Source organism: Engystomops pustulosus, chromosome 4 (assembly GCF_040894005.1).
Source record: "Engystomops pustulosus chromosome 4, aEngPut4.maternal, whole genome shotgun sequence".
Taxonomy (NCBI): domain Eukaryota; kingdom Metazoa; phylum Chordata; class Amphibia; order Anura; family Leptodactylidae; genus Engystomops; species Engystomops pustulosus.
The window spans coordinates 193,779,866-193,841,464 of NC_092414.1; the positions used below are offsets into that span (position 1 = coordinate 193,779,866).

Sequence of the window (61,599 nt, forward strand, 5' to 3'; positions counted from 1 at the left end):
CATTTTAAAAGTTCATTTTGGAAATAAGGAGGCCATGGATAACAAATATGAGAAGATTATCACAGTCATGTTGCCTGGGTCTATGAGTAATGTCCCTGGTTTATCAGGATGTATTGTGATGGTAGATTTCCTTTCACCCCTTTGTGAACAAGGGTCCGGGGAATGTCCAGGTCAATTTTTGCAGTTCTGTTTTGCTCTTCTTTATATCTTTGGAGCTGCTTTACATCTCAGTTTGTTAAATTATCATTATTTTTCTCTTGTTATATTTCTAGAAATTTTTATAAAAATGAAAAAAAGGAATTTCCAACTTGTTTCATTTTTCACATTTAATTATCATGCATCATTCTACAACTTCTAGGCTGACAATATTATTGATATGAGATTGCATTAAATAACAACAAATAAAAAAGCACTTTCAAAGTGAATGCTCATTATTGAACACCATGGGGCTTACTTACTGTTCATGGTTTTTGGGATTTGCGCCACTGGGACAGGTATTTTGGCACAGCGGCGCCGGCTTTCATGCAACAGAAATCGGGGGGCAGGCTGATTCGGACTGAGCACGGGATTTGCAAAAAAATTGTTTCGCAACCAATGCACTTACATGGACCAGGAAGAAGAAGGTGAACTCCGGTGGACCTGCGCGGGGAAGTGACACATGCAGGATAGCGGGCACACGATCTTAGTGAATCGCGGCACAGTGCATTGTCGTCGGACAATGCACTTTCGGGGACTCCTCTGGATGGGTAGCTAAATGTGCGTTAGTGGCCCAGATATATTAAATTGAGTCTTCGATATAATAAAAAATAGAATATTATACGCTTTAAACAGTAGTTAACAGAGGTAAGTTACCCAATAAGAAATAAAGAATTGTGAATATAACAAAATATAATATTAGCCAGGATAGGAGAATTTACAAAAATTCTTTGTCTGTATAAACGCACTTGTTCCACATTTCTGGTGGTTTTGCGTCTAAAACGCTGTCTAATATGCCTTGCACCACAGTTATCAAGGCTTTTAGACAATTTTCCGGCAGCCTTCCGACTTGTTCGCATAAGGGGCGTAGCTTATGGGAAATCGTCCGATTCTCAAAATTCTGGCGCACAGTTTAGACCAACTAAAAGTTGTTTTTCCAAGCAGTTGATAAAATTGTCAGAAGGACAAAACATATGAGGACTTGAGGTGGTTAGGAAAAATATTGTTTAAAAAGACTTCTCAGTTATCTTTTTGACTCGCCCAAAAAATAACAAAAAGTGGATTGTTACAAAGATTTTCTCTATTTCCCTATATTGTACATTGAGAAAAGTGCATGATATACAGGTAAAGGGAACCTGTCAGCACATTTTCACATATACATCTAGTGACAGGTTCCTATAAAGCCCTATTAACTAACTGACAAGTTTCTTTTAGCAAAAAATTGTTTCCCTTACATCCCCATAAATCAACTTTATCTTATATTACCTGGCATAAGAGGGGGTGTGTTCTGCTTGGCTGGCTCCTCCCATCTACTAATCCCCATGCCTTATGCCTCCTAACTATTCAGCAGTTCATGTCATGTGACCAGGGTGATGTCATCTAAGGTTCCCCATGTATGTATCTGATCACATTAAAACACAGCAGCCTCCATGGAGGATGGGGCAGAGTAGTTAGAGGCATGCTGTAATTTAATGTGATCAGATACATACATTCTGTACATTTTGCAAATGTAAAGGGTATAGGACCTTAGAAGACTTTATATGTTTGTAGTTGAATATTGGCAGACGGTCCCTAAAGACAAGGAGGCAGGGCAGTGATTTGAAGAGACACATTGGGGGTCATTTACTAAGGGCCCGATTCGCGTTTTCCCGACGTGTTACCCGAATATTTCCGATTTGCGCCGATTGTACCTGAATTGCCCCGGGATTTTGGCGCACGCGATCGGATTGTGGCGCATCGGCGCCGGCATGCGCGCGACGGAAATCGGGGGGCGTGGCCGAACGAAAACCCGACGTATTCGGAAAAACCGAAAAAGTGTCGCTCAGGAAGCGCTTACCTTCACCTGGTCCGAGGTGGTGCATTCAGGCGCGTTGAGATGATTTTCAGCGTAGCAGCGCCACCTGGTGGACGGCGGAGGAACTACCTTAACAAATCCCGGCCGGACCCGAATCCTGTGCAGTGAATGCGCCGCTGGATCGCGAATGGGCCGGGTAAGTAAATGTGCCCCATTTTGTCTGTCAAATAAGGAAGGTTGTTCTCTGGCAGCCCGGGATAGAGAAGAGCCAAACTCAGGAGAAGAAGCCAAATTTGTACATCAGAAAAATGGCTGTAATTAAGGTACAGGGTCTCATTGGCAGCTAATTAAAGGGGATATAGGGAGGACTTGTAATCCTGTAATAGCAGGCATTGTTGGTTTGGGGGGTAAAATTCTGGTGACAGGTTTCGTATGAAGGGGTTCAGGAAGATCTGAAAAATCCCACAGGGGACAGAAGTTGACTAAAAAATGAAAAAGGCTCCGGCCTCTTAGTGGATTTGGGAGCAAACTCCACCAGTTCCGACCTGTAGATGAGTTTTCTACTATATTCTACACCGGTTTCCTGCCCGTCTCCCTGCCCGCTCTCTGCCCCAGCAAGCCCAGGAGAATGAATCTTCTCCTGTAAATCTAGTAAGTCCAGATATGGTACCCCAAAACAGAGAGGCCTACATGAGTCAGCCATGATCTTGGCTAATTTCTTGAAAAAAAGAATTTAAGATATATTTCTTCTACACATAATTTCTGTGATAAGATGGTTGATCTCCAGAAGAGACAAGGCTTCTGTATCTTAAGAACTGTGAATGTGTGGAATAGCCAAGCTCAGGAGCTGGTCACAGCAGGGACAGCAGAGAGCTTCAGATGCCTTCTTACATCAAAATAACATTTATGGTTATATAGTATAGAATTATGTTCTCTAACACTCCTTCCCTTTGCTTGACTTTCTTGGTTGAACTTGGAAGGACCTTTATGGACTTGATATGCCTTTTACTGTGGAACTACTGTCTAATATGAGACACATGCAGCAGAACAAGTCTTCTTGGGCTCATACAGAAGATTCAGCAGCAGCCTCTCTTGCAGGCATACTTCAGTGTCCTTGAGCAGGTTACATCATTCCATTCTCCATAGTAGGATTCAGCACACTCCTCAGTTGTTGGGTTGTTTGGTTCGTCTGGCATCCATTTGCTGGAGAGAAAAAACAATGTACTGTATGAGATGAGGGTTAATTTTGAAGAGCACTGTGTAGCTGGCAATATATGGGGAACCATGCCAGGGCTGACACTGTGTAAGCATGTCATGGTCAAGGGAAGTTGAATGACATGTATGAGTCAGTGTAACCACATATTTGGTCCATAGAGTTCCTGTGTATTTTGGGTATCTGTTACTATATCTTATATATACCACTATATGGTAGTAAGAGTATACTTTACAAGTGTTTATTACTTGATAACTGTATGGTGGTATGAATCTAAAACTGAACGGTGATAGTGGGCGCATCATTTACTTTAATGTATTATTATTATTTATAGAGCATTAATTCCATGGGGATGTACAACCAGTAAGGGGTTCACATACATTATATCAAGACAAGAACAAATGCAAGTACAAATACAAGACTACAGTGATGGGGAGACAAGTAGGAGGACCCTGCCCGTGAGTCCTCACAATCTATATGGGAGGGAACAAGGAGACACAAGGTGAGGGAATATCTCCCCTTGCACAGAATAGTAATTAAAGTAACTAGGAATGTCTTTTTTAGTTGGTGACAGGATCCAATAGCCTCCACTATGTTGATTTTAAAAATGCCTTTTTACAGTAGTTTATATATGTTTAATTCACATCAGGGGTGTCGCTAGGTTGAAAGATTCGGGGCTCATGCTCTGGATCTTCTGGCTGGAGCCCTGGATCTCCCCAGGTCAGCAGGACATCTGCCCCGCTGCCCGGGCATCCTCCCCTCTCTCATCACGATCCGTGTCCTCAGGACACAGATCATTATGAGAACGTGTGTACTCACTGCTTTCCCCAGCAGGAGCTGCAGCCTCTGGGATAATAATGCTCCCAAAGGCTGAAGGACCTGTGATGATGTCATGATCACATGACCTGCCTGGGAAAGCAGTACACAGCAGTGAGGTGAGGGGGGACACATGATAGGGAAGAGGGAGAACAGGGGGGCAGTGTGGGCACATTACTTACTGGGGGGCTGTGTGAGGCACATTACTTACTGGGGGGCTGTGTGAGGCACATTACCTACTGGGGGGGCTGTGTTGGCGTATTACTTACTGGGGGGCTGTGTGAGGCACATTACCTACTGGGGAGGCTGTGTCGGCACATTATTTACTGGGGGGCTGTGTGAGGCACATTACTTACTGGGGGGCTGTGTCGGCACATTACTTACTGGGGAGGCTGTGTCGGCACATTACTTACTGGGGGGGCTGTGTGGGCACATTACTTACTGGGGAGGCTGTGTCGGCACATTACTTACTGGGGGGGCTGTGTGGGCACTTAACTTACAGGTGGGGCTGTGTGGAGGACAATACTGGGGGGTTGTGTGGAGGACATTACTGGGATCAGTGCACATTACTGGGGGGGGTTGTGGGGGACATTACTTACTGGGGGCTGTATGGGGCATATTACTGGGGGTAACTGTGTGAGGCGCATGACTCGGGGGATGTGTGTGGGACATTACTGGGGGTTGTGTGGGGCACATTTCTTGGGGCTTGTTCACACTTGGCACTAGGACAGGCCTTGCTTGATCTCACATGTTTTCCAGTGAAACACATGTGATCAGTAACGAGTACCTGGTGTTGTTTAAATGGAAGACAAACGTGTGAGCGCAACCTTACTGTATTTGGGAGAGTTTTAGGGGCAGCAGCTGGATAACTCTGTCAGGGAACACAGATATAGGGACATTGAGGAAAAGATGTGGTGATGCTTAATGGAGAAGATAGAGGACGCGTCACCTGGAGTCACTGAATGGAACAAGTAGGGATTTCTCTTGTGGTTTCTGTAGCTGTATACACCGTCAGTAAAGTTATTATTGGCACAACCAATGTGAGGGGGTTATGTACAGGAGGAGGCATTACTGAAAGTCTGATACACATGCATTGGATCTTTTACCTCCCTAGCAACACCCCTGATTCACATTACCTGGTTCTCTGCCAGCACTGTGTGGTGAGTCCCAGGGGGAAGAGTGAGCTGCAAACTATTCCTCAGACTCCTCAGGCATTCTTCTTCTACTCCACACCACCCCCTCCATCCCCTGCCTGCTTAATTCACATGCCAGGAGGTAGGGAGGGAAGAAAGGACACTGAGACACTGGCACACACAGGCTACTCTAGCTGACCTCCCTCCAGGGACTCAACACACGCTGCTGGCAGGGAGCCAGGTCATATAAAATAAAAATGTATAGAGTACTGAAATGATTAAGAATGCTGAAAAAGGCATTTTTTAAATCAGCACAGCATAGGCTATTGGAACCTGTCACCAGCTAAAAATGACATTCCTGGTGACAGGTTTGCTTTAAGTAATACTTTACTAAAACAGGGTAGATTATAGACTAAACCTTCAGCTTTCTATTGTGTAAGTGAGGAGCATATTGATGTATCAAATACAAATATATGGTGAAAGCAATAGGTGAGGAAATGAAATAAGAACGTAACAATCCATGTGAGATTGTAAAGGGACGGAGTACTTAGTAAGGTTGGATTCACACGTCCGGTGCCCGCCGTCCCGTAGCACGGCGGGCACACGGCAGTGCACTGGGAGAGCAGTGGGAGAGCGCTGCTCACCCCCGCCCCTCCTCATAGGGATACATGGCGCAAGGCGCCATATGCCCTGAAAAAATAGGACATGTCCCTTGCGGTAGTGTGAATGCAGCCTAAGGCAGAAAAGACAAGTGGGATGCAGGGTTTAGAAAGGTCCGCATGTCTTGTCTGTACAGAGCAGTAACGCATCCACAAGGCCTGTGGGGACATTTTTATTTGTGACACTACCATAAAACACTATAGCAAAATCCCTGAAGAAAGGATTTAGTATTTACCTATAGGACATCATTTCTCCATCCAACCATTTCCATTTCTCAGGCTCTTTGTCCCGCCGCATTCCTATCCAATACCTGTCTGTCTTAATGAAGTCGTGCAAGGCAGCCTGGGGAAACATTAGGCAAAAAAATCTTATACAGGAGGTACCCTACTTAAGGACACGCGAGTTACATAACACCCCCAGTTACAGATGGACCTCTCTGTCCCCTGTGACCTCCGGTGAATCTCTTTGGATGTTACTATAGTCCCATAGTGCACTGATCAGCTGTAAGGTGTCTGTAAGCTTTATTGATAATCCTTGGCCCCATTACAGCGAAAAATTTAAAAACTCCAATTGTCACTGGGGCAAAAAAAAATTTGTCTGGATCTACAATGATAAAATATAGAGTTTCGACTTGCATGCAAATTCAACTTAAGAACAAACCTATGGAACATATCTTATATGTAACCCAGGAGTGCCTGTACATAAAATATTCCAATTTGATTATTGGATGCCCTGTTTATGGCCCGTTTAAGCACCACTGATGTCAATAAAAAATTACTGCCCAGCCCACAAAGACCGTCAGGAATAAGACTTGCCCTATCTTTTGTGGTACCGGAATTCCACACTACTTGCCATGTTCCAGTCATGTTTTAGACATTTAACACCTTACTAGACTGTGAAGTATTGTTATATGTTTAATGAAAATGTTTTTTATTTTATATGCTTGCTAAATGCTGAAAACTAAGAAGACACTCAAGTGCCAAGAAAGATTTCCCGAATCACTCTGGTCTAAATTACACCGGACAAATTTGATACAGAGATAATAACTCTTCTCTTTTCCAGTAGAGTACAACATCCATTACATCATATATTGCTATACTGCTTTACAGGACTTGCTCTCTTGTCAAGGACCTATGTCTTATATGGTAGCTCCTATAAACGTAAAGGCATTTTGTAACACAACATTTGCACTGGAGGTAATGCCCATCATCTTGATCTCCGATGATGACTTGAGTGCTAGTGGCCGTATTGTGAAACGGCATTGTCCAGTTGGCCCAATACACAATGAGGGGCATTTATTAATTTTGGCGCAGGGTGGCGCTAGAACCCTCCTATTTTTTTCAGTGGGATGTAAGTTTGTGGCACAAGGGAATAATGAATTGGCGCACAGACTACAAGATTTAGAACTCCATAGACCAGGCAAAGAACAAAGCAAAAGTGTCGGAAAACACCAATATTGTGGCGCCGACACTTCATAAATTAAGACGCAAGAGGGGTAGAAAGGCGAAAAAAACCACTGCCGCTTTTCCGCCATAATAAATGACCCCCAATGAGTTTTGTCGCAGTCCCGGTATTGGGTATAACATTTAACTTAGATGGCAAGTATCAGTCTCATTGTTTTTTCATGGAATCCATTTTACATGGAATTTTTGGGGGATCTGACCACATTTACTTACCCGGTCCTGTCGCAATCCCGCGGTGCATTGTCCGACAAGGATTTAGGTCCGGCGCGATTCACTAAGGTCGTGCATCCAATTTCCTGCAGGTGTCGCTTCCATCCAGAGGTCCGCCGGAGTTCACCTTCTTCTTCCTGGTGCATGTGAGTGCTGATCTTGCAACACATTTCGTTTTTTCAATTCTGCATTTTTTCAGAATCAGCCAGGTTGTCTGGCGGCCACGCCCTCGATTTCTGTTGTGTACAATCCGGCACCGATGCACCACATTCCAATCGCGTTTGCCAAAAACCCGGGGCAATTTGGCGCAAAACGGCGCAATAGGGAAATATTTGGGAAAACCCGACCGAATCGCGGTGCGTGGACCCTTAGTAAATGTGCCCCAATTTCTCTATATCCACTAGATGAGTGTATTTGTCATTTTCAAATGTCTTTCATTAAAATTGCTTGAAGGACACAACTATGTGAAGATACCCCAAGCTAGACTAGGTCTGCTGGAAGGAGAACATTCTTACCGTCTCTTCCTGAGTCTTAAGAGGCAGAAGAGTTGCCCCTTTTTTTATGCATTCATCTTTAGCAGCGTCCCAGGATGAGGTGTCCGTGGAGATGTAGTAGCAAAAAACACCTATTCGCTGCCATCCAGAGGGGCACTTTCCACAGATTGTCTCTGAATGGGAGAGAGGGTAAAGAACCACATATCATGTAGGTGAAGACAGGGAAGTAGACAAAGGCAAACATACTGGGGCAGATTTACTTACCCGTCCCGTTGCGTCCGCCGATCCGGAATGTCCGACGAGGATTCGGGTCTGCTGTGATTCACTAAGATCCTGCGTCCAATTTCCTACATCTGTCGCTTCCCCGCTCAGGTCCACCGGAGTTCACCATCTTCTTCACGGTGCATGTGAGTGCTGATCTTGCGACACAATTTTGAAAGTGAAATTCCGCGGTTTGTCCGAATCAGTCAGGTTATGCCGCATGAAAGCCAGTGCTGATGCACCACAATCCGCTTGCGTGTGATTCAATCCCCTGTGCGATTCAGGGCAAATCAGAAATATTCTGGAAACTCAACGGACCCTTAGTAAATGTGCCCCATTATCTTTTAAAAAAGAATTGTATTTTTAATAAATAATAATTAAGTTTAAGATTTATTTCAACCTACTCCATATCTAGATCTCATTGTTGAACTTCATCTCTTGCCCGAGGTATTCCCAAACAATTTCTGTTCATTTTGGCACCAAAAATTCTAAATAGGATCTCACCTGTTTATTTCATAGGGAGAAATTTATCAAAGTCTCTTACAACAGAACTGTTCTAGTTACCCATAGCAACCAATCAGAGCTCAGCTTTCATTTCCCCACAGCTGTTTATAAAAATAAAGCTGAGCTCTGATTGGTTTCCATGGGCAACTAGACCAGTTTTACCTCAGAAACTTCATGCTAAATCTCCCGCTATGTGTCTATTCCAGATCAGGACTGCCCAGCAGACAATAGTGAGCTCAAATAGTATATTGGGCGCCAGAATTAGCTCCAGTTTTCTGGCTGACTTTGCACTGAAAAGAAGGTGCAAACTGCTTGTACATGTATTTATAAAATGTCTGCGCTAGATCTGTGTCGCGACCGAACCCGAGCAGTGCAGGGCGCGCCAGATTCATGAAGATCATAAATCTACCGCCCCCTGCACACTCCACAGGCAACTGCGCTTAGTAAAGACTGCACTGGTCTTGTTAATTGTGAGCCAATGGGGCACATTTACTTACCCGTCCCGTCGCAATCCCCGCCGTGCGTTGTCCGACGAGGATTCGGGTCTGCCATGACTCACTAAGATCGTGCGTCCAATTTCCTGCATGTGTCGCTTCCCCGCTGAGGTCCGCTGGAGATCACCTTCTTCTTCCTGGTGCATGTGAGTGCTGATCTTGCGACACAATTTGCTTTTTAAATTTCGCGGTTTGTCCGAATCAGTCGGGTTGTCCGACGTCCATGCCCCCCGATTTGTGTTGCTCCAAAAACCCGGGGCAATTCAGGGCAAAACGGAAAAAAAATGCGAAACAAAACAAAAATGCGGCGTTCGGACACTTAGTAAATGTGCCCCAATGTTGTGGATCACTGGAGGCCAAAAAAAAGAAATCCCTAACCCTTCAAAATACAAAATTTTGTATCTTCTACCCACTATTATGTCTTGGAGAAGCTGTTGACCAACGCAGGAGGATTGTAATCAACCATAAGATTGTAATCAACCATAGGATTGTAATCTCATAAAGACTGTTGCCAATTCTGCTCTGTAGAGAATAACTCTTAATTAATTAGCTAATTCTTTAACTTGACACTGTTGCCCTTTTTACATTTTGCAGTTCAGTTTGTTGCTCCCCTCATTTCAAAGTCAAAACTGTTTTTTGTTTTTAGATTTACAGCGACAGCTTGTTTTTGGGTTAACAAATAGTTCTTCTTTGTGGCATCATTTAAAATTCTATGCAATGTACTGGGAAGCAGGAAAAAATTCCAATGCAGTGAAATTAACAGAAAATCTTTTTTTGCACCTTTATTCTTTTTTATTATTTATTTACTTTTTTAGGCCCCCTGGGATATCTGAACCATATGGGCCCTGATCGCTCTTAACTATATACTGCCATATCATTTGTATTATATGGTATTTTTACGGGAGCTCTGCACTGCCAGCAGATGACCTCAACTGAGCTGCGGTTCATAGAAACTTCAGCAAATATTTCAAAAAATTCTGTTTAGGTCCTAATCTATTATGTCCAAACCAATGTTCCTCCAATTGTCCTGGAAATTGGTACATAACCCCCTCTAGTTCCCCTAAAACACAGATTTTTTTAAATTTTCCTTCGCTCATCACCTCTACCTAAGCTCTGGGATAAATGACAGCAGTAGTTTGTTTTTATTAAAGGGCATCTACCACCAGGACGAGGCACTGTATGCAAATGAACCTGAGGGGCTCTAGGCTCCTTGGGTGTCAATGGAGCCTGGAGCCCCTCCGACTCATTTGCATACAGTCTTTCATCCTGGTGGTAGATGTCCTTTAAAGAGATTCATCGGAAGCGAAGCAGAAAATATTCAAATTCAATCTGGTGACTGAAAAAATAGAATTGCTCTTCTCTACCCAGAAGAAAATGGGGCACATTTACTAAGGTGCTTACGCCAGTTTTCTGTTGGACTTTGCACATTCTTTTCAGTACAAACTGCTTGCACAGGGTTTTAAGAAGTGTCCGCGCCACATTTGTGGTACACACACTACTATTCATCATACAACACAAATTTCTGCACTGAAGGGGGCGTTCCCGGGGCTCAGTCTGAAGTGTGTCGCACACATTATGTGAAAGGTGCACCCCAAAAAAAACTGTGCCCTTTGTTGGGGCACTGCAGGGAGGGCCAGAAATCCTGAATCTGCCCCCCCCCCCCTGCACACTACACAGGACACTGCACATAGTACACACTCCACTGTTCTTAGTTAATGTACCTAATACGTGTGATTATTTAAAATTAGTGCATGGAATATGCAAAAGCCTTACATGTATCCTACCACTTGTATCAACTCTCTGATATTTATCAATATGTTTTATCTATTAAATGACCCTTAAATTATGTATTTTTAATCTAGGGATCTACCAAAATTTGGCTATTAGAATTCCAACATCTAATATATAAGGCTGACTGTTTGTGTATGTATGTCCACTAAAGGAATCTGTACCATTGCATTTACAATTTACAATTTACAAAATTTTGTCTATGAGCAGAACTGCTCTAGTTGCCCATGGTAACCAATTAGAGTGCAAGTTTCATTTTTGCCCAGCTGTTTATTAAATTACAGCTGATCTCTGATGAGAACGTCAGAGACAGACAGTCGCTGGAATGAGAGTGTCAGGGACAGACAGTTGCTGGAATGAGAGTGTCAGAGACAGACGGTCGCTGGAATGAGAGTGTCAAAGACAGACAGTTTATGGAATGAGAGTGTCAGAGACGGACAGTCGCTGGAATGAGAGTGTCAAAGACAGACAGTTTATGGAATGAGAGTGTCAGAGACGGACAGTCACTGGAATGAGCGTGTCAGACAGACAGTCACTGGTATGAGAGTATCAGAGACAGACAGTCACACAATCCCCTGTTCTGTCCCCGAAAGCGTCGGAAAACCTGACGGAAATGCGGCCGCAGACCCTTTGTAAATAAGCTACAGTATGTAGATACATAGGATATGTTTCAAGAAGAGTTTATCTTCAGAAGAACCTTAGTTTTAGATCACTTACCAAAGGTCTTGTTAATAACTTTGATGTCATTTTGAAAATTCTGTTTTATATTTTCTGCAATAAAGTATAAAAATGTTTAGATTTGAGAGAAATATCGTTCAGCAAACATCTTTGACTTGGGATTTTGATTTATAGGATTTCTACCACCAGGATGAAAGATGGTATGCAAATGAGCCTGAGGGGCTTTTTTGCATACATTCCTTCATCCTGGTGGTAGATGCCCTTTAAGGCTTTTGACCCAAGACATCCCAGTATTGCATATCCCATTATTAGAGAAAACAATGAAATCAAAGACAGTTGGTGACATATGGACCATATGTTGGCCATAGTTCTCAGACCATTCCTGCCTTTCCTAGGATTAGAGTACAAAAAAAGATGTAACTCCTGGCATCATGGAAGGATAAGGAAAGGTCCCAGAAGTTGACAATTACACCTCATGATAAACTGCTGAGATGTTCTTAAAGGACGCACCTAAAGATTCAGCGTTTTCAAGGTTCATCCTTTCTTGGTTGTCGGCTGTAAATAAAATTAGAGATCCATCAATACAATTATATTACTAGTCCGAGGAGTAAATAAGTAAAATGATCCTTAGAAATAAACAGCGCAATAAATAAAGACAATTTATAGAACTAGAAGTCAGGCGACCCCAACTTAAAGCGGTTTTCCCACCAAGCAACTTGCTGATTGGTGGGGGTCGCAGTGGGGCGCTTGACAATCTCCGTCAGCTCCATAGAGATGAATGGAGCAGAACGGTCACGCCCGTCCGTCTCCTCCATTAATCTCGGGGAGCCACAAGGGGTTTTACGGAGGTACCTGGGACCCCATGTTCTCGTGATCTGTGGGGGTCTCATCACTGAGACCCCCACCGATCAGCAAGTTAGGCCCGATCCTGTGGATAGGGCCTAACTTGCTTGGTGGGAAAACCTCTTTAAGGACAACCAATTTACAGATGTCCCCTAGTTACAAACGGACCTCTCTGCTCCCTGTGACCCCTGGGTGCTGTTAATTCATGAACTTGAGCCCCAGGCTACAATGATCAACTATATAAATTATCAAAGGTGCCTGCAATTAAGTTTTCTTGGTAAACATTGTTACCATGACAGCCAAAACTGATAAAAATTCAACTTTCACATGGTCGATAAAAGTAGTTTGGAGTTACACTTACAAAATATACCAGCATACAAACTCAACTTAAAGGGGTGTTTCCATTTAGGCAATGTAATGTTATTGATTGTGTGATGAAAAGTTATTCAATTTTCCAATAAACTTTCTGTATCAATTCCTGGCAGATTTCTAGATCTCTGCTTGCTGTTCTGCTATAGAAAGTTTCTGTTTTCTTCCAGTGTGTAGAAATCTGACCATGGTCACACAGGTGCATGGCTCATGATGTCACACAGCTCTGATTACTCTCTATGATACTAATGAGCCATGCACCTGTGTGACCATGGTCAGATTTCTATCCACTGGTAGCAAACATAGAACCTTTCTATAAAATCACAACAAACTATTACCCTAGATAGAAGACAATCTTTTTCTCCCTAAGATGGCAGACTTAGAAGTATAGTCCATGCAGTAACTCTGGTAATCAGGGTCGGTTCCAGGTTTCAGTAGGCCCCTGGGCAATAGAGCCTCATTGGGCCCCTTTGCAGTTAACGCATGGGGCAGCATTCAAAATTTTGAAACTAAAAAAGTCTCCCGTTCCCTAAAATATTTTCTAGTTTATCATCCCATAGTTCAGGGGTCAGGAACCTTTTTGGCTGAGAGAGCCATGAACACCACATATTTTAAAATGTAATTCTGAGAGAGCCATACAATATGCACATGCCTCCCAGTAGATAGGTAGCTACGGCACATGTCTCCCAGTAGATAGGTAGCCACAGCACATGCACCCAAATAGACAGCTAGCCCCAGCACATGCCCCCCAAGAGATTGGTAGTCACAGCACATGCTCCCCAGTAGATAGGTAGCCACAGCACATGCCCAAGGTAGAAAGGTAGTCATAGCACATGCCCCCAGTAGATAGCTAGCCAGAGCAAATACCTCCCAGTAGACAGGTAGCCCCATCACATGCCCCCAGGCCCCAGTAAATAGATAGTCACAGCACATGCCTCCCAGTAGATAGGTAGCCACAGCACATGCTTCCCCAGTAGATATCTAGTGCCAGCACATACTTGCCCCCAGTAGATGGGTAGTCACAGCACATGCCTCCCAGTAGATATGTAGTGCCAGCCCATAATTGTTCCCAGTAGATAGGTGGTTCCAGCACACGCCCCCATTAGATAGTCACAGCAAAAAAAAAAGGGAATACTCACCTACCTGTTTTCCCTTCAGCATCTTCTCATAACTCCACGCTCTTCTCTATGACCCAGACGCCACTGCCATTGCTGCTTAGGCAATGGCACCTGGGTCATGCGGCTCTACTCTATGACACAGGTGCTGTCACCTAAGCAATGGTGCGGCGATGGCACCTTGGTCACTTAAAGGACGCATGCAGTGGTAACATCCCTGCCTGCATCCAGAGATCAGCACTATGGGGGATATTTATCATACGCTGGTGCTCGTGCGCCAGCGTATGATAGCCCCGCTGCTGCAAATTCACAGCCCGATACATCAAGAGGCTTCTGGCTCTTGATGTATCGGGCTGCCAGCAGCGCAGTGTTTAACCTACGCCAGGCAGGGCCTGGAGAAGAAAAAAAACGCAGCCGGTGACTTTTCACGTATGAAAAGTCGCCGGCAGCAGCGAGTGCGCAGGCGCGGGGACAGTAACGCGCCGGCCCACTCCCCTCCGGCCGCGCCCCCCGCTCGGCTGGCCGCGCCCCCCCTTCATGCATCTTCATGCCCCACTGGCGTTAAGGTGGCGGATTGGGGAAAATAATCGCAAAAGCTAGCAACAAGCTAGCATTTGCGATTATTTCAGGGCCTTTGCGCCAGTGGCGGTGCACAGAGGTCCTGATAAATATCCCCCTGTGTGTCTTAGATGTACACACTGCCAATCGCAATTTAACAAGGATTTGTCTGAGAGCCAGATGCAGCCATCAAAAGAGCCATATTTGGCTCCCGAGCCATAGGTTCCCTACCCCTGCCATAGTTTATCATCTATGACTAAGGACCTAATGGTCTGAAACACGTCAGATGTAGATGTGTACAGCACCTTATCTTTGTATCTGCCTTTACAAGTATTACTATGGATGAATAAAGCTGTTCAAGAATTTTAACGGACCTAGCCAATCAACTTTCTTCTTTTCCTATCATCCCAAATAGCCCCCCCTCATGGTTATTTTATATAAGCCCCCCTCACCCTCTATGGAATCATTAGATACAACCCCCCCTCATGGTTTCCTTATGTACAGCCTTATGTGGGCCCCCCCAGCCACTCTGGGCCCCGGCACTTTCCCAGATATTCCCAGTGCTGGAGCTGGCCCTGCTGTTAATAGTACATAGTTACCAAGATTCTTCTGATGTGACACCTCTTTTCTCATTTCCAAATCTGTTAAAAAAATGATAAAAAAGATCAAAACTATAGACAGCTTTTACTTTTTTTCCTGCTATATGTTTCTGTTATATGTTATTTTACTAGAATTTCCAACTAAATGTTGTTTGTGATCGGCCATTATATTGAGTGGTATCCACTCTTCAACATCTTCTACTGGACAAATTCTTCTGGCTGGTGAAGTCGACGCTTTTGGTGGAGGTGTTTGTGGGGAACCGTATTCACTGAAAAGAGTGGATTTACACAAGAACAAGAACCAGTACCAGGACACGCCTTGCACTAGCTCCACCCCCGTGACATGGAATATGTGCTAAAATTCTAACTCATGCCTGTCAACAGTTATTTAACATTGTGCACGTGAAAATTAAAAACCCAATTCTCCTACGTTCTCATGTACTTTTTAGGCCTCAGGACCATATTGGGGGCTTTGATCTGGCTGCACATTGGTGTCTCGAAGCACTGTGACCACGTTGGGTGGCCTCGTCCCAAAGTATTGGACATGTGGCTGGACTTGTGGTGTGGCCACTTAATATTCAATGGAGAGGGGAGGGGTGACAAGCACTCACCCCTTCTTTTTCTGTGTAAGGCCTAAGGCTATGTGCACATGACCATGTGCTCACTTGGGCCGGAACCAGGTAAAGAAAGAAGGGGGTGAGTCCTCTGCTCCCGTCTCCATAGAAAGACAAGTCGCTCGGTCATGATGCTGTGAGACCTCAACACACCATGATCAGGTGCTGTAGACCTAAATGGGGGGGCTGTGATTTGGCCTGATCATGGCTCCCAATAAGGTCGTGTGCATGAGGCCGATTTATTATGTACAGGGAGTTGCTGTCATTATTCACCATTATTCATAACAGCATTTTTCTGCTAAGGGGGGCAACATTTTAACAGCTATTTCCTATTAGCTTATATTTTAACGACCCTTTTAACTATGAATCATGCTTATTTCTGGAATACCCCTTTAAGCTTACTGTGAAGATGATTATATACCTGTGCAATATAAACTCCATGACAATAATAATAGAGCAACCAAAACTCACAGTATATGAAAAGGACACTGGTTACGGCAATCAAAATAAGGAACAAGACAACTAGAAGGATCAGCGCCGCTACAATTATCCGCACTTTGGGGATTTTGCTTGTTGATTCTTCTGCAATAAACAAAAAGTCCATGAGTACAAGAGTAACTGAGGCTGCGCCTAATCACCTACACAGATATAAGACGATGTTACACATTATACAACATGAAGCAGAGCCGAGATTTTCCATAGCAGCAGAAATTTACACTTCTCATGTGAAATCATCTTGTTTTTACAGTTTTTTCTATACAGTATTGGCTCATTTATTGACTTTCCCTAGTGACGTTATTACAGACAGTCCTAAACTTGTAAAAAACACTGCCCAAGGTCCCATTGGTTTGTTCTTAAGCTGAATTTGTATGTAAGTTGAAACTGTATATTTTATAATTGTAGATCAATTGGAGTTTCAAAATTTTTTGCTGTAATTGGACCAAGGATTATCAATAAAGCTTCATTACAGACACCTTACAGCTGATCATTGCAGCCTGGGACTATAGTAACATCCAGAGAGATTCACCGGAGGTCACAGTGGGCAGAGGGGTCCGTCTGTAACTAGGGGTCATCTGTAAGTCGGGTGTCCTTCAGTAGGGGACAATCTGTATTAAATAAAAAATGTACAAAAAAAAGATCTAAATTTACTCAAGGAAATGAATGATTAATAAGCGTTACTTTTGGTTACTGTTGGTTCTCTACCCTTCTTCATAGTCCTGATCATTTGTTCTTCTTTGTTTAGTTCATCCATGTTCACATACACATCATTTCCGATATAGTTGTCTGAAAATTAGAAACATTATTAGTGAAAGATCACATATTTTTCTTATTCTTCAGGCCCAAAATTTGGGAAAGATACGAAATGTAAAAAAAAAATAAGTTCCGCCCATATTCAGACCAAACTTTTCGAGGCAACATGGATTTCTGATATTTGGTTATTCTATCCTGTGTGGGTATGTAAGGGCCTATCCAGTCACATAACTATATAGTCCCAGATAGGTTCCGTAGGTTAAGTTACGCCAGCCAAAATTTTTTTGGTCTCTATAATAATCCCACATACCTTGCAACCTTCAACCTATGTATTTTAACACCAAACAAAGTAATACATCAGATATATGGAACCGTCCTCCCCAACTAACTACAGCTCCATCTCACAAAAATACATGGGCAGATATTGAGGACTTCCTACGTTTACAATCTTTCTCACCTTCTTTTTTACATTTAGATTAAATAAAACAAGTCCAGACACAATTGCTTAAAGGGTTTGCCCATGAAAGAATGTTCTCGAAAAATGACCCCTAGTGATGTTTACACAATAAAGATCATTTTAACCCCCTTACTTTACAATTCTACTCTGATTCCTCTGTGCTATGAGATGCTGTGTGCTGACAATGTGCTTAGATTATCAGGGATAGGGTTTATCTACACTTTTATTTAGCTATCTGACACATAGGAAAAAAGAGATGAGATAGATCAAAGATGAGAGATGATGAGACGATGAGATCCATAAGATGGATATAACACACAATGACACACTGATAATTCACCTATAACACACACTATCAGCTATACTATATCTCAGCTATAACACAGACTGTTAGGTTTGCTATAACTCCTTCCCCTGCTATCAAGTTCTTATCTTGCCTGTAGCTTGTAGAGTAAGTCTGTGCACACTACTCCTTGCTGGCAGGAAATGTCTGTGAGTGATACGACAGAGATGACCATATACACAGAGTGGAAGCGTTAATGAGATGGGAAGCGAGAAAACACAATATATTCAAACATCTTTGAGAACCTCTGGTAGCCGACCGTGAAACAATTGTCTCACCCTGAAATCTTTCAAATCAGGCCTCTGCTATCTCTTTCCACACTAAATTACCCCATGAAGCTGCCATGGGGCATAGTAAATGGCTGATTTACTATGAACACATTACCCTCTGTCTCAAACTGCCTTGTAAGCTGTTTAGGAAGTTATCCTAGACAGCAATGGACCTTTCTTATTCTGTTTTGTTCTGTTCTTTCCCAACACCCTTAGGGCTCCCTTACATTCACATTTTTTTTTATATATTACAGTCAAATAACTTATAGAGGTTGAAGTGGTTTCAGTTGAAACTAAGCCCATAAGTCAGGGGCCCACTTGCTGCTGTATATCATTTTGATCTTCTTTGATTTCTAGAAATTAAACTCTGTGCACTGAGATTTATGATGCAAGCTGCCAGATAACTCTCCCACTCCTTTATGAAGATAATTATCCTTTTAATGTCAGAAGCAATAGTAGATCAGTTTATAGAGCAATAACTGAGATAATAGAGAATTGTGCGGCTACAAGGGTGACAGTATTTTTATCTTACTCTTCTAACTACATTCCGGGAATAATAATAATAATTCCTTTATTTATATAGCGCACACAGATTATGCAGAGCTACACAGAGCTTGCCAAATCAAACTTTGTCCCCAATGGGGCTCACAATCTAATCAACCTACCAGTATGTTTTGTGGGAGGAAACCGGAGGACCTGGAGGAAACAAACACAGAGAGAACTCTTTGCAGATGTTGACCCTGGGACTTGCACCCAGGACCCCAGCGCTGCAAGGATCACCGGATGTAAATGTAGAGTAATCACTTCTCACTGTGTACAGTTGGTATACATACAATATCATTGAGGTGTCTACAATACATAGTAATATAGTAATCAAACGAACACAGAGCGTTACTGCTGTAACTAAGCTTCATAATGCATAATGTGTTTCCAATTAGAAATGTGGCCTGGAAAATAAATACTAAAAATTTACTAAAAATACTACAGAAAAAGTCTTTAAAAATTATGCAAATGCACCTGAGGGGCTCTGGACTCTGTAGCTGTTAATTGACCCTGGAGCCCCTCAGGTTCATTTGCATAATGTTTAAAGACTTTTTCTGTAAAAGCAATGGCAAAAGAAGCAAAAAGAAGTACAGATCCTGCCAGAGGGGGCGCACACCAGTATGTCAGTGTACTTGGTTCATAATCGTTCATCTTGGTGGTAGATTTCCTTTAAGGCAATGGTTAATTTTTGCTTTGCAATTCTGTATGTTAGATTTAGTGGTGGGGTAAAAAAAAAAGATTAATCTAAAGAAAAATAATTTACCCATGGTTACTGAGGCTCCATTCATTTCTGCAGCTGCGTTCAATACTGGTTTCCTTTTTATTTCAACCACATTTCCATACACATTTTTCTTCTGAGCGTGTTCTAAGGAAGAATAGAAACACATGGCATATAAGCATACGGACACCTTTGTACATTTCTTTTTGTTGCTCATTTGTTTCCTAAATGCTAAATAGAGCAACCTTCTAATTAGTCCTCATTTTACAATCTCACGTACAGGCAGTCCCCGGGTTACATACAAGATAGGGTCTGTAGGTTTGTTCTTAAGTTGAGTTTGTATGTAAGTCGGAACTGTATATTTTATCATTGTAACCCCAGCCAGAACTTTTTTGGTGTCTGTGACAATTGGATTTTAAAAATGTTGGGTTGTCATAAGAATCAGGATTAACACTAAAGCTTCATTACAGACACCTGTGATAACGGTTATAGCTGATTATTGTAGCCTAGGACTAAAGTACAATAAATTACCAATATCCAGAGGTCTGTTTGTAACTAGGGGTCGTATGTAAGTCGAGTGTTCTTAAGTAGGGGACCGCCTGTATTGGCTGTGAACCTTTTTTACTGACATCTCTTGTCCCAGAGATTAAATCTGTGTCAGCATGGAACTGGCATGGATTTCGGCCACAACTTGTGTAGATTATTGTAAATCTGGCACTGGTTATAGCAAAACTGTTGGGCTGCAATTCCCTTACTGTGATCGCCATTGCTACCCACTTTTGGCTTTTGGAAAATGGGGGGAAAAATACTTTAAAAAAAATGTTTTTAACTGCCTGTGAAATTAACTGTGAGGTAGTCTCAATGGGGCACATTTACTTACCCATCCGTGGAGTTCACTGAAAATGCATTGTCTGATGATAATGCACTCTGCCGCGATTCACTAAGATCGTGCGCCCGATATCCTGCATGTGTCACTTCCCCACTCAGGTCCGACAGAGTTCACCATCTTTTTCCTGGTGCATGTAAGTGCATTGTTTTTGTGACACAATGGGGCACATGTATTATCGCATCTGCGCCAAAATTGCAATGGCGCAGAACTGTTGCAGATCATTTATAATGAGTGTGCGTCTTAAAGAACAGATGTTTCCGACTATGCCGACTCCACTGTCTTTTATTGGCGCAAGCGTGCGTGGCCTAACGCTTCCACATTATCCTCCACATTTAAGTGTTTTTTGTCAGAATTTTTAGGCGCAATTTTTGGCGCACGATAGACCAGGAAAAAAATGGTCAGATAGCAAAATTAAGGCGCAGTACATGTAAGACTTTGACGCACATCTCATTGATGTCGGCATTTTTATGGCGCCCGACTGATCAGTTCCGTCTACCCATTAATTACTAACAGCCATGCACCACTTAAATACATCGGGCTGTGCTTTGCGGAGACTGATCTCCGATGCCGACAGACGTGCTTGCGCCACAATTCGTAAATCCCCCCAATTTGAAAGTTAAATCCTGCGCTCGGTCCGAATCAGTCAGATCGTCTGGTGGCACGCCCCCCCATTTCTGTCGCATGGAAGCCAGCGCAGCTGCACCAAAAAACTATCGCATACGACACAATCCCAGTGCAGACCCCTGTTTAATATCTGTCCAAGCTGTGCGATCTCCGAAACATACGAACAGTGTGACAAAAGTGCGATCCACGACCCTTAGTAAATGAGCCCCAATGTTTCCATTTAAATTTTTTCTATATCATATTTCCATAGCTGGGTATAGTTTTCCAAATATGGTCAGACACACTACACACAGTCCATGTAGTTCCCTTCTCCTCCCTGCCGGGGACTGTGTGTGATCTGCCTGAAAATGTGGCTGCTATTTTCCACCTTAAGGTCTGCCACATAACACAACAAGCGGGCAGTGAGGGGCACGGAGTGGGCTGAATAAACCAGGCATTAAGCAGCTTAAGGGGAAATACGTGAAGGATGTGTCTTTCTTCTGTCTCCCCCTGATCTTTATGACATGCTGAGTTCACTCCTGGTGTGCAGCGTTCGGGCTGTGCGATCTGAGCAGCATGCGTTGCGAGTGTGATGCGAGTTCATCGCATCACACTCCCAATTGTGGAACCGGCCTTACTGGAGTATGTGGACTGAATGGGGGGTCTCACAATGATGCTGTTTTTAACTGGATACTATGGGGCACATTTACTAAGGGCCAGACGCCAGTTTTCGGTCGGACTTTGCACTAAAGAGAACGTGCAAAGTGCTTGCCTCGGTATTTATGAAGTGCCTACACCACATTTGTGGCGCGGCTGCACTAGTCATCACGCTACATAAATTTCTGCACTGAAGGGGGCGCAGTCGGACCATGCGCCAGATTTAGATTTTAGACTTTATTTATTATTGCAATTGTTGTGTGTATCTAACTTTCTATATCGGGCTAGTGAATAAACCCGCTTTACTTTTTGTGTCTATACAGCGGGGGATTTTGGCTGTGATAGGTGGAGGGACAGGAGGATCATGGCATTTTCATGATTGTACAAGAAATCTGTTCCTGAATTCCTCATTTTAAGTAAAAGAAACTTTCAAATTTGCAACTTAGGTTTAAGTTTGATTTATTGGCAGTTTCATTTCCTTTCTCTTACTATTTGCACTGATTAAAATAAACGAAATACAACTACATCTAAAAACCAAAAAATGTGGGAACCACAACCGTGAGACAACAGGATGTAGGTTATAACACAGAAGTAATGACCTGTACCAATGTGAATAAAGCACTTGGGGTGAGATAGAATTGTACAATTCTGTGCCTGTATCGCTTTTCTTACTTGGCTTTTGCTAAGTGTCACCTTTCCTTACCTTTCCTTGTCTATAACCGCTACTAACGCTAAAGGAAGTCTATGGATTTATCAAGGCTTGCAGTGGCGCAGAAACTTTGATAAAGTTGCAATTCTTGGTGACTGTTCCTTCCCTTATACCAACGTCACTTGCATTGATGAGGGGGGGGGGACATGGAGTAGGCCATGCTGCAAGCGCACTAGTCTTATCCTGCATCAGTTCCTGGTGCAGGTTATAGCCCAATCCTACACCAGCCATGGCCTGGTATAATATTTTCCAGCCTCTTCATATATCCAGTGCCGTGTGAGGGACAGGGGTAACATCAAATACACCCCTATGAGTCTAGAACAAGCATATGAATAATTGGTGGAGAAAGATGTAAGAAATTTAAAAAGAATATCCTTTAAAGGAGTTGGCCACTTTTCAATAAATCTCTGTGAGATCTTCATCCTTTCCCTGTTCTCCCCATGTTTCCCTCTGCATTTATACCCAACTTCCTGTTTCTTACTTCCTGTTTTTAGTCCGTCCTTAATGGAAGCCTCCAGTGTGTTTTATTTCTCTCAGTCCGTCTCACTGACAGACACAGGGAAAGGGGAAGGAGCAGGATGAGACCTAATCATCTGCTACAGGTCCTTCATATTTATCAGTGCACAGACATGTAAACAAAGATCCTACAGGGTGCACAGATAGGGGCATTTATTTTTGCGCAGGGTGGCGCTAGAACCGTGTTATATTTTCCAGTGGGGTGTAAGTTTGTGGCGCAAAGGATTAATGAATTGGCGCATGGACTAAAAGTTTTAGAACTCCCCAGACCTGGTTTTAGCTGCTTTCTGTTTGCACAACAAAATGTGCTAAAAATGGAAAAATAGAAGGACCAGAAGACTAGTGGACTCTGAAGCGTCGCCAAAATTTTGCTCCCAAAACTAGAACAAGTTGAGAGTGTCATTAAACACCGATATTGTGACGCCGACACTTCATAAATTCAGGTGCAAGAGGTGCAGAGAAGAAAAAAAAGGCCATAATAAATGCCCCACAGAGAGTCTGCACACAGCACTAAAGGAAGCATCAGGGATAATGAATCACTTGTTAAACATTCAGGGAATATTATTAAGGCAGTAAAGGCACATGGGAAATTTATGTTAAAGAGGTTCTTAGTTTACTGATTCCATGTCAAGGGTATCTTTCATGAACAGTAAAGCCTTGCTCTGCATTCTTCAGATTTTTTTCAAGAATTCATATTGTACAATTACGCTAATTCTTTTATAAATTGTTTAAGAAACCTTTAGCTTGTAGACATAAGCAAATGAAGCATGAAGAAAACTGGGGCACTCACCGATTAAAAAAGTCCATAATGTTTATTCGTAAATCCTTCATAAAAATCAGCAGCTGATGCGGTGAAGAAGGAGTAGGGGGAAGCACCACAAGCCACAGCCTGCTTCGCGCTATACAAGTGCTTTCTAGTTCCATAATGCATAGATCTCAGCTTCTCAACCAAGTATTACCATGTATCATCCCACAATAATTCCACAAGTCAGCATACGTCTTCTGCTTCAGACTCTCTTACCAAGGCGCTGGGTCAGCACAAACAAGACCCTCATCATTTCTGAAGACTCGAAAACATAACGCCCCTAAGAAAGAACCTATCAAACTCATCCTACAAGGCACGATGGCGATTTACTCCCCAAAAGGAAATCTACCATCAAAATCCATCATGATAAACCAGGGACATTACTCATAGATCCGGGCACCGTGACTGTGGTATCTTCTTATATTTGTTATCTATGGCCTCCGTCCTTCTAAAATCATCTTTTAAAATTATGCTAATGAGTCAGAGAGGATGCCCTAGCCCCTCTGTGATATGGTTTTACAGACTATTACAGTCTAAAACAGAGCAGCAAAGGTACTAGACCTTATATCAGTATATAAACTACCGAGTGCTGTGCATTAGTGGAAGTCTGACAAGTGATAAGGTAGAAATAGCTAAAGTGAATACAATAGTGAGCATAGCCCAGCAGCTCTGCTAGAATAGCAGTATAACTTACCTTTCCTCCTTGTCTGATCGTCAACGTTCTTGGTCTTTTTATTTTTCATTGCTCAGTTGTGGTCTTCTCAACAGTGTCCTCCAGCATCAGTTTACAATCACTAAGCTCCTTGTACTTTCTGTCTCATAGTTTATCACATACAAAAAGGAAGTGAGTGGTGGTCACAGGGCAGCTGCAACTAAAGATAGTTATCAAAGTTTAAAATGATATCATTACGTTTTAGGGTTTCACAAGGGGTCAACCAGAATTCAAAATACATCATTGTGCATCTTCAAACCAATTGACCCCTAGTGAAAAAAAATACCCCTATACAGGCAGTCCCCGGGTTACATACAAGAAAGGGTCCGGAGGTTTGTTCTTAAGTTGAATTTGTATATAAGTCGAAACTGTATATTTTATAATTGTAGATCCAGACAAAAAATTTTTTTGCCCCAGTGACAATTGGAGTTTAAACATTTTTTGCTGTAATGGGACCAAGGATTATCAATAAAGCTTCATTACAGACATCTTACAGCTGATCATTACAGCCTGGGACTATAGTAAAGTATTCAGAAAGCTTCACCGGAGGTCAGAGGGGTCTGTCTGTAACTATGGGTTGTCTGTAAGTCGGGTGTCCTTGAGTAGGGGACCGCCTGTTAATGTGGATCTCCTACATCTTACTACTCATCTTCCGGCCAGTGTCCTGCAGAAAAATGTAAGCAGTACAATGATGTTCCCATGGCCGGCGCCAGGATTGGGCATATCAGGGCAAGTGCCGGGGCCCAGGGCTGCTGGGGGGACCCATATAAGCCTGCACATAAGGAATCCATGGGGGATGAAAGGGCTATATCTAATGAATCAATAGGGGTTGAGGGACGCTTTATATAAAATAACATATAAATGAGGGGGGTTTTAATTTCAGAATTTTTAATGCCACCACGTTCACTGCAATGGGGCCCAATGAGGTTCTGTCGCCCAGGGGCCTACGGAAACCTGGAGTCGACCCTGGATGTTCCCTAAATCAAGGAGACAGAGCAAGCAGATAAGAATCCCTGCTGCCCTGCTCTACCAAAAAAAGTTTCTGCATCTCAATTATTGCATATTCCCGGCACAGAGAAAGCCAAGAAACCTCTCTACAAACCTAAATAAATCAGAAGAGGTCACAGCAGAAGGCAGCCCCTATAATCATACAAACATACAAAAATAGAAGACAAACAAATCAGAAAATAAAAACAAATGTGAAAAAAGGGAAAGAGTCAAAAAGTTTCCTACATTCTCTTAGCATAAAATGATTTGATGTATTTTGCTGCTTTTTGTGTGTGGCATGTAGTTCTCACTTTTTATATTGTTCTTGTAAAAATATATAAAAAGGGAACCTTTGTATTTGCTTCTCACTGTACAAATTGTTTGTGTTTGTGAAAGTTTTCTGACTTTTGTGTGATTTTGATGGCTAAAATAAACTTTATTTTAAAGGTCTGGAAACTCCCTGCAATCTTCATTTGGCACGGCACCCATCTACAGTATAACACCTCAAGTGACCCAAACCACAGTGTTCAGGACACCACCCAGATGTTCAGCCTTGGGTCACCCCTCCACCGCTAACACCCACAATGTGTGCTAGCACTGATCGTGACTTTTTTAATGCAAAGCTGTGACATCATTGGGGAACAACAATCCTTGGCCAAAAGGTGGCTCACCTGCACTACCGGCATTTAAAGGGTAACACCAGTGATTGGTGCCACCACTGATTGTGGGTGTTGCCCGAGGAAGTTCAGAACCTGAACCACAACTCAAACAGAACTTTCAACCTAAATGGTTCGCTCATCCGTATATGCCATATACACCCGGAAAAATTAATGAAAGAGAGTAACCAATATTCTACCCAGTAGAGCTCAATGCCAAGTAGCAGCTTCAATAGCAAATACAGTTTTTGAAATATTGGGGGTTATTTACTAAGGGCCCGATTCGTGTTTTCCCGACGTGTTACCCGAATATGTCCGATTTGCGCCGATTGTACCTGAATTGCCCCGGGTTTTTGGCGCACGCGATCGGATTGTGGCGCATCGGCGCCGGCATGCAGGCGACGGAAATCGGGGGGCGCGGCCGAACGAAAACCCGACGTATTCGGAAAAACCGCCGCATTTTAAAGAAAAATTGTGTCGCGAAAATTTCACTCACCTTCATCCTGGATAGGCCGATGTATTTCGAGGCATTCCAGCGGACTTCAGCGCAGCAGCGCCACCTGGTGGACGTCGGAGGAACTGCCTTGATGAATCCCGGCCGGACCCGAATCCAGCGCAGAGAACGCGCCACTGGATCGCGAACGGACCGGGTAAGTAAATGTGCCCCATTGAATGAAATATCTGTGATCAACATATATAATTAGTGTGCCAATAACATTTATTTTTAAAACCTGAGCTTTAATATGAGAAGCCATTGTGGACTGTATTGTGTGCTAAGAAGAACTTGATAGAGTTTAGGGTTAACAACTAAATTAATATATTTGGTCATTATAATGCACCTATCACTGCTGCTGATGCACATTAGCTGTATGCAAAGTGCACATCTATCCCTTATAGAGCATGGGGAGGAGCACATGACCAACAGGAAGATCCAGCAGCTGGATTTTTCCTTTTAACATGTAACTACCATCACTATAGACAGGGGCATCCTCCATACCTAGAGGAAAAGCGGTTCTACCATCACCATTGACAGGGGGCATCCTCTACACCTAGAGGAGAGGAGGTTCTACCATCCCCTATAGACAGGGGGCATCCTCCACACCTAGAGTAGAGGCGGTTCTACCATCACCATAGACAGGGGGCATCCTCTACATCTAGAGGACAGGTGATTCTACCATCACCATAGACAGTGGGGCATCCTCTACACCTAGAGGAGAGGCGGTTCTATCATCAACATAGACAGGGGGCATCCTCTACGCCTAGAGGAGAGGCGGTTCTACAATCACCATAGACAGGGGCATCCTCTACACCTAGAGGAGAGGAGGTTCTACCATCACCATAGACAGGGGGCATCCTCTACACCTAGAGGAGAGAAGGTTCTACCATCACCATAGACAGGGGCATCCTCTACACCTAGAGGAGAGGAGGTTCTACCATCACCATAGACAGGGGCATCCTCTACACCTAGAGGAGAGGTGGTTCTACCATCACCATAGACAGGGGGCATCCTCTACACCTAGAGGAGAGGTGGTTCTACCATCACCATAGACAGGGGGCATCCTCTACACCTAGAGGAGAGGTGGTTCCATCATCACCATAGACAGGGGGCATCCTCTACACCTAGAGGAGAGGCGGTTCTACCATCACCATAGACAGGGGGCATCCTCTACGCCTAGAGGAGAGGCGGTTCTACAATCACCATAGACAGGGGCATCCTCTACACCTAGAGGAGAGGAGGTTCTACCATCACCATAGACAGGGGGCATCCTCTACACCTAGAGGAGAGAAGGTTCTACCATCACCATAGACAGGGGCATCCTCTACACCTAGAGGAGAGGAGGTTCTACCATCACCATAGACAGGGGCATCCTCTACACCTAGAGGAGAGGTGGTTCTACCATCACCATAGACAGGGGGCATCCTCTACACCTAGAGGAGAGGTGGTTCTACCATCACCATAGACAGGGGGCATCCTCTACACCTAGAGGAGAGGTGGTTCCATCATCACCATAGACAGGGGGCATCCTCTACACCTAGAGGAGAGGCGGTTCTACCATCACCATAGACAGGGTGCATCCTCTACACCTAGCGGAGAGGCGGTTCTACCATCACCATAGACAGAGGACATCCTCTACACCTAGAGGAGAGGAGGTACTACCATCACCATAGATAGGAGGCACCCTCTACACCTAGAGGAGAGGCGGTTCTACCATCACCATAGACAGGGGCCTCCTCTACACCTAGAGGAGAGACGGTTCTACCATCACCATACACAGGAGGCATCCTCTACACCTAGAGGAGAGGCGGTTCTATCATCACCATAGACAGGGGGCATCCTCTACACCTAGAGGAGAGGTGGTTCTACCATCACCATAGACAGGGGCATCCTCCATACCTAGAGGAAAAGTGGTTCTACCATCACCATTGACAGGGGGAATCCTCTACACCAAAAAGAGAGGCAGTTCTACCATCACCATAGACAGGGGCATTCTCTTTATCTAGAGGAAAAGTGGTTCTATCATCAGCATTGACAAGGCGCATCTTCTACACCTAGAGGAGAGGTGGCTCAACCCTCACCATAGGCAGGGGGAATCCTCTACACCTAGAGGAGAGGCATATCTACCATCACCATAGACAGGGGCATCCTCTACACGTAGAAGAGAGGTGGTTCAACTGTCACCATAGACAGAGGGCATCCTCTACACCTAGAGGAGAGGCGGTTTTACCATCACCATAGACAGGGGGCATCCTCTACACCTAGAGGAGAGGCATATCAACCATCAGCATAGACAGGAGGCATCCTCTACACCTAGAGGAGAGGTGGTTCTACCATCACCATAGACAGGAGGCATCCTCTACACCTAGAGGAGAGGCGCTTCTTCCATCACCATAGACAGGGGGCATCATCTGCACCTAGAGGAGAGGCAGCTCTACCATCACCATAGACAGGGGGCATCCTCTACACCTAGAGGAGAGGAGGTTCTACCATCACCATAGATAGGGTGTATCCTCCACACCTAGAGGAGAGGAGGTTCTACCATCACCATAGATAGGGTGTATCCTCCACACCTAGAGGAGAGGCCGCTCTACCATCACCATAGACAGGGGGCATCCTCTACACCTAGAGGAGAGGCGGTTCTACCATCACCATAGACAGGGTGCATCCTCTACACCTAGAGGAGAGGAGGTTCTACCATCACCATAGACAGGGGCATCCTCTACACCTAGAAGAGAGGTGGTTCTATCATCAGCATAGACAAGGGGAATCCTCTATACCTAGAGGAGAGGCAGTTCTACCATCACCATAGACAGGGGGCATCCTCTACACCTAGAAGAGAGGTGGTTCAACTGTCACCATAGACAGAGGGCATCCTCTACACCTAGAGGAGAGGCGGTTCCACCATCACCATAGACAGGGGGCATCCTCTACACCTAGAGGAGAGGCATATCTACCATCACCATAGACAGGGGGCATCCTCTACACCTAGAGGAGAGGCAGCTCTACCATCACCATGGACAGCGGCATCCTCTACACCTAGAGGAGAGGCGGTTCTACCATCACTATAGACAGGGGGCATCCTCTACACCTAGAGGAGAGAAGGTTCTACCATCACCATAGACAGGGGCATCCTCTACACCTAGAGGAGAGGGGGTTCTACCATCACCATAGACAGGGGCATCCTCTACACCTAGAGGAGAGGAGGTTCTACCATCACCATAGACAGGGGGCATCCTCTACACCTAGAGGAGAGGTGGTTCCATCATCACCATAGACAGGGGGCATCCTCTACACCTAGAGGAGAGGCGGTTCTACCATCACCATAGACAGGGTGCATCCTCTACACCTAGCGGAGAGGCGGTTCTACCATCACCATACACAGGAGGCATCCTCTACACCTAGAGGAGAGGCGGTTCTATCATCACCATAGACAGGGGGCATCCTCTACACCTAGAGGAGAGGTGGTTCTACCATCACCATAGACAGGGGCATCCTCCATACCTAGAGGAAAAGTGGTTCTACCATCACCATTGACAGGGGGCATCCTCTACACCAAAAAGAGAGGCAGTTCTACCATCACCATAGACAGGGGCATTCTCTTTATCTAGAGGAAAAGTGGTTCTATCATCAGCATTGACAAGGCGCATCTTCTACACCTAGAGGAGAGGTGGCTCAACCCTCACCATAGGCAGGGGGAATCCTCTACACCTAGAGGAGAGGCATATTTACCATCACCATAGACAGGGGCATCCTCTACACCTAGAAGAGAGGTGGTTCAACTGTCACCATAGACAGAGGGCATCCTCTACACCTAGAGGAGAGGCGGTTTTACCATCACCATAGACAGGGGGCATCCTCTACACCTAGAGGAGAGGCATATCAACCATCAGCATAGACAGGAGGAATCCTCTACACCTAGAGGAGAGGCATATCAACCATCAGCATAGACAGGAGGCATCCTCTACACCTAGAGGAGAGGTGGTTCTACCATCACCATAGACAGGAGGCATCCTCTACACCTAGAGGAGAGGAGGTTCTACCATCACCATAGACAGGGGGCATCCTCTACACCTAGAGGAGAGGCGGTTTTACCATCACCATAGACAGGGGGCATCCTCTACACCTAGAGGAGAGGCATATCAACCATCAGCATAGACAGGAGGCATCCTCTACACCTAGAGGAGAGGTGGTTCTACCATCACCATAGACAGGAGGCATCCTCCACACCTAGAGGAGAGGAGGTTCTACCATCACCATAGACAGGGGGCATCGTCTACACCTAGAGGAGAGGCGGTTCTACCATCACCATAGACAGGGTGCATCCTCTACACCTAGAGGAGAGGAGCTCTACCATCACCATAGACAGGGGCATCCTCTACACCTAGAAGAGAGGTGGTTCTATCATCAGCATAGACAAGGGGAATCCTCTATACCTAGAGGAGAGGCAGTTCTACCATCACCATAGACAGGGGGCATCCTCTACACCTAGAAGAGAGGTGGTTCAACTGTCACCATAGACAGAGGGCATCCTCTACACCTAGAGGAGAGGCGGTTCCACCATCACCATAGACAGGGGGCATCCTCTACACCTAGAGGAGAGGCATATCTACCATCACCATAGACAGGGGGCATCCTCTACACCTAGAGGAGAGGCAGCTCTACCATCACCATAGACAGGGGGCATCCTCTACACCTAGAAGAGAGGTGGTTCAACTGTCACCATAGACAGAGGGCATCCTCTACACCTAGAGGAGAGGCGGTTCCACCATCACCATAGACAGGGGGCATCCTCTACACCTAGAGGAGAGGCATATCAACCATCAGCATAGACAGGAGGCATCCTCTACACCTAGAGGAGAGGTGGTTCTACCATCACCATAGACAGGAGGCATCCTCTACACCTAGAGGAGAGGAGGTTCTACCATCACCATAGACAGGGGGCATCCTCTACACCTAGAGGAGAGGCGGTTTTACCATCACCATAGACAGGGGGCATCCTCTACACCTAGAGGAGAGGCATATCAACCATCAGCATAGACAGGAGGCATCCTCTACACCTAGAGGAGAGGTGGTTCTACCATCACCATAGACAGGAGGCATCCTCCACACCTAGAGGAGAGGAGGTTCTACCATCACCATAGACAGGGGGCATCGTCTACACCTAGAGGAGAGGCGGTTCTACCATCACCATAGACAGGGTGCATCCTCTACACCTAGAGGAGAGGAGCTCTACCATCACCATAGACAGGGGCATCCTCTACACCTAGAAGAGAGGTGGTTCTATCATCAGCATAGACAAGGGGAATCCTCTATACCTAGAGGAGAGGCAGTTCTACCATCACCATAGACAGGGGGCATCCTCTACACCTAGAAGAGAGGTGGTTCAACTGTCACCATAGACAGAGGGCATCCTCTACACCTAGAGGAGAGGCGGTTCCACCATCACCATAGACAGGGGGCATCCTCTACACCTAGAGGAGAGGCATATCTACCATCACCATAGACAGGGGGCATCCTCTACACCTAGAGGAGAGGCAGCTCTACCATCACCATGGACAGCGGCATCCTCTACACCTAGAGGAGAGGCGGTTCTACCATCACTATAGACAGGGGGCATCCTCTACACCTAGAGGAGAGAAGGTTCTACCATCACCATAGACAGGGGCATCCTCTACACCTAGAGGAGAGGAGGTTCTACCATCACCATAGACAGGGGCATCCTCTACACCTAGAGGAGAGGTGGTTCTACCAACACCATAGACAGGGGGCATCCTCTACACCTAGAGGAGAGGTGGTTCCATCATCACCATAGACAGGGGGCATCCTCTACACCTAGAGGAGAGGTGGTTCTACCATCACCATAGACAGGGTGCATCCGCTACACCTAGCGGAGAGGCGGTTCTACCATCACCATAGACAGAGGACATCCTCTACACCTAGAGGAGAGGAGGTACTACCATCACCATAGATAGGAGGCACCCTATATACCTAGAGGAGAGGCGGTTCTACCATCACCATAGACAGGGGCCTCCTCTACACCTAGAGGAGAGACGGTTCTACCATCACCATACACAGGAGGCATCCTCTACACCTAGAGGAGAGGCGGTTCTATCATCACCATAGACAGGGGGCATCCTCTACACCTAGAGGAGAGGTGGTTCTACCATCACCATAGACAGGGGCATCCTCCATACCTAGAGGAAAAGTGGTTCTACCATCACCATTGACAGGGGGCATCCTCTACACCAAAAAGAGAGGCAGTTCTACCATCACCAAAGACAGGGGCATTCTCTTTATCTAGAGGAAAAGTGGTTCTATCATCAGCATTGACAAGGCGCATCTTCTACACCTAGAGGAGAGGTGGCTCAACCCTCACCATAGGCAGGGGGAATCCTCTACACCTAGAGGAGAGGCATATTTACCATCACCATAGACAGGGGCATCCTCTACACCTAGAAGAGAGGTGGTTCAACTGTCACCATAGACAGAGGGCATCCTCTACACCTAGAGGAGAGGCGGTTTTACCATCACCATAGACAGGGGGCATCCTCTACACCTAGAGGAGAGGTGGTTCTACCATCACCATAGACAGGAGGCATCCTCTACACCTAGAGGAGAGGAGGTTCTACCATCACCATAGACAGGGGGCATCCTCTACACCTAGAGGAGAGGCGGTTCTACCATCACCATAGACAGAGTGCATCCTCTACACCTAGAGGAGAGGAGGTTCTACCATCACCATAGACAGGGGCATCCTCTACACCTAGAAGAGAGGTGGTTCTATCATCAGCATAGACAAGGGGAATCCTCTATACCTAGAGGAGAGGCAGTTATACCATCACCATAGACAGGGGGCATCCTCTACACCTAGAAGAGAGGTGGTTCAACTGTCACCATAGACAGAGGGCATCCTCTACACCTAGAGGAGAGGCGGTTCCACCATCACCATAGACAGGGGGCATCCTCTACACCTAGAGGAGAGGCATATCAACCATCAGCATAGACAGGAGGCATCCTCTACACCTAGAGGAGAGGTGGTTCTACCATCACCATAGACAGGAGGCATCCTCTACACCTAGAGGAGAAGAGGTTCTACCATCACCATAGACAGGGGGCATCCTCTACACCTAGAGGAGAGGCGGTTATACCATCACCATAGACAGGGTGCATTCTCTACACCTAGAGGAGAGGAGGTTCTACCATCACCATAGACAGGGGCATCCTCTACACCTAGAAGAGAGGTGGTTCTATCATCAGCATAGACAAGGGGAATCCTCTATACCTAGAGGAGAGGCAGTTCTACCATCACCATAGACAGGGGGCATCCTCTACACCTAGAAGAGAGGTGGTTCAACTGTCACCATAGACAGAGGGCATCCTCTACACCTAGAGGAGAGGCGGTTCCACCATCACCATAGACAGGGGGCATCCTCTACACCTAGAGGAGAGGCATATCTACCATCACCATAGACAGGGGGCATCCTCTACACCTAGAGGAGAGGCAGCTCTACCATCACCATGGACAGCGGCATCCTCTACACCTAGAGGAGAGGCGGTTCTACCATCACCATAGACAGGGGCCATCCTCTACACCTAGAGGAGAGGAGGTCCTACCATCACCATAGACAGGGAGCATCCTCTACACCTAGAGGAGAGGTGGTTCTACCATCACCATAGACAGGGGGCATCCTCTACACCAAAAAGAGAGGGAGTTCTACCATCACCATAGACAGGGGCATTCTCTTTATCTAGAGGAAAAGTGGTTCTATCATCAGCATTGACAAGGGGCATCGTCTATACCTAGAGGAGAGGTGGCTCAATCCTCACCATAGGCAGGAAGAATCCTCTACACCTAGAGGAGAGGCATATCTACCATCACCATAGACAGGGGGCATCCTCTACACCTAGAGGAGAGGTTGTTCTACCATCAACATAGAGAGGGGGAATCCTCTACACCTAGAGGAGAGGGAGGTTCTACCATCACCATAGACAGGGGGCATCCTCTACACCTAGAGGAGAGGGAGGTTCTACCATCACCATAGACAGGGGGCATCCTCTACACCTAGAGGAGAGGAGGTTATACCATCACCATAGACAGGGGCATTCTCTTTATCTAGAGGAAAAGTGGTTCTATCATCAGCATTGACAAGGGGCATCTTCTATACCTAGAGGAGAGGTGGCTCAACCCTCACCATAGGCAGGGGGAATCCTCTACACCTTGAGGAGAGGCATATCTAGCATCACCATAGACAGGGGGCATCCTCTACACCTAGAGGAGAGGTTGTTCTACCATCAACATAGAGAGGGGGAATCCTCTACACCTAGAGGAGAGGGAGGTTCTACCATCACCATAGACAGGGGGCATCCTCTACACCTAGAGGAGAGGGAGGTTCTACCATCACCATAGACAGGGGGCATCCTCTACACCTAGAGGAGAGGAGGTTATACCATCACCATAGACAGGGGCATCCTCTACACCTAGAGGAGAGGCGGTTCTACCATCACCATAGACAGGGGGCATCTTCTACCCCTAGAGGAGAGGCATATCTACCATCATCATAGACAGGAGGCATCCTCTACAACTAGAAGAGAGGTGGTTCAACTGTCACCATAGACAGGGGACATCCTCTACACCGAGAGGAGAGGCAGTTCTACTATCACCATAGACAGGGGCATTCTCTTTACCTAGAGGAAAAGTGGTTCTATCATTAGCATTGACAAGGGGCATCTTCTATACCTAGAGGAGAGGTGGCTCAACCCTCACCATAGGCAGGGGGAATCCTCTACACCTAGAGGAGAGGCATATCTACCATCACCATAGACAGCGGCATCCTCTACACCTAGAGGAGAGGCGGTTCTACCATCACCATAGACAGGGGACATCCTCTACACCTAGAGGAGAGGTGGTTCTACCATCACCATAGACAGGGGGCATCCTCTAAACCTAGAAGAGAGGTGGTTCAACTGTCACCATAGACAGAGGGCATCCTCTACACCTAGAGGAGAGGTGGTTTTACCATCACCATTGACAGGGGGCATCCTCTACACCTAGAGGAGAGGCATATCTACCATCACCATAGACAGGGGGCATCCTCTACACCTAGAAGAGAGGTGGTTCAACTGTCACCATAGACAGGGGACATCCTCTACACCGAGAGGAGAGGTGGTTCTACCATCAGCATAGACAAGGGGAATCCTCTACATCTAGAGGAGAGGCGGTTCTATCATCACCATAGACAGGGGGCATCCTCTACACCTAGAGGAGAGGCGGTTCTACCATCACCATAGACAGGGGGCATCCTCTACACCTAGAGGAGAGGAGGATCTACCATCACCATAGACAGGGGGCATCCTCTACACCTAGAGGAGAGGCTGTTCTACCATAACCATAGACAGGGATTCTTTACTGTAAAAGCAGTGAAACAGTGGAACTCTCTGCCGCATGAGGTTGTTATGGTGGACTCTATGTACATGTACAAAAGAGGCCTGGATGCCATTTTTAAAGCAAAAATATCAGAGATTATGGGAACATTTTTCATTTGATCAGGGTTTTATTCTGACTAATATGCTGATTAGCAGCACTAGCATGTTCCAACCTCTTACGCCAATCGCTCCTTGCTCTGACGTATGATAAAACCCTGCCCCTACCACCATGACAGATACATCATGATGCTTAGATCTCATGATGTATTCGCCAGCTGTACTGCGCTGGCAGCAAAACTACGCTAGGTCTGATGAATTGACAATATGGAGCGAAGTTTGCTGCTCCTGGAGCACAAACTCTCTGGGGAAGATGGGTGTGGGGAGGGAAGTATGGAGGTGCAGAGTGAGGGGGCAGCTAGTTGGGTAACATGTAGAAGGCGGGATAGAGGGAAGAGTTGCAGGGAGTCTAGTCCTGATCTGGTGCACCCCAATAAGTTTGCCAGGCTGGCGGATGAGGGGGATATCAGCTCTGGGGTAGCAATGCTGCAGCAAGACGTGGCCTCTAGCAGCCAGGGGACTGTCTGCTCCAGTAAGAAGGGTAATGGGAGCACAGGCAAGGTCAGACAGGTGCTGGTAGTGGGAGATTCGATTATTAGGGGAACAGACAGGGCAATCTGTCACAAAGACCGTGCATATCGAACAATGTGTTGTTTGCCGGGTGCTCGGGTTCGGCATGTTGCGGATCGGGTTGACAGATTACTGGGAGGGGCTGGTGAGGAACCAGCGGTCATGGTCCACATTGGCACTAATGACAAAGTAAGAGGTAGGTGGAAGGTTCTTAAAAATGTTTTCAGGGATTTAGGCCATAAGCTCAAGGCAAGGACCTCAAAGGTAGTTTTCTCCGAAATACTGCCTGTACCACGTGCCACACCAGAAAGGCAGCGGAAGATCAGGGAGGTAAATAAGTGGCTCAAAAGTTGGTGTAGGAAGGAGGGTTTTGGGTTCATGGAGAACTGGCTGACTTTTCTGTCGGCTACAGGCTCTACAGTAGGGATGGGCTGCACCTCAATGGGGAGGGTGCAGCTGTTTTGGGGGAAAAATGGCTAGAAGGTTGGAGGAGTGTTTAAACTAGAGACTTGGGGGGAGGGCAAGTACACTTGTGCAGGGCAAATAGACAGTGTAGATAGAGAGCTGGGAAGAGTCATAGTCCATGGGGGAGGAAGGGGGCTGGAAAGAGATTGGGGAATAAGGACAAAAGGAATACGGACAGGGAAAACCATATAAAGTGCATGTACGCAAATGCCAGAAGCCTCACAAACAAAATGGAATAACTGGAACTCTTGATGTTGGAGCGGAAATATGATATAGTGGGTATCAGCGAGACATGGCTGGACAGTAGCTACGACTGGGCTGTTACTATAGATGGTTATAGTCTTTTTAGAAAGGATCGTATAAATAAAAAAGGTGGAGGGGTTTGTTTATATGTGAATTCTCGCCTCAAGCCCGTCCTGCGAGATGACATCAGTAACGCAAGTGCAAATGTGGAGTCCCTATGGGTTGAGATAAGAGGAGGGAAAAAGAATAATAAAATATTACTAGGGGTTTGTTATAAGGCTCCAAATATAATGGAGGCAGCAGAGGAAATGCTGATAAGTGAAATCGATGCGGCTTCAAAGCAAGGTGAAGTACTAATCATGGGGGACTTCAATTACCCAGATATCGACTGGGGGGCAGAAACCTGCAGGTCCTTCAAAGGTAGCAGGTTCTTGTCAACAACAAAAGACAATTACCTGTCGCAACTAGTCCTGGAGCCAACAAGAGGGGGGGCACTGCTGGACCTTATCCTTACCAACAGACCTGATAGGGTATCAAAACTACAGGTTGGGGGGAACCTGGGGAATAGTGATCATAATATCATTGATTTTGTATTACGCTTTACTAAGAGCGTTAGTGAAGGGGCAAACAACACTCTAGACTTCAGGAGGGCAAATTTTCAGCAACTAAAGGAAGACCTTAAAGGCATAGACTGGGATAATGTTCTCAAAGACAAAAGCCCCTCCCTCCCCCCCCCCCCCCCATAAACGCGACTTTTTCTCATATATCCTGAAAAAGTCCTGTGAGAAACACATACCTTATGGGAAAAAGCATAAAAGGAACAAGAAAAAGCCTATGTGGCTAACTAGTCTTGTAAGGAAAGCAATAAGCGAGAAAGATAAAGCGTTTAAGGTGCTAAAACATGAAGGTAGCGATGAGGCATTACAGGATTATAGAGATAAAAATAAATCTTGTAAAAAGCAGATAAAGGCCGCAAAAATAGAGACTGAGAGAAATATTGCCAGGGAGAGCAAAAATAATCCCAAATTATTTTTCAAGTATATAAATGATAAGAAACTAAAAACTGAGAGTGTGGGTCCCCTTAGAAATAACATGGGGGTCATGGTGGAAGGAGATGAGGAAAGGGCCAATCTACTGAATGTCGCCTTCTCAACTGTCTTTACCCAGGAAAATCCCCTGGTGGAAGACACAATGAGGAATAATGTAAATTCTTTTTGGAATGTCAACAGTTTAACCCAGGAAGAGGTACGGCGCCGCCTCACAACCACTAAGATAGTTAAATCACCGGGGCCAGATGGCATACACCCCCGGGTTCTGCATGAATTATATACGGTGATAGACAGACCGTTATTTTTAATATTTGAAGATTCACTGAGGACCGGTTATGTTCCACAGGACTGGCGCATAGCAAATGTGGTACCAATATACAAAAATTGATCAAATAGCGATCCTGGAAACTACAGACCCGTGAGTCTAACTTCTGTGGTGGGGAAAATATTTGAGGGGTTTGTTAGAGATGCTATCCTGGAGTATCTCACTGTGCACAACCTTATAACCCAGCGTCAGCATGGGTTTATAAGAGATCGGTCCTGTCAGACTAATCTGATTGGTTTCAACGAGGAGGTAAGTTCAAGACTGGATCTGGGAGACGCTGTGGATGTTGTATATCTGGACTTTTCAAAGGCATTTGACACGGTGCCACATAAAAGGTTAGTATATAAAATGAGACTGCTGGGAATAGGAGAAAATCTTTGTATTTGGATAAGTAATTGGCTTAGTGATAGAAAACAATGGGTGGTCATTAATGGCACATTCTCAGATTGGGTTGATGTTACCAGTGGACTGTCACAGGGGTCAGTATTGGGGCTACTTCTTTTTAATATTTTTATTAATGACCTTGTAGTGGGTTTACACAGTCAAGTTTCAATATTTGCAGATGATACTAAGCTGTGTAAAGTAATAAATACTGAGGTCGATAGATTAGCATTACAGAGGGATTTGTGGAAGCTTGAGGAGTGGGCAGAGAAATGGTTGATGAGGTTTAATGTAGATAAATGTAAAGTTATGCACTTGGGCCATGGAAACAAAAAGTATAATTATTAGAGATGAGCGAACATGCTCGTCCGAGCTTGATGCTCGGTCGAGCATTAGGGTACTCGAAACTGCTCGTTACTCGGACAAATACTTCGCCCGCTCGAGAAAATGGCAGCTCCCGCCGTTTTGCTTTTTGGCGGCCAGAAACAGAGCCAATCACAAGCCAGGAGACTCTGCACTCCACCCAGCATGACGTGGTACCCTTACACGTCGATAGCAGTGGTTGGCTGGCCAGATCAGGTGACCCTGGGATAGACTAGCCGCTGGCCGCGCTGCTCGGATCATTCTGTCTCTGGATGCCGCTAGGGAGAGAGCTGCTGCTGGTCAGGGAAAGCGTTAGGGTGTTCTATTAGCTTACTGTTAGGCAGGAGTGATTCTCAAAGAACCCAACAGCCCTTCTTAGGGCTACAATAACGTTCTACTTTTTTTATTTTAATTTGCATCTTTTACCATTTTGTGAGGAATTAGCAGGGGGACTTGCTACCGTTGTGTTTAGCTCTTAGTGGCACACATATCCATAGCAAAGACCGAAGTGGCAAAATTCAGTAGGGGTTGGATTTCTATTAGGCAATAACTCAGTGTCATCTCATCTGGCATAGTAGTGTGCTTCCTTTGATACTTGGCTAGAAAATAGCCATAGGAGAATACAAACAGCTTCTTGAAGCCTACAGTAGCGTTCTATATATTTGATTTCTGGTTGATCTGCTGGTGGCTGTAGTTTCTGCAGTGCATGTACTTGCCAATTCTGAGCAATTTGTAGTGAGACTTGCGACCGCTGTGTTCTGCGCTTAGTGGCGCACATATCCATAGCAAAGGCCGAAGTGGCAAAATTCAGTAGGGGTTGGATTTCTATTAGGCAATAACTCAGTGTCATCTCATCTGGCATAGTAGTGTGCTTCCTTTGATACTTGGCTAGAAAATAGCCATAGGAGAATACAAACAGCTTCTTGAAGCCTACAGTAGCGTTCTATATATTTGATTTCTGGTTGATCTGCTGGTGGCTGTAGTTTCTGCAGTGCATGTACTTGCCAATTCTGAGCAATTTGTAGTGAGACTTGCGACCGCTGTGTTCTGCGCTTAGTGGCGCACATATCCATAGCAAAGGCCGAAGTGGCAAAATTCAGTAGGGGTTGGATTTCTATTAGGCAATAACTCAGTGTCATCTCATCTGGCATAGTAGTGTGCTTCCTTTGATACTTGGCTAGAAAATAGCCATAGCAATAGGATAGGATTGTTTGGTTTTAAAAACTCAAAAAAAAACAAAAAACACAAAAAAAAAAAAAAACACAAAAAAACACCAAAAAAAACAAAAAGAAGTAAAAAAAAAAAAAGTTATAACTCTCATTTTAAAAATGTTTAACCCGAGGGCTAGGGGTAGAGGACGAGGGCGGGGACGTGGGCGTCCAACTACTGCAGGGGTCAGAGGCCGTGGTCCTGGGCGGGGTGAGACACCACCTGCTGATGAGGGAGCAGGGGAACGCCGCAGAGCTACACTCCCTAGGTTCATGTCTGAAGTTACTGGGACTCGTGGTAGAGCACTGTTGAGGCCAGAACAGTGCGAACAGGTGATGTCGTGGATTGCTGACAATGCTTCGAGCAATTTGTCCACCACCAGTCAGTCTTCCACGCAGTCCACCCATGTCACCGAAATCCCCACTCCTCCAGCTCCTGCACCTCAGCCTCCTCCCCCCCAGTCTGCCCCCTCCCAGGAAAATTTGGCATTTGAACCGGCATACTCTGAGGAACTGTTTTCTGGACCCTTCCCACAGTCACAAACCACTTGTCCGGTTGCTGCTGAGCAATTTTCCGATGCCCAGGTTTTCCACCAGTCACAGTCTGTGGGTGATGATGACCTTCTTGACGTAGTGGAAGTGTGTAAAGAGGTGTCCGACGATGAGGAGACACGGTTGTCAGACAGTGGGGAAGTTGTTGTCAGGGCAGGAAGTCCGAGGGGGGAGCAGACTGAGGGATCGGAGGATGATGAGGTGACAGACCCAAGCTGGGTTGAGAGGCCGGGTGAACACAGTGCTTCTGAGACGGAGGAGAGTCCTCGACCTGAACAGGTTGGAAGAGGCAGTGGTGGGGCCAGACGGAGAGGCAGGGCCAGAGCTGGTGCATCAGCGCCACTGTCAACTAGTGAAGCTCCCGTGGTGAGGGCTCTTGCGGCGAGGGCTAGATCTTCAGAAGTGTGGAGGTTCTTTAAGGAAACACCGGATGACCGACGGACTGTGGTGTGCAACATTTGCCAAACCAGGCTCAGCAGGGGTTCCACCACTACTAGCTTAACTACCACCAGTATGCGCAGGCATATGAATGCTAAGCACCCCACTCAGTGGCAACAAGCCCGTTCACCTCCGGCCGTGCACACCACTGCTCCTTCCCCTGTGTCAGCTGCTAGTCAGCCCCCTGCCCAGGACCCTGGCACAAAAACCCCATCGTCGCCTCCACGATCCTCCACAGCATCCACCAGCGTTCAGCTCTCCATACCCCAGACGCTGGAGCGGAAACGCAAATATAGTGCAACCCACCCGCACGCCCAAGCCCTTAATGTGCACATCTCCAGATTGCTTAGCCTGGAGATGCTGCCCTATAGGCTAGTAGAGACCGAGGCCTTTCGCAACCTCATGGCGGCGGCCGCCCCTCGGTATTCGGTCCCCAGCCGCCACTACTTTTCCCGATGTGCCGTCCCAGCCCTGCACCAGCACGTGTCAGACAACATCATCCGTGCCCTGACCAACGCCGTTTCTGACAAGGTCCACCTGACCACGGACACGTGGACGAGTGCTGCCGGGCAGGGCCACTATATATCGCTGACGGCACATTGGGTTAACTTGGTGGAGGCTGGGACCGAGTCTGACCCTGGGGCTGCTCATATACTGCCGACGCCGAGGATTGCGGGGCCTACCTCGGTCCAGGTGTTTGAGGCCTACTATGCCTCCTCCTCCTCCCACCCCTCCTCCACCTCCTCCTCCGAACTACCATCCGTGGGCACGGCGCCATCAGTCGGTAGCTCTAGGCACAGCAGCAGTGCCGTCGCTAAGCGACAGCAGGCGGTGCTCAAACTGCTGAGCCTAGGCGACAAAAGGCACACCGCCCAAGAGCTATTACAGGGCATCACGGCGCAGACTGATCTGTGGCTGGCACCGCTGAACCTCAAGCCGGGAATGGTTGTGTGTGACAACGGCCGTAACCTGGTGGCGGCTCTGCAACTCGGCAGACTGACACATGTGCCATGCCTGGCCCATGTGTTAAATCTGATAGTGCAGCGTTTCCTCAAGACATACCCCAATCTGTCTGATTTGCTCACGAAGGTGCGCCGCATCTGTGCGCATTTCAGGAAGTCCAGCCCAGATGCTGCCACTCTCAGGGCAGCGCAGCGCCGCCTCCAACTGCCCGCTCACCGACTGTTGTGCGACGTGCCCACGAGGTGGAATTCAACACTGACCATGTTATCCAGAGTTTACCAGCAGCGCAGAGCGATTGTAGACTGCCAGATGTCAACTTCCACCAGAACTGGTAGTCAGGTCAGTCAGCTTCCTCAAGTCTACAATGAGGAGTGGACGTGGATGTCTGATATCTGTCAGGTGCTGAGTAACTTTGAGGAGTCAACACAGATGGTCAGTGGCGATGCCGCCATCATCAGCCTCACCATCCCGCTGCTTGGCCTGTTGAAAAACTCTCTGGTCAGCATGAAGTCGGAAGCTTTGCGCTCGTCACAAGAGACGGGGGAAGAATATTCCCTTGTTGATAGCCAAAGCACCCTGAGGTCTGTTTCTCAGCGCATATCGGAGGAGGTGGAGGTGGAGGAGGATGAGGAGGAAGAGGAGGAGAATGTTGGCGAGACACAAGAGGGGACCATTGTTGAGTCCTTCACTGTTCAGCGTGTATGGGCAGAAGAAGAGGAGTTGGAGGAGTTGGAGGAGGAGGAAATGGACAGTCAGGCCAGTGAGGGGAGTGAATTCTTACGCGTTGGTACTCTGGCGCATATGGCAGATTTCATGCTAGGCTGCCTATCCCGTGACCCTCGCGTTCAAAGAATTTATTCCAGCACCGATTACTGGGTGTTCACTCTCCTGGACCCACGGTACAAGCAAAATCTTCCCACTCTCATCCCTGGAGAGGAAAGGAGTGTGAGAATGCATGAATACCAGCAGGCCCTGGTGCACAAGCTGAAACAGTATTTCCCTTCTGACAGCGCTAGCGGCAGAGTGCGTAGTTCTGCGGGACAAGTAGCGAGGGAGAGTAGGCGAGCAGGCAGCTTGTCCAGCACTGGCAAGGGTACGCTTTACAAGGCTTTTGCCAGCTTTATGTCACCCCAGCAAGACACTGTCACCTGTCCCCAGTCTCGGCAGAGTAGGGCTGATCTTTACAGAAAGATGGTGAGGGAGTACGTAGCTGACCATACCATCGTCCTAAATGATCACACAGCTCCCTACAACTACTGGGTTTCAAAGCTGGACATGTGGCACGAACTGGCGCTCTACGCCTTGGAGGTTCTTGCCTGCCCTGCCGCTAGCGTCTTGTCCGAGCGGGTTTTCAGTGCAGCTGGTGGCATCATCACCGATAAGCGTACACGCCTGTCGACTGACAGCGCTGACAGGCTGACGCTTATTAAAATGAATAAAGGCTGGATTTCTCAGAATTTCCAATCTCCACCAGGTGAAGGAAGCTCAACCTGAATAATTGATCCACTCCTCCTCCTCCTCCTCATTTTCCTCCTTCTCCTCCTCTTTGTACAGTAAAGCAGAGGAAACTGGCTATTTTTTGACAGGGCCCACTGGCTCTTGCTATAGTACTTCATGCATTTAATTTTTCTGGAGGGCCACCTACCCGGTCCTCTGTTTGAAACAATTTTTGTGAGTGCCACATACAGGCACTCAATCTATTCCATTTTACTGCAGGGCCACCTACCTGCTCCTCTGGTTTGAACAATTTTTGGGACTGCCACATACAGGCACTCAATCTATTCCATTTTACTGCAGGGCCACCTACCTGCTCCTCTGGTTTGAACAATTTTTGGGACTGCCACATACAGGCACTCAATCTATTCCATTTTACTGCAGGGCCACCTACCTGCTCCTCTGGTTTGAACAATTTTTGGGACTGCCACATACAGGCACTCAATCTATTCCATTTTACTGCAGGGCCACCTACCTGCTCCTCTGGTTTGAAACATTTTTGGGACTGCCACATACAGGCACTCAATCTATTCCATTTTACTGCAGGGCCACCTACCTGCTCCTCTGGTTTGAAACATTTTTGGGACTGCCACATACAGGCACTCAATCTATTCCATTTTACTGCAGGGCCACCTACCTGCTCCTCTGGTTTGAACAATTTTTGGGACTGCCACATACAGGCACTCAATCTATTCCATTTTACTGCAGGGCCACCTACCTGCTCCTCTGGTTTGAACAATTTTTGGGACTGCCACATACAGGCACTCAATCTATTCCATTTTACTGCAGGGCCACCTACCTGCTCCTCTGGTTTGAAACATTTTTGGGACTGCCACATACAGGCACTCAATCTATTCCATTTTACTGCAGGGCCACCTACCTGCTCCTCTGGTTTGAAACATTTTTGGGACTGCCACATACAGGCACTCAATCTATCCCATTTTACTGGAGGGCCACCTACCTGCTCCTCTGGTTTGAAAAATGTTTGGGACTGCCACATACAGGCACTATCCAAATTAAATTGTCTCCATAGCAGCCTCCACACGTTGTCTCCATTGCTACCTCCAAAAGTCGTCCATATAGCTGCCTCCATACATCGTCCCTTTATCAAACGAGGTGTGTCAGGCAGAAATTTGGGTTGTTTTCATGGATTCCACATCAAAGTTGTTAACTTTGTCGCCACCCTGCTGTGTTATCCACAAAATATACTGGCAAACTTTTACCATTTAGGGATATTATTTCAGCGCTTCTTGCGCATCTGTTTACATTCCCCTCACCCGGCATATCCTAAACTTATAAGAACGCTACTACACTTGATCTTATACAAAAGGTTCTTAGAAGTGCTGTTTGGGGAGTAGCCTAGAGACAGGGGCTTGGATTGGCGAAAGCTCGCCTGGCAGCGGAACGCCAGCTCCATGCGCATCATGCGCTTCTTGCGCATCTGTTTACATTCCCCTCACCCGCCATATCCCAAACTTATGAGAACGCTACTACACTTAACTTGGTGCAGGCTGGGACCGAGTCTGACCCTGGGGCTGGTCATATACTGCCGACGCAGAGAATTGCGGGGCCTACCTCGGTCCAGGTCTCAAAGGCCTACTATACCTCCTCCCACCCCTCCTCCACCTCCTCCTCCTCCGAATTACCATCCGTGGGCATGGCGCCATCAGTCGGTAGCTCTAGGCACAGCAGCAGTGCCGTCGCTAAGCGACAGCAGGCGGTGCTGAAACTGCTGAGCCTAGGCGATAAAAGGCACACCGCCCAAGAGCTATTACAGGGCATTCCACATCAAAGTTGTTAACTTTGTCGCCACCCTGCTGTGTAATCCCCAAAATATACTTGCAAACTTTTACCATTTAGGGATATTATTTCAGCGCTTCTTGCGCATCTGTTTACATTCCCCTCACCCGCCATATCCTAAACTTATAAGAACGCTACTACACTTGATCTTATACAAAAGGTTCTTAGAAGTGCTGTTTGGGGAGTAGCCTATAGACAGGGGCTTGGATTGGCGAAAGCTCGCCTGGCAGCGGAGCGCCAGCTCCATGCCAAGATCCAACTAACATAGTTTTAACTGCAGCACCTTTAATCTACTACTAGTTCACTGCCTCCATACATCGTCCCCTTATCAAACGAGCTGTGTCAGGCAGAATTTTGGGTTGTTTTCATGGCTTCCATGTTAACTTTGTCGCCACCCTGCTGTGTAATCCACAAAATATACTGGCAAACTTTTATCATGTACCGATATTATTTGAGCGCTTCTTGCTCACCTCCTTTGGTTCCTCTCTGCCACCCATTGGTTTGAAGCCTGAGTCCATTTAGGGTATGTCGCCATGACACTCTCTAGCCTGCTGCCGCTGCCTCTGCATGCCGTCCCCTATAGTGTCAGGGTCAATTATTGGATGTTTTAGATGCTATCTAGCTTCATTCTGTCACTCTGTCATGGCCATGCTGTTGCCCATAATTTTGGCATAATGGTGCGATTATGCAGCCTCAGAGGCATCCATGCATGCTGCCCCTGCTGTTTCCTGTCCATTTCCGTGGTGTTTCCATCCTTTTCTGAGGTTCCCAGGTGTTTGGCCAAGCTTCCCTGTGCAGAGCCTTGGTCCCCTTGAAAAATGCTCGAGTCTCCCATTGACTTCAATGGGGTTCGTTATTCGAGACGAGCACTCGAGCATCGGGAAAAGTTCGTCTCGAATAACGAGTACCCGAGCATTTTAGTGTTCGCTCATCTCTAATAATTATGTTCTAAACGGTCAATTACTTAGTAAAACTGGAGCTGAAAAGGACTTGGGGGTATTGGTGGATGGTAAACTTAATTTTAGTGACCAGAGCCAGGCAGCTGCTGCTAAAGCAAATAAAATTATGGGATGTATCAAGAGAGGAATAGATTCCCATGATAAAGACATAGTTTTGCCCTTATACAAATCCCTGGTCAGACCACACATGGAATATTGTGTACAGTTTTGGGCACCGGTGTATAAAAAGGATATAGTAGAGCTGGAACGGGTGCAGAGGAGAGCAACCAGGATTATTAGGGGAATGGGGGATCTAGAATACACTGACAGATTAAAAAAATTGGGATTATTCAGTTTAGAAAAAAGACGACTGAGGGGAGACCTCATTACAATGTACAAATACCTGAACGGACAGTACAAGGATCTCTCCAAAGATCTTTTTATACCTAGGCCTGTGACCAGGACAAGGGGGCATCCTCTACACCTAGAGGAGAGGCGATTCTACCATCACCATAGACAAAGGTTCTTTACTGTTAGAGCAATGAGACTATGGAACTCTCTGCCGCAGGAGGTTTTTATGGCGGACTCTATGTACATGTTCAAGAGAGGCCTGGATGACTTTCTGGAGAGCAAAAATATCACAGGTTATGGGGATAAAACATTTATTTAATTCTTAAAGGCTGGACTTGATGGACGTTCGTCTTTTTCCAGCCTTATATACTATGATACTATGAATAGAGCAGCAGTATAGCAGATCTTTCAGATGCAATAATTTATCTGTCACTATTTCAATTTACCCCATTGACACAGAGGGGTGTGATCTAGCACCCACTACTCTAATCGGTTTTCACAAACACTGCGCCCTGCCCTTTTCCTTTTTCCATTTAATTAGAAATCTAATTTTAGCTTGTGTGCCCTTTCCCTTAGAAGTTCACTTCTCATACAAAAACACATTTCTTCATTGGAAGTTCCCTTTCTTATCAGATGTCAGATATCTGTTATAGACATTAACTCTTCTGTTTGGAGAATTGGAGATTGTTTAAAGAAATGTGGTGGAATACTCCACATGTTACCTAAAATTAGCTGCCAATTAGTCACTGTACCTTAAATACAATTTTCTGAAAAGCAAATTAGCATACTTGACTCTTTTATTCAAGATATGACTCTTCTCTCTCCCAAACTGCCAGTGATCCAGGGCCCCTTATTTTGACTGACAGCTGTGTCTCTTCTAATCACTGCCCTACCTCCTTGGCCTGATTGACAGGTCGCACTGCTAGGACTGGTCGCACTGCTGCATGGAACTAGTATTTCGGAACTGTCTGGCAATTTTCAACTACAGAAATACAAAGCTCTGTCTGGCTTATTTACTAAGGGTCCCGTGGATCGCACTTTCGTTAGCTTTTAGAAATTTTCGGGATTTGCGCCACTGTGACAGCTATTTAGAAAGGTGTTGTGTCGCACGCGGCTCAATCGCAGCAGCTTTCATGCGACAGAAATCAGGGGGAGTGGGCCGTCGGACGATCCGACGGATTTGGACTGAGCGCGGGATTTAACTTTAAAATTGTGTCACAAGACAAGCACTTAAATGTGAAAAAAGTTTTTTGTGTATGTGGGCACGCTCAAAAACGGTCTCGGAAGTGAATCACAATATTTCAATATTTAATACCACATTCAAAGTATAGATAAAAAGTATGGATAAAAACATTCACAATGGTCTTGATATAATAACAGATGGTTGAATTACTACATGTACTGGAATTTAATTATTACTCGATAGCTCTGACAAATTTGAAGTGTGTATACACTTATGTGTTTACTGTAAACTTATGTGTTTACTGTGGACTGGTGTGTTCACTGTGAGCTGTAAACTTTTGTGTCCACTGTAAACTTATGTGTTTTACTGTAAACTTATATGTTCGCTGTAAACTTGTGTGTCCACCGTAAACCTGTGGACACACAAGTTTACAGCGAACATATAAGTTTACAGTAAAACACATAAGTTTACAGTGGACACAAAAGTTTACAGCTCACAGTGAACACACCAGTCCACAGTAAACACATAAGTTTACAGTAAACACATAAGTGTATACACACTTCAAATTTGTCAGAGCTATCGAGTAATAATTAAATTCCAGTACATGTAGTAATTCAACCATCTGTTATTATATCAAGACCATTGTGAATGTTTTTATCCATACTTTTTATCTATACTTTGAATGTGGTATTAAATATTGAAATATTGTGATTCACTTCCGAGACCGTTTTTGAGCGTGCCCACATACACAAAAAACTTTTTTCGAATTTTCTTATTGGGGCCCTTTTTGGTGTTAAGACCCTTTGTGGCTGCACCCAAGGCGGTGTGACAGAGATCAATAAGTGCCACTAAACCCACTGTATTAGAAAGCACTTAAATGTACCTGGATGAAGAAGGTGAACTCCGGCAGACCTGAGCGGGGAACCGACAGATGCAGGAAATCGTGAGCACGATCTTTGTGAATTGCGGCAAAGTTAATTTTCGTCAGACAACGCACAGCGGGGATCGCGACAGGACCTGGTAAGTAAATGTGCCACATTCTGTCAATTTTTTTATACAGTGCCTGTGTTACATTTATGTCATTTGACCACAGTGATGTTATCTATGGTCCTTTTCCCTTTTACTTTTTCAAAATGTACCCCATGTATGTATCTGATCGCATGAAATCACTGCATGCCTCCGTGGAGGATAGGGAGAAGTGAGCATACTGTGATTTCATGTCATCATATAAATACATGGGGCATATTTTACAAATGAAAAGGCTAAAGGACCTTAGATAACATCACCCTGGTCACATGACATGATGTGTTGAATAGTGCGGTGGCGTAGGGCATGGAGAGTAGAGACCAGATGAGCAGGACATACCCCTCTGATGCCAGGTATGATAACATAATTGATTTTTTTGAGGATGTGAGGGAAACAATTTTTTTGTGAAAGAAGGGTGGTATTTAGTTAAGATTGTTATACATAATAATGTATTGGGACTAATTGCACCGCACCAAGTTCCTCTGCAGCTCTGCTCTGGTCCAGCAACAACTAACTTGCTGTGATGAACAGACCTCTGCTCCACTCATCTAGGGTGGAGGTTCTTTGGCCACCTGTATGGATTCCATACATATATGGAATATTTCCGGTTTTCTCCAATTTTGTGAGTCACTATCTTCATTGGGAACCGGACCTCTGGACCCTGGCTTGTGTGTTGTTTGTTTGTGAGTCGTTTCATGTCCTCACTTTGGAGTAGGGAGGGACTGTCTTCAAGTTGTTTTGAATCATGTAAAAGATGAGGCAGTCAGGCAAGTGACAAATTGGGGGAGGTCAGTTTAGGGCTCACTGTCCTTTCTGTCCTCCCTGAGTCCAGATTCATCATTACAGAGATTCTAGGATATATTTGAAGGTTGGAGGGAGTCTAACTCTCCATGCTCTGACGTATAATAAAACCCGCCCCTACCGCCATGACAGATACATGATGCTTAGACCTCATGATTAGAGATGAGCGAGCACTAAAATGCTCGGGTGCTCGTTATTCGAGACGAACTTTTCCCGATGCTCGAGTGCTCGACTCGAATAACGAACCCCATTGAAGTCAATGGGAGACTCGAGCATTTTTCAAGGGGACCAAGGGTCTGCACAGGGAAGCTTGGCCAAACACCTGGGAACCTCAGAAAAGGATGGAAACACCACGGAAATGGACAGGAAACAGCAGGGGCAGCATGTATGGATGCCTCTGAGGCTGCTTAAATGCACCATTATGCCAAAATTATGGGCAACAGCATGGCCATGACAGAGTGACCGAATGAGGCTACATAGCATCTAAAACATCCAATAATTGACCCTGACACTATAGGGGATGGCATGCAGAGGCAGCGGCAGCAGTGGCAGGCTAGAGACTGTCATGGCGACATACCCTAAATGGACTCAGGCTTCAAACCAATGGGTGGCAGAGAGGAACCAAAGGAGGTGAGCAAGAAGCGCTGAAATGATTTCCTATGTGAACAATAGGTTGACGGTATATTTAGTCGATAACACAGCCTGGTGGCGACATAGTGACCAAGTTCCATAACGTATCTGGTGAAACACCCGAAAAATGAGCCTGACACAGCTCGTTTGATAAGGGGACGACATATGGAGGCAGCCATGGAGACGACTTCCATGATTAAGAGTGACAGTATTGGGCATCCATATTGCTTATATGATTGAAACTTCAGGTCAGCAGAATGTCGGCGACAGATGCGCCGAGTTCCATTATGTATCTGGTGAAACACCCGAACAGCTCGTTTGATAAGTGGATGATGGTGCTATATATCCTCTCGCGCTCCAGCGTCTGGGGTATAGTGAGTTGAAAGTTGCGCATGGAGACATTGGTGGACGCTGAGGAGGATCGTGGAGGCGAAATGGACAGGAAACAGCAGGGGCAGTATGCATGAATGCCTCTGAGGCTGCCTAATCTTGGGATGGAGCTGGCGGTCCACTGCCAGGCGAGCCTTCGCCTGTCCAAGCCCCTGTCTCTCGGCTCCTCCCCATCCAAAATGGGCCTGGGGGCCAGAAGCGTTTACTTTGAAAAAATTATAATTTTCAAAGCAGACGGGGTCGTTTGAATATTTCATCTAGGAATAATGGAATAGCATAGCAGTTCTATTTTTAATTGTTTTTTCGGAAATGGTTCCATGATTAAGAGCGACAGTATGGGGCATCCATATTGCGCTGCTATGATTGCAACTTCAGGTCTCCAGCATGGCGGCAACAGATGCGCCGAGTTCCATTATATATCTGGTGAAACACCCGAAAATTCTGCCTGATACAGCTCGTTTGATAAGGGGACGATGTATGGAGGCAGTAAAGAAGTAGTAGATTAAAGGTGCTGCAGTTAAAACTATGTTAGTTGGATCTTGGGATGGAGCTGGCGGTCCGCTGCCAGGCGAGCTTTCGCCTGTCCAAGCCCCTGTCTCTCGGCTCCTCCCCAAACAGCACTTCTAAGAACCTTTTGGATAAGATCAAGTGTAGCGTTTTTATAAGTTTAGGTTATGGCGGGTGAGGGGAATGTAAACAGATGCGCAAGAAGCGCTGAAATAATATCGGTAAATGATAAAAGTTTGCCAGTATATTTTGTGGATAACACAGCAGGGTGGCGACAAAGTTAACAAGTTTGATGTGGAAGCCATGAAAACAACCCAAAATTCTGCCTGACACAGCTCGTTTGCTTAGGGGACGATGTATGGAGGCAGCTATATGGACGACTTTGGGAGGCAGCTATGGAGATGATGTGTGGAGGTAGCAATGGAGACAACGTGTGGAGGCAGCTATAAAGACGACGTGTGGAGGCTGCTATGGAGACAATTAAATTTGGATAGTGCCTGTATGTGGCAGTCCAAAAAAGTTTTCAAACCAGAGGAGCAGGTAGGTGGTCCTCCAGAAAAATTTAATAGATTGAGTGCCTGTATGTGGCACTCCCAAAAATTGTTTAAAACAGAGGACCGGGTAGGTGGCCCTCCAGAAAAATTAAATACATAGAGTACTATAGCTAGAGCCAGTTGGCCCTGGCAAAAAATAGCCAGTTTCCTCTGCTTTAGTGTACAAAGAGGAGGAGAAGGAGGAAAATGAGGAGGAGGAGTGCATACAGGTTGAGCTTCTTTCACCTGGTGGAGAATGGAAATCCTGAGAAATCCAGGCTTTATTCATCTTGATAAGCGTCAGCCTGTCAGCGCTGTCAGTGGCGATGCCACCAGCTGCACTGAAAACCCAATCAGACAACACGCTAAGGGCAGGGCTTGCTGGGGTGACATAAAACTGGCAAAGGCCTTGTAAAGCGTTCCCCTGCCAGTGCGGGACAAGCTGCCTGCTCGCTTACTCTCCCTCGCTACTTGTCCCGCAGTAGTACGCCCTCTGCCGCTAGCGCTGTCAGAAGGGAAATACTGTTTCAGCTTGTGCACCAGGGCCTGCTGGTATTCATGCATTCTCACACTCCTTTCCTCTCCAGGGATGAGAGTGGAAAGATTTTGCTTGTACCGTGGGTCCAGGAGAGTGAATACCCAGTAATCGGTGCTGGAATAAATTCTTTGAACGTGAGGGTTACGGAATAGTCAGCCTAGCATGAAATCAGCCATATGCGCCAGAGTACCAACGCGCAAGAATTCACTCCCCTCACTGGCCTGACTGTCCATCTCCTCCTCCTCCAACTCCTCTTCTTCTACCCATACACGCTGAACAGTGAAGGTTTGAGCAATGCTCCCCTCTTCTGTCTTGCCAACATTCTCCTCCTCTTCCTCCTCATCCTCCTCCGATATGCGCTGAGAAACAGACCTGAGGGTGCTTTGGCTATCAACAAGGGAATCTTCTTCCCCCGTCTCTTGTGACGAGCGCAAAGCTTCTGACTTCATGCTGGCCAGAGAGTTTTTCAACAGGCCAAGCAGCGGGATGGTGAGGCTGATGATGGCGGCATCGCCACTGACCATCTGTGTTGACTCCTCAAAGTTACTCAGCACCTGACAGATATCAGACATCCACGTCCACTCCTCATTGTAGACTTGAGGAAGCTGACTGACCTGACAACAGTTCTAGTGGAAGTTGACATCTGGCAGTCTACAATCGCTCTGCGCTGCTGGTAAACTCTGGATAACATGGTTAATGTTGAATTCCACCTCGTGGGCACGTTGCACAACAGTCGGTGAGCGGGCAGCTGGAGGCGGCGCTGCGCTGCCCTGAGAGTGGCAGCATCTGTGCTAGACTTCCTGAAATGCGCACAGATGCAAATCAGAAAGATTGGGGTATGTCTTGAGGAACCGCTGAACTATGAGATTTAACACATGGGCCAGGCATGGCACATGTGTCAGTCTGCCGAGTTGCAGAGCCGCCACCAAGTTACGGCTGTTGTCACACACAACCATGCCTGGCTTCAGGTTCAGCGGTGCCAGCCACAGATTAGTATGTGCCGTGATGCCCTGTAATAGCTCTTAGGAGGTGTGCCTTTTATCGCCTAGGCTCAGCAGTTTGAGCACCGCCTGCTGTCGCTTAGCGACGGCACTGCTGCTGTGCCTAGAGCTACCGACTGATGGCGCCATGCCCACGGATGGTAATTCGGAGGAGGAGGTGGAGGAGGGGTGGGAGGAGGAGGAGGCATAGTAGTCCTGAGAGACCTGGACCGAGGTAGGCCACGCAATCCTCGGCGTCGGCAATATATGACCAGCCCCAGGGTCAGACTCGGTCCCAGCCTCCACCAAGTTAGCCCAATGTGCCGTCAGCGATATATAGTGGCCCTGCCCGGCAGCACTCGTCCACGTGTCCGTGGTCAGGTGGACCTTGTCAGAAACGGCGTTGGTCAGGGCACGGATGATGTTGTCTGACACGTGCTGGTGCAGGGCTGGGACGGCACATCGGGAAAAGTAGTGGTGGCTGGGGACCGAATACCGAGGGGCGGCCGCCGCCATGAGGTTTCGAAAGGCCTCGGTCTCTACCAGCCCATAGGGCAGCATCTCCAGGCTAAGTAGTTTGGAGATGTGGACGTTGAGGGCTTGGGCGTGTGGGTGGGTTGCACTGTACTTCCTCTTGCGCTCCAGGGGTATGGAGAGCTGAACGCTGTGCATGGAGACATTGGTGGATGCTGTGGAAGATCGTGGAGGCGAAGGTGTGGTTTTCGCACGGGAGGTGTTTGGGCCGGAGTCATGGGCAGGGGGCTGACTAGCAGAGGCAGCAGATGACACAGGGGAAGGAGCAGTGGTGTGCCCTGCCAGAGGTGAATGGCCTTGGTTCCATTGAGTGGGGTGTTTGCGCATACTGGTGGTGGTTAAGCTGGTAGTGGTGGAACCCCTGCTGATCCTGGTGTGGCACAGGTTGCACACCACAGTCCGTCGGTCATCCGGTGTTTCTTTAAAGAACCTCCAGACTTCCGAAAATCTAGCCCTCGCCACGGGAGCTTCAATACGTGAAACATTTGGCGCTGATGCACCAGCTCTGGCCCTGCCTCTCCTTCTGGCCCCACCACTGCCTCTTCCAACCTGTTCTCGTCGAGGACTCTCCTCCGTCTCAAAAGCACTGTGTTCACCCAGCCTATCAACCCAGCTTGGGTCTGTCACCTCATCATCCTCCGATCCCTCAGTCTGCTCCCCCCTCGGACTTCCTGCCCTGACAACAACTTCACCACTATCTGACAACCGTGTCTCCTCATCGTCCGACACCTCTTTACACACTTCTTCCACTACGTCAACAATGTCATCATCACCCACAGACTGCGACCGGTGGAAAACCTGGGCATCGGAAAAGAGCTCAGCAGCAACCGGACATGGTTTGTGACTGTGGGAAGGATCCAGAAAACAGTTCCTCAGAGTATACCGGTTCAAATGCCAAATTTTCCTGGGAGGGGGCAGACTGGGGGGAAGGAGGCTGAGGCGGAGGAGTGCTGATTTCGGTGGAAGACTGACTGGTGAACAAATGGCTAGAAGCATTGTCCGTAATCCACGACATCACCTGTTCGCACTGTTCTGGCCTCAACAGTGCTCTACCACGGGTCCCAGTAACTTGAGACATGAACCGAGGGAGTGTAGCTCTGCAGCGTTCCCCTGCTCCCTCATCAACAGGTGGTGTCTCACCCCGCCCAGGACCACGGCCTCTGACCCCTGCAGTAGTGGGACGCCCACGCCCTCGTCCTCTACCCGTTGCCCTCGGGTTCAACATTTTCAAAATTAAAGTGTAAACTGTAAAGTTTTTTTGTGTTTTTGTTTTTTTTAAGAAAACGATGCTATCCTATTGCTATAGCTAGTTTCTAACCTACACTGACAGCACACAACAGGATGTTGTGCTGTGCCTAATGACTTTTAGTTTTAAAAAAAAAACGAAAAGAAAAAGCAGACTGTGCCTAATTCAATCAAACCCCTAATAAATTGTCCCACTTAGGTGTTTGAGATGGATATGTGTGTCACTAAGAGCTATACAGAACGTTGGCAAGACTCCCTGCAAATTCGTCACAATATGGTACTAGCTGCACTACTAGTGCCAGCAAGGCCAGCCACAGGGAAATCAACAAAATATAAATATATAACGCTATTGTAGGCCTAAGAAAGTCGGTTGGGTTCTTGTATGCCTAGTTTCTAACCTACACTGACAGCATACAAGAACTGGATTTTAAGTCACTTTAAGTTTTGAAAAAAAAATATATATATCAATTGTCAGACTGTGCCTAATTCAATCAAACCCCTAATAAATTGTCCCACTTAGGTGTTTGAGATGGATATGTGTGTCACTAAGAGCTGAATATAACATTCGCAAGTCTCCCTGCAAATTCCTCACAATATGGTACTAGCTGCACTACTAGTGCCAGCAAGCCCAGCCACAAGCAAACAAAAAAACAAAATATATAACGCTATTCTAGCCCTAACAAGGGCTGTTGGGTTCTTGTAGAATCACTCCTGCCTAACACTATTCTAATATAACGCCCTAACGCTTTCCCTGACCAGCAGCAGCTCTCTCCCTAGCGGCATCCAGACACAGAATGATCCGAGCAGCGCGGGCAGCGGCTAGTCTATCCCAGGGTCACCTGATCTGGCCAGCCAACCACTGCTATCGACGTGTAAGGGTACCACGTCATGCTGGGTGGAGTGCAGAGTCTCCTGGCTTGTGATTGGCTCTGTTTCTGGCCGCCAAAAATCAAAATGGCGGGAGATGCCATTTTCTCGAGCTGGCGAAGTATTCGTCCCAGCAACGAGCAGTTACGAGTACGCTAATGCTCGAACGAACGATCGGACGAGTGTGTTCGCTCATCTCTACTCATGATGTATTCGCCAGCTGTACTGCGCTGGCAGCAAAACTACGCTAGGTCTGATGAATAGAGCAGCAGTATAGCAGATCTTTCAGATGCAATAATTTATCTGTCACTATTTCAATTTACCCCATTGACACAGAGGGGTGTGATCTAGCAACCATTTGTCTAATCGGTTTTCACAAACACTGCGCCCTGCCCTTTTCCTTTTTCCATTTAATTAGAAATCTAATTTTAGCTCGTGTGCCCTTTCCCCTACAAGTTCACATCTCATACAAAAACACGTTTCTTCGTTGGAAGTTCCCTTTTTTATCAGATGTCAGATATCTATTACTCGAAATTAACTCTTCTGTTTGAAGAATTGGAGATTGTTTGAAGAAACAAGGTGGAATACTCCACGTCTCCTAAAATTAGCTGCCAATTAGTCACTGTACCTTAAATACAACCATTTTCTGATATGCAAATTAGCATACTTGACTCTTTTATGAAGATATGACTCTTCTCTCTCCCAAACTGCCGGTGAATCATGACCCTTTATTTTTACTGACAGCTGTGTCTCTTCTAATCACTGCCCTACCTCCTTGTTCCTGATTGACAGGTCTCAGTGCTAGGACATGATGCTGTATAGAACTAGTATTTAGGGACTGTCTGCCAATTTCAACCACAGAAATACAAGCTCAAGTTTGCATTTACATAGCATTCATGTTTACATTGTGTTTGAATTTATATTGCATTTGTGCCACACTTGGATTTTCATGTACATTGCGTTTGCATCATGTTTGCATTTACATTGCATTTTCATTGCTTTTGCGTTAATATTTACCTGTTTGCATTTCCAATGCATTTGCATCCCGTTCACATTGCAATTTGTAGCATTGCATTTTTGTACCATTTGTGCTGAATTTACATTTTTGTGGTGTTTGCATGTTTGTGGCATTTGCACAGTGTTTGTGTTTTTGTGGTGCTTGCTCTGTATTTTCGATTTTGCGTAGTTTGTGTTGTGTTTTTATGGCGTTTGCATTTTTGTGGTGTTTGCATTGCATTTTGTGTAAGGTTTGCCTTGTATTTTAGATTTATGTGGTGTTTTCATTGCATTTACATGGCAATTGCGTTTTTGTGGCATTTGCATATACATGGTGTTGCGCATATATGTGGTGTTTGCGTCGGCATTTACACAGCGTTCGTGTTTACACTTAAATGGTGGTTACATTTATATTGCACCAGTGCCACATTTCTATTTGCATGTACATTGCGTTTGCTTCATGTTTGCATTTCCATTGCTTTTGTGTTAACATTTACCTTGTGTTTGCATTTCCATTGCATTTGCATCCTGTTCACATCGCACTTTGTAGCATTACGTTTTTGTAAACATTGTGTAAATGCAATTGCAACATCCCCCACCGGGGCTATGCAGAATGTTAAACCAATAAATATAAATTATGTTAAACCACAGCATATAGATGAGCATAGAGGGATCCCACACCCTTTTCCACTGATTGGACAGTATGAGAGAAGATTAGCATAACACAAGCCTCCAGCCTCAGCTCCTCCTCTCTGACAAGGTGCCCCTGAATCTGTGTAGCAGCCCCTATAGAATGGTGTGCTAATCTCCACATGTGTGAGGTGGTGAAAGGTCCTCTTTAATGACCAGGACAGGACATTTTTAACAATTTTTGTGCTACCCTGATAATCTAAGCACATTGTCAGCACACAGCATCTCACAGCACAGAGGGATCATGAAGTTTCTGCTTAGAGAAACTCCGCCTACACTCTGGGATCTTACACTGACCATCACTGAGTGACAGGAGCTAAAACAGAAATAAAACTTGGAGTAAAATTGTGGAAAATTAGCTTTATTGTATAAACATCAATAGGGGGTTATAATTTGAGAACTTTCTTTCATGGGCAAACCCATTTAAATTTACAAAAAGTGGGAACAAAGCTTTTTTCTGTGATTTTTTCTGTAAAGTCTATATATTTTTTATTTTCAGATTAACTCAAAATTAACATTATAAATGAACAGGGCAAACAGGGCGACTATGGCGATATTGTTTATAGTGTAGATGGGCATTCTTTTTAAATAATTGGGAAATATTCATGTGTGCTATTTACTATTAATATGTGTTTTTTATTACTATTTTGTGTTTATGTGTTTTTACTTTATATGTCCCCCATTAGGTCATAAAAGACTCCTGAGGGACATATCCACAGTTTTTTTAATAAAATGTTTTTTTTCCACTTACAAGTTTTCCCGTCAGAGCTCATTCACACAAATGAAATGGGGATTGATACTTTGGTGCACATCGGTCCCCATTGACGTCTACGGGCCCCGCATATTATCCACATATCGGTCCCCATTGACTTCTATGGCACCCGCATATTGGTCCCATTGATGTCTATGGCGCCCGATCACTGTGCGGTGAGCACACATTAGGGCTTATTTACTAAGGGTCCGCAGAATTCGTCAGATTTTCAAAATTTTCGGGGTTTGCGCTGCTGTGACAGGTATTTAACTGGGGATTGTGTCTCACACAATCGGATTTTGCCACAATCACGGCAACTTTCATGCGACAGAAATCGGGGGGCGAGTCATCGGACGATCCGACGGACTTGGACTAAGCGCGGGATTTAACGTTAAAATTGTGGCCCAAGGCATGCACTTACATATACCAGGAACAAGATGGTGAACTCTGTCCGACCGGATCTGGGTGTTTTCCTTATTCCCGTCCTCCCTAATGCCCTCCTTCCTGTATTCAGTCTGGGTTGTGTGTTTGTGTACATGCTGGAATTGCCAGGTCACAGAGTTTTTCTTGCAGCTATCGTATCGCTATGGGGGGGGGGGGGGGGGGGGGCAAAACTTAGTACTCCGGACCCTAGTATCCTTTAGTCCTTTTCCCTACTTTCTGGATAGGTCTTCGTGTTCAAGACCGGAACTAGCCCTGGTAAGCTGACCATCACCCGCAGCTTTCAATTATCTAATATGATATACTATCAAGCTACACCATTCTGCGCATAAATATTGTACATGTCAAAAAAAATATACTTAAATGTGATCCTTAGTTCCTACTGTACATAACTCCGCCGGTCAGGGAACTTATGACTCTGAACGATCCATGACTTCTGATGCACATGGCCAGGGACTTAGGTTTAGTGTCCAAGTTATGTCCAAATTACCTGATCAATGTCCTTGTTCCGCACCAAGTGGAGGCACACAACCTACTAGTGACATAAAACTTAGTCAGGCTTTGGTTTCCAATGTTACGATAACTGCATGATCAGAGACTTGGGTAAGTTGAGAGAATCCTGAATACTGCTCAAGTAAAATGTAAGTAAAATTGATTGTGAAGGTTCAGGGACTTTGATGTCCACCCCGGTCATAAACACAACGCAATACGTGTTGCCACATCTGTAGCAACCTGTACAATATAAATAAATCATTAGGAAAATATCAAATTTTGCATTGAGGAAGTAGATAATAAAAAGAAACCAGTAGAATATTTGTAGGAATATACTGGGTTTGTGGTAAGAGCTTCCTGTTTTCCTCAACAAAGGATAGCTTTATCTACACAAGAACCAAACCGACAGACAGAGGACTATGATTTCCTTCTTTGTCTGTTAAGAGCACTGGAGAAACACTTCTGCTCCTTGTGGTTTACATATAATGGTCTGGTTAGGATACAAAAGGAAAATATTGGTTTCTCTACAAGGGGAGAACTTGAAGATCTAAGTGAAATATACACTAAATCTTATTCTCAACAGCAGGAAACAAACAATAGGGGGCTTCTTCAATTCTCCAGATATAGTATAACACTTGGTAGGAAATAAGGAGAATGGGGCTACACAACAGATATCGTTCAATCCCGTGGGGGTCCAAAAACTGTGCTCATGGGTAGTTGGGGTATCAACAACATAAAAGACAATTAACAATAGAGTGTCCAGAGCACCAATTGTGGAACACCCTATTACAATTGCAAAAATATGTCCGACGAGGATTCTGAGCTGCTGTGATTCACTAAGATCGTGCGTCCAATTTCCTGCATGTGTCGCTTCCCCCGCTGAGGTCCGCCGGAGTTCACCTTCTTCTTCCTGGTGCATGTAAGTGCTGATCTTGCGACACAATTTGGTTTTTAAATTCTGCGGTTTGTCCGAATCAGTCGGGTTGTCCGATGTCCACGCCCCACGATTTGTGTCGCATGCAAGCCGGCACCGATGCGCCACAATCCGGTTGCAGGCTCCAAAAACCCGGGGCAATACAGGGCAAATCGGAAAAAAAATCGCAAAACCCGACGGAAATGCATCCGACGGACCCTTAGTAAATGTGCTCCAATATCTCTTACTTGATAAAAATATTCCATACTTTATTAGACACTAATATCTTGGATATCCAACATATAACCCATTAAAAAATATCACATAAAAAATCACATAAAAAATAATACATGGAATTATGATAAGGAATACTAATTACAGTGCATATGATCTGTGCAAATCTATAAAATACCACACATATTTCATAAAATGTGTATATGAGAGATGTGTTTTTCTCAGAGGAGGGTATATGCCCAAAAATCGCTGTGCTGTATTTCCACTATTGAAATGCTGCATTATTTCTTGTTATCCGGCAAAAGGACATTGGTTATGACAAAGATGCAAATTTGCATATATGGTCTCTTTGTTGTGGTTATAGGAGATTCGCGATCTAGCGGCGCGTTATCTGCGTTGGATTCGGGTCTTCCGGCGACTCACTAAGGCAGTTCCTCCGACGTCCACCAGGTGTCGCTGCTGGGCTGAAGTCCGCTGAGGTACGCCGGAGTTTACGATCCATTGCTATGGGCAGGTAAGCGTGTGTCCAGCAACACCTTTTTTTTTTTTCCGAATCCGTCTGGTTTACGTTCGGCCACGCCCCCCCGATTTCTGTCGCGTGCATGCCGGCGCCGATGCGCCACAATCCGATCGCATGCGCCATAAACCCGGGGCAGTTCAGGGAAAACCGGCGCAAAATGAAAAAATTCGGGTAACTTGTCATAAAAACGCGATTCGGGCCCTTAGTAAATGACACCCATAAAGTTCCTTTTTTCATTGTATATAGTGCCGCAGCTGTGGTGCAGTAATTAGTTAAGTCATGACAAGCATTC

General features: G+C 45.8%; 1 protein-coding gene across 3 annotated transcripts; it reads right to left on the bottom strand.

Annotated features, from left to right (window-relative positions):
- Positions 1-344: 344 nt before the first annotated feature.
- Positions 345-24,400, bottom strand: LOC140127939 (CD209 antigen-like protein C). Of its 3 annotated transcripts, none has more exons than XM_072149167.1 (10): positions 24,257-24,400; positions 19,429-19,530; positions 16,982-17,086; positions 16,274-16,384; positions 15,189-15,230; positions 12,215-12,259; positions 11,744-11,797; positions 8,001-8,152; positions 6,048-6,154; positions 345-3,193 (listed from the first exon to the last, which is right to left on the bottom strand). In XM_072149167.1, exons 1-10 carry the CDS (start codon positions 24,303-24,305, stop codon positions 3,067-3,069), a joined length of 894 nt encoding a protein of 297 aa, XP_072005268.1. In that variant the 5' UTR covers positions 24,306-24,400; the 3' UTR covers positions 345-3,066. The 3 variants fall into 3 exon arrangements, with proteins under 3 accessions (XP_072005268.1, XP_072005270.1, XP_072005269.1); XM_072149169.1 differs by lacking the exon at positions 24,257-24,400 and adding an exon at positions 23,548-23,649; XM_072149168.1 differs by lacking the exon at positions 19,429-19,530 and having other exon boundaries at positions 24,257-24,396.
- Between the last annotated feature and the right edge of the window lie 37,199 nt (positions 24,401-61,599).

Bases quoted from the DNA above. Each gene is read 5' to 3' on its own strand.
- LOC140127939 (XM_072149167.1), bottom strand. From the start codon at position 24,305: ATGAAAAATAAAAAGACCAAGAACGTTGACGATCAGACAAGGAGGAAA. The intron at 8,153-11,743 runs GTAAGTGATCTA...TCTCCCATTCAG, and splicing joins AGTTATTAACAAGACCTTTG to AGACAATCTGTGGAAAGTGC. The intron at 6,155-8,000 runs GTAAGAATGTTC...ATGTTTCCCCAG, and splicing joins TTAAGACTCAGGAAGAGACG to GCTGCCTTGCACGACTTCAT.